Here is a 72,089-nt window from a genome sequence, read left to right on the forward strand (position 1 = left end):
AAATCCTCAAAATCAAATTAAAACCTTTCATTGGACCCCTCCAAAATGAAAACTTTAATATCTTCAAAACTAGATGTGATCTTGTGACGTAACTTTACCGGAACACATATCTAGGCAACCAAAAGCTTCAAGAATAATTTCACACCATTTCATGCTCAAACAAAAACTTAGTATAAATAGTAACCTCATGTAAATGCAAGGTTGAGACACCATTTTTCCCAACAAAGTGATGAGATAAAATGTAAAGACCTTCTTATTATTCAAATATCAAAATACATAATTACAATAAATCTTCACAAATTTACAAATAATTAAGAAAACAACATGTGTCATTTAATCCAATACTCTCAATATACAAAAGTAGCTTACATTATGTTATATCTTGATGTGCATTGTTTAATGCAATTTGACACAATATATGAATTATATGAGCCAAGAAATTTAAAAAACATATGAAATTTACTTTAGTTACAAGAGACCATAAGGTTGATTTACAATTAATAAACAATACAAAGTTGAATATCATCTTGACAAGGACTCCTAGCATCTATCTCCCACGCTTAACCCATGGGCGAGAACACTGTCGAAACCCTTTACTGCCCAACCGCGAAGCTTTTACGCTTCCCCAGAGTTCTTCCTGACATGAAGAAATGCCGACCCCGCATGAAGAAGTCTAGCAACTCAAAACTGGCAGGGGATGGAATCTGGTGAAACATAAATACATCTAACTACATATCACCTATGACTATGTAGTTCCAGTGATAAACAAATTATTACTTTCACTATGATATTTACCATTGTATATCTTACAATATTTCCACTGATGCAAAAACTAATAAAAGATCACCTTGAATGTATGACAATGTGAGTAAAATAATTTCTCCTTTTAAGTAACTATTTAAATGAAATATCTAAATAATAGATAAAAATGACCATCCAAGTGATTGATTGTGTGAAGGAAAAACTTGATAATATGAAAAAAATCTAAAATGGCTGGAAGGGCTCCTTTCTCCTCATGAAATGATGGAGTATGAAAAACTAATATGCTGCTCCATTCTCCTCTAATAGCTTGGTTTTTAGAGAATTTTGTAGCTGAGTAGAGTCAACTTACTTCATGCCCTCTTTAAGCTACCATGGAATTGCAAATATACAAAGAAGTTGCATTATGATAATATTTCTTCGAAGCATTTTGCCAAACAGTTCATGTGCCTTGTCTGTTCTTACACATTTTGCACACATGTCTAGCAGGGTAGTTACAACTACATCATCAAAATTCACCTATTACCTATCCTATGGTGGATGTCCATACCCCATTCCAAGTTCCCCATTTTTTCATAGATATGGATGAGCTGGAAAAGATTTTGGTGCTCTTTCTACACTTATGGATTACAATTTCAATTGATTTTTATAAATTCTTTTCAAAAGTCTTCATTTTGTGCATATCCTACAACAGTATCATTAAATAGACCAAGGCATCCTGTTAAACTTTTCACAAGCTTTGTCTATGCTTCCACATTTTTCTGTCCATACCCTATTTGCAAGCACCCATTTTGGCATAGGCTACATGCAAATCAAAATTGCCTAGTGGGCAACTTGTTTGTTGTAGTTGAAAATCTTACGGGTGGGGAAAAACAATTTGAAAATTTACTTTGTGTGGGATTAAAGCAAATGGAAAGACATTTGGTAATGGTGAACATGATGCCTTAAAAATGGCCCACATCTGATAATTGGCTGCAGCACACATTAAGAAACAAGAACAGGGAGAGAAAAATTGGGGGGCCCACACTAAGCGTCAATGCTTAGTGCGTGTTGGTTAAGCCACATCTTGGTGAAAACCCAATGTAATATAGCCTATCGGCTAATTATTTTCAAGAAAATCTATCATATATGAAAGTTTAAATAAGCATCTACAGAAGGATATATCTAAATATAATTTATATAGATTAATTATGCTCAGAGGCATCCCTACAGTGGTAGCTGGGGTGCAGATTTCCCATCTGTGTAAACACTAAAGATTCTGTAGCAGTTATAATTGCTTTATATGCATGCTCCAAAGTTGAAACTATTAGAATGAAGACTGTAACACATAGTAGTAGTGGCATACGATAATGGAAGATTAATTTGTTTGTTGTGAATGTAAGTATTTATAATGGAAAAGTGGGGGAATTTTTAAAAAGAAATAATAAATGGAATCTTCTTGACTGCTCCTCCAAGCAAATCCCATATACAAGAAGCTCTTCATTCACGGTTTGTGTTCATAGTGGAATAGATTTAGGAAGCCTAGCCTGAACCATTTCTTCTCATGGAGATGATCGCTTGTGCAATATCATTTCAGGTTCCAGCGGCCCGAGCTATGATATCTTATGAACAAAGCCCTTCTTTTGTATGATTGACTTGTGATAGGAAGAGATGATTACTCATGGCTCTTCTACAATGATTTATTTGAAAAGAAATAGAAGATAGGTTGAAACCAAGGTGCTAATGCTTAGAGGGTAGACCACTAGTCATTTTGTGTTGCTTTAGATCTAATGAAAGATTTTGTTTTGCATGCATTTTCCTGGAGGCTGGGAAGATGTAGAAGACGATAACTCTATTTCGACAAGGCACCACCATGCAACTTCGTCAGGCACAAATGGGAGCAATGTAGGCAGAGATTAATCCATGCTCAGATCATGTACTAGGAAAGGCCACCATGGTAAATTTATTAGAAGAACAAATAAAGTATAACCAAGGTAGCTTGATAAAATTGTGGAAATTCTCAAATGCTTTTTCGTGTTCTAAAATAGTAGCTAAGAGAAGTTCCTAGATTCAAAGTTAGATTTGATGTATTTTTTATGTTTTTTTCTTTGGAAAAAGGGAGCACACAAGAGCGTCATTGTCATTAAATAGATATGATTTTATTGAAATACATGGTCATAAGACTCTAATTGCACAAATATATTTACTAAAAATTTATTTAAACATTTAAATTTTTTTATATATTAGTATATGTTTTTCGAAGCGCAACCATGATGTTCTACCGACAATTTGATTTGTGTTGTTTCAACATGGTATTTCATGGTTTAATTAAAAGCATTGACATGGTGCATTTTCAGAACTATTTTTAACCACAAATGAACTTACTAGTTTTATTACGTAATATCCTTATGTTTCATTTTCTGATTACATGCAACACATTAATCTGGGACATGCAACACTAGAATTTAAATAATTGCACTCATACAAAGAAATGGGTATGCTCGAAAAAATCTGTGCACTTATTCTAATCCCTATTTTAAAAATTTGTTAATTTTTGAGGTGTGTGATCTCTAATTTTCATGTTCGGTCCTTTAAAAATGACAAATCTCAAGTAGTTTTGAGTGATTTTATTTGTGGAAAGAAAAGTGTCAATAAAACATATGAAAGGGGAAGGCTCAAGATCTGTTTCTAATATCATTATGCAGTGATTTTTTGTAATATCTCCTCAAGATTTTTGAAATTTTAGAGACTAAAAATGTGTTAAAAAATTTGTCTGCAGAACTACTACAGTTCATACAATGGAGCTCATTATCCAAAAATATTGGTAGGCCTTGGAATGATATGAAATTTTGCATTAATTTGTATTCTCGGTATGCTCAGACATTACAATGAAGTGCTGGTAACCTACAAATGAAAGCTAATGAGTATGCTCAGAGATATCCAACCATAAGGATTGTGAGGATTTGATTTTAGCAGCTATTTTATTTAAGAAATGATTGGTCACTTAATTCTTTAATTCTTATTCCAACCTAACATTAATCTTATTTATAACCTAATATTTACCATAACTCTAATCTAACCCTATTTAACCTTGACAATAACCTAACCAGGGTTTACTTTAGTGGCGAATATTTCATGTCGGTGACCTAGAAAAAGGCAAATATATTGTATCGATCGAGGGTGGCCATGTCGCTCGGACTTTATAATTATCCATCAAATGCACGGCCCAATCGCCCATTGTTTTATGTAATTAATTGTATCTCTATCAAGATTTCACTAATAGAATCTACGTTTTCCACATGCTAAATTCAATATTTTCGCGTACACTTTCCAAGGTTGTCTTAATAGATGGCCACAATTCACCAACAACCATATAAAGATTAATTGTCCAGGAGGACATAATTCATCTGGAATTTTGTGGAAGCGTGTCTCAGTTCACCCTAGTTTTCGCCAACTCTATTATAATTGCCAATTAATTGGACGACCCATAATAGCCTCAAAAATTACATAGGATGTGTTATAGTTAAGTCACTAGTACATTCGGGTCAAAATTTCAACGGCAAATCGTCGTCATTCCGACGCAATTTCATCGCACTACCGACAAAAATAGCCGTCGAAAACTTTTTGTCGGAAGTTTCGACTATCCTTGTGGTCGTCGCAATTCCGACATCCGCTCCAACCTTTCCGACGGCCGCCATGGATGCTCATACCCAGAAAGAATACCTTCGCGATCTCGGGCTACCGTCGGAATTCCGACATCAAAGGGTAAAAATTCTGACAAAGGAGTGTCATTGGATGCACAGCATCCTCGTCGGAACTCTTCCGGAGGCCTTTCGTAATTTTAACCCTTTTGTGTTGGAATTACGACGGCCTCCAGGAGAGTTCTCATGAGGATGTTGTGCATCCAATGACACTCCTCTGTCAGAATTTTTACCCTTTGATGTCAGAATTCCGACGGTAGTTCGATTTTTTGGAAAAAAAATTTTATACAAAAAGATTGACATTGGTATCTCTCTTCTATCTCTCTTCTCTATCCCTCTCTACTATATCTCTTCTCTATCCCTCTCTACTATCTCTCTTCTCTATCCCTCTCTACTATCTCTCTTCATCCCTCTCTTCTTCTCTCCCTCTCTACTTCTCTTTCTCTACCCTCTCCAGGTCATTATCTCTTCCTCTAACCCTCTCTCATCAAAAGAGAAATAAAAACTTGCATGGCCTTATAATTCATGAGTTGAAGTTTGAGTTTAACATTTTGGAGGTAATTTTCTTAGACTATTCAATGCCTATTCTAACTAAGGTCAATCAAAATTCAAGATAAACCTGTGGTAAAGATGAGGATCTCGAGTTCATTGGTAGAGGACTCCACTTTTGATGGGAGAAAACCCTAGTATTCAGTTTGGTAAGCTCTAGTCGAAGGTGCAGTATGACAGCCACGTAGAAGGAGAACCATGACATGTTGCAAAATTAGAAGGGAAATTCTAACAAAGAGTAGCTACGTGTCTAGAACATTCAAAGCATTTCATGTCTGGGCTAGCTATCTTCTTTACTCTAGTCTAGGATTTCACATTTTTGAGAAAGCATGATTTGTATGGATGGTTTGTTTGTTTCAAATGAAGTATAGTCCAGCCTCCACCAAAATAACAATGACAGTAAGGACTAGTAGAGTAGTCTGTTAGAAGGTTTAGACATTGATAATAGTGTCTAGGTTTTCCCCAATTCTTGAATAACATTAATAGATAATCATAAGTATAGCAAGGAATAGATTACTTAGAGCTTGTAATGAAGAAGGGTTTTGAATTAAAAAGACAATGATAAGAGTTTTTTTATGGTTCAAAACACAAAGACAATCACAACAGAAAATTACAAGTTATAGGGTTACATTGAGTAGGTTTGATTGATTTGAAGAATATATTGTGTTTCTCTATCAATAAATAAGAGGTCTCAAGAAGCTAAAGACAATGAAAACTAATTGATGGGCAACCTTTTGACTGTCAAGAAGTGATTGCCTCAGATGAAAGTAGTGATAAATGTCACTATCAACATAAGAACAACCAATAAATGATAAATTTGCAGTGAGATCATAGTGCCTAAATCAGTCTAAAAGCTTATAAGGATCAGAACCAAGCCATATAAGCTTCAAGAACAATTTGAGAGAATCAAAGACATCTACTAGACATTAGAAATTGTCAAATCAATGACACAGCAGCCTCATTACAGTCTTATGTTGTATTAAATAGCAAAAGCCAAGTCTAAGATAGTGTTAGAAGGTGTGTGAGAGTCTTCAACATGGATAACTGATAGGTATAACACTGAGAGCAGCAATATATGAGATTTAATGAATGATAGTGGCCATGATATGGAGATGACAATGTCAAGTATCACTATCAAAGCATGAATAGAGGTCCTAATCTGAGTCTTTTCAAGAGAGAACAATAAATATGAAGCACCAAGGTCTACAGTAAGATCAAAGACAACCATCTAGCTGCCCAAAAAGAATCAAAAGGTTGTGAAAGGTCAAAATCATAGTATTTCCATAGCCCATGAAGTTCTAGAAGATGTGCAAGGGCAGTTCATAGTGCAAGGTCATAGGTATTTAGTGTCATAATTATTTTCTTCACTCCTGGATCTTGATGAAAGATAAAAGGATGCCATGACACAAAGTGAAAAGTCTATAGCACTGAAAAATAGGTTAGCATTATGTCATATGCATACAAGACATCATGAAGCAAATTTGACAGTAATAAAGTTGCAGCAGTCATCAACTCAAGCATAATGAAGGCATGGACACTGAGCATGCAAAAATATAATTGATAACAGTGGTGAAATGATTAATGTTGTATCACAATTTGATATCAAACTGTCTATGAAGATGGTTGTTGAAAGGTTTAGTGTTGGTTTTAAAGGTGAAAACATTGCATGAGGTCTGCCACCATAAAGGAAATACAAAGCTACAAATAAGACAGTGACCATTCAAAGATAAAGCTACAAAGAACTATCAAAGAAACCACAGTCCAATGAAGAATCAAGAGACAACAGGCCTAAGTGTAGTCTCAGATATTTGAAAATGTCATTATGGATAGTTAAGAAAAATAAATGCATTCATGATATTTGCACTCAACAAAAGAGAAGGTTTTGTATTCATCAAAGATTAGTTGAAACACTTGTGAGAGAGAGATCAATATCCATCAAGCCATAAATAAGATAATCACCATTACAAAGCACGATGAGTCAAAAAGGCAATCAAGAATTATCGGTTCAAAGGATCAATAGGTGAATCTTCTCTTGTTGGTAATCTCTAGTGATGGTGTATAGGATCCCTGTTCCAATCTCAATGTGCCAAAGCTTTATGAGAAGTCATGGATTAGAAGTTACAAATGCCTTAAACAATTCTCTATTGAGAGAAGCCATATAGTCAAATCAAGACTCAAATCCACAATGGTAAGATAAAAACAATGATGATAGTCAAGGAGTCATTCATTGTAGGGTTTTCATAAAATTTTAGAATATGGTATGAGCAGTCCAAAGAACTATAACACTTCACTGAAAGGAGCAACATATCAGTCCTTATTGGCATCAAATTATACAAATGACAACTAGGGATGAAGCTATAGGAGACAATCACTGTCTTAGTTTAAGACCCTAGAACAATATAGCCCCAATCGAGAAAGCAAAAATCAAAACATAGGAGAAGTCCTAGAATCCCACTAAAATCTTATTTGTAGTCGCAGAGTTGCAAGATCAAAAGCATATAATGGTAAAGATGACCTAGGGTTCTCTTTTTATTATTGAGACAATATTATGTGAATATGATAGTTTAGCAGTCCTCGAATGCATGTGAGTAGTCCCAATGAAGAAACAATACCATCTGGGTATTAGAATAAATTTTGAAACCTGCAATCATGTTAGATAAAACCTGCAATCATGTTAGACAAGTATTGAAAGTATAATTCATAGAGCAACCATTTCAACTAGGTTTAGATAGCATATATTCATAACTATTTCAATTTTATGTGAACTACACAATATCTATAATGCATAATTGGAGTTAAACCATAATAGAGCTTGGATGAGAAACATGATAGGGCACCCGAAGCTGTCCACATGCTAAGCCCAAGAGTGGATATACCCTATCTCCTACCCTATCTCATTGAATTCATTCCTACACCAAGTGACTATGAACAAAAGCATAGGTATTTAACAACAATTGCATGGTCCATGGACTAGTGATCCTCCTCTTGATACTCCATCTACAAATGAGAACATCTCTTGTACACGTTGCTACTTCAGAATTAGAAGTTGCTTCTTCTATAACTTTCCATGATTCTTTGCAATAGGATTATATGTCTTCTAGATTCATCCCACTAGAACACATTCGTATCAAGCATCTTTACTTTTTTGAAAAGTAGACCACATTTCAGATCTAGATGACACCATAATGACTTTGATTTCCTCTTGCAAGATATTCCTCCATCATGTATTGCTTCATCAAAGTTCAAATTTGCTTCTTCAAGGGCTCTCAATGATTCTCTATATAGGATTCTTCGTGTCTATGAGATCCACTTCATTGGGAGGCCTACTTAAAAATTTCACATCTGTTTGTGGACTCTCACCTTTCAAACATTTCACATCTTATAATTGAGCTTCGCTTTGTTTCGAGAATAGTTTAATATTCTCTACTTAACAGGGCCAACCATGTGAAGGTGGAAGCTCATTTGGCCCCTCCCCCCCCCCCCCTCTAACATCACTCTAAATTCCCTGTTAACATCTAACATTCATTCATTCTTTCATCCATTATTAAAATATAACATTCATTCATTATCACATAACGTTCATTAACACATAAAATTCATTAACTTTTATTAAAACGCAACATTCATCAATAATCATCAACACATATCATTCATGAGCATTCATTAGCACATAATTACATTCATTACACATAAAAATCAGTCATTATCAAATAAGGTAGATTACAATCATTTCTTTCTTTGTTTTTTCTTTGAAGCTATGAAAAGACTAAGTGGAACATCGGTTTCTTCATCATTTCCCCCATCTGCAGATGTTATGCCCTCTTCTCGAGCTCTTGATGTATGCCTAGTCCTATACAAAGGACAAGGTTGCTAAACCAAAGGGGGGTCCTCTGCAATAACAAAGAATTGGGTTAAATTCAAAACATTTTTTAATTATTGTTACAAGTATTTCATTAATTTAAAGAACACAACTGTTACACTCTTTACCTGATGGGGCCACATCATCTTCCACATCATTTTGTCTAGCCTCAACCTTGGCATGTTGAGCACCCTCTAGATCCTCTGGAGTTGAAATACGAAATGTTACATTAATCAATACACCAATTGCAATTAAATTTGTTTAAAGGAATAACAGTGGTCCTCTTTACCTGATTGGGGAACATCACATTTCTGATGTTGTCTACCCGGATCATGCTCCACTTGGTCACCACTAACTACATGCTCTAAAATATTAACAATAAAGGTTACATTAATTACTACACTAATTTTCAATTTAGGATGTTTAATTGTATTAATAATTATAACATAAAAAAATTTGAATAGCAAATGAATACCTCCACTACTAGGATGCACATCCGGACCTTAATGTACAGGTTCTGTTCCACGATTATCATGCTGCATTCCAATGTCATGCGCATTGTTATCATTGCTTGCTTATTTAAAAAAAATATAGTCACTTTATGTTGAAACTTAACATCAAATAGATTATTGGTTAAGTATTCAATTTGAAATAATTTTCATTTAGCTTAATTACCGTTGTGACAGATGCATCAGAATCTCGTGTTTGCCCACTCAATTCTCATAGCCATTCAGCCACGACTATATAGCCTTGCTGGTAGCCAATTCTCTTGTCATCTTCCGTGGGCGCTCTATTGAATTCAGAGCCTTGCATTTAGTATTGTGAATTTTTCTTGTATTGTTTGATCAAAAAAAAATTGTTTACAATTTATAAATATTTTGATGTGATACTTAATTTACTGATTCTTACAATTTGTGCGGCAAGTTTCATATAACCACCAGAGCCGAGTTTGTGTTGCCCATGCTTTTCTTGTCTTGCCTTGGTTGCCTTTAACATGTCACTCAATCTATGAAAAGTTTGAAATATGTTAGATTATATAAATATAATGAATAATTAGTACATATTCACATTCTTAATAGTATCACATACCTTCTTCTGGCGTCTGGTGGTGTATTTCCTTTTTTCCTTTCAATTATCTCCTTTGCATCCAAAATTAGGTCCTTCCACTCCCTCTCTGGAATCATGGGGGGACACTCATACTTTATGTTCTTCTCTAAATGTGTCTTGTATTGGTCCCTCACATACTTTAGATATGTGCCAGCTTTTTCCAGGAGCTTAGTCTTGTTGAATGTGTCATTTCCAAACAACCCTACCATACGGTTTGTGAGTTCATCTTTTAACTTTTTTTCTTGGTTATTCCACCTTTAAAGCTAAAACAAACCTGTTAGATTTAGAAAGAAACTGAAGCTACCTTTGATATAGTTCAAGAAATGGATAAAAGGAAAACTATTCTAGCAATGATATGAAATCAAAATAGTGGATAAGGGTTAGTTCACATATGATGTTCCACCTTTTACGTATGGTGGGCCCAAATATCTGCAATGAAATGTCATTAAGATTTTTATAAAAAATATCATTTCCTGCAAAAAAAACATGGGATCATTAGTCCAAAATGAGTGATCAGTAAGTAAATTACAATTAGACTATATATAATAATATTTTTAAAGTACTTGGAACCTTTTGTATCGTCAAGGGAATCAATTCTTCATCGCTCACCACCAATCTGGCCTGCAATGTTCCCGTACTAGCAATACGGGAAGATCCAGGAAATGATGGTATGTTATCAGCAGTACTTGCCTCTGGCGCATCCTCATGTGCATCTCCTGCCACAGTAAATGAATCCACTATGAAATTCCTCCAAGAAAGAGCACTTCAAGGGTAATAAACACATAATGAAAGAGAGAGAAAAAGAGGGATCTACCACCAGTGGGCGGGTCAACACGAGCCGATGCAACAGACGATGTCTGCATGCTATGTGTTGCCGACATTGCAGTCGGCAATACAGTTGGGCTTGACCTTGAACCCATGTCAGCACCTGAAGAGTAATACATTAAATATGTAAAACATTAAAAAAGCAAGTTCACAAGTCCAAAGGAGTGGTTTTAATATATAGAACATGGTCATCACCTGAACTACTCACAATACCCTGATCATTGCCACCAGGATGATGAGGCCCTATAAATTTCTGTAAAAACAACACATACATATTTTAGTTAATGACATAAAAGAGATAAAAATATAAACCATTATTGAACTTTTGTTATGATTAAAGCTTTCATTACTGCTTACTTGCATGTTTTCCATTGTCGTCAACAATAGTTGCACCCTCTTTGTTATCTCATCAGTCTGAGGACTTATGGTTGCCAAATCAACAATCTCTTGCCTAATTTTTCTATTATTCTTTTGTACAAATTGCATAGAGTTTGCGCTAAGTGCGATGTCATCAGCGCATAAAACTGTTGAGCCCCCCACATCCCTATGGAGGTGCTGAGGTACTGCAGGCTCCTTTCCCTTATCCCAAACATCCGTCTATGACAAGAATATAATTAACACTAACAAAATTACTTCAAAACACTCAAGAAAAGATCATAATGTAACAATTTGCTTCTATCTAATTTGTACAATTACAATGAGGTTTACCTGCTCCGTAGAAGTGTCGGGACCTACACCCCTATCTGTGCTATGTGGTGGATCCATGTGGCCCTGTGACAAAGAAAAAATATAAAAATGTTAGCGAAATGAAACCAATAGACTTAGCAAAAAAACTTAATAATACAATGGTTTGTTAGATTCATTAATTGGAAGTTGGCTTAAATGGTATATATAGTACATACCACCCCCATGATAGTAACTTTGTTTATATCTATACGATTCAAATTGTAATCGATTAGCAACTCTTCCCCTGCACTTACTGATTTTATCGCACATACAAACACACAATTTCCCTCATGTGCCTCAAATATGCAATTGGGTTGCTTATTAGTTGACCCACGTCGTGTACTATTTATAAAACCTACAATATTCCCCGTTGCTTTTGGCCTTCCATCAATGTATATAGCCACTCATTTACTTTGATCATTATCTTTTTGTTGTATATAATTGGCTGACAGTGCATACCTACGCATACTTTTTTTATATCGAACAATCTGCATCCAATCATTATAATTGTAACAAGGTCCAACAAACTCCATCAATTCAGCAACTTTGTTGTAACAGACCTTTATGTTGTCCATGGAAAATAGGCCCAAACCATGTAACGACGAAGGTGCTATGTGATATATCCTCTCATTAACATAAAAATCAATGTTTATTGGAGGAAGTTCCTTGGGTACACATTGTTTCAGTAGATGTTTGTACCTCAAGGGCACCTCAATGTCGCCTTTGGTCTCATCATTATAAGAACATGACCCCCGTTGAGCAAGAAAAAATTCCATGCGTTTATTGAATTTTCTTCTAATCTTTTGACCTCTAGTTGATCTCCCTATTTGAGATCTACTACATGTCTCACTTTCCTCTTCTATTCCTGCATTTCCCTCACTCGAGGAAGACACATTTGACAAATACCTATTTGGCGATACTTGTGCACCATCAAATGAGAGAGTTAGTTGGTAATGAGAGAGATATTTTGCAAATGAGGGTAATATTGATGAAGAAGTCGGCCATAAAGTTGATGTTGAGATTAAAATTTGAGTAAGTCCAACTGGGGCCTCAAGTGTTGATAACTGTATTAGATTTGCTGCTAATGTTGAGGTTTGAAAAACTGAGGAAGTTTGTTTTTCTTGTAATTTTTTAAAAATATATTATTTCTATAAGGTGTATTGACTTATACCTATCGATCCATGAGACTGTGCAGGATCCTCATCAAAGGGGTTCAGGTTCCTGCACCAACAATTGAGCATCATAAGCATTACATTTGTAATTTGATAAACAATAAATACTGCAGTATCATAAGAATCCTAAGCATCACATATGTATCATCATATATGTAATTGAGCATCATAAGGATCACATATGTATCATCATAAACATGTAATCCATCACATACGTATCATAAATCACCATCCATCACATAGCTAATAAGTAGTCCACATTCCATAAATAAACACAAAGTTCAAAAAATGTCACATGTATCATCATAAGCATGTAATCCATCACATATGTATTTTGAATCACCATCTATCACATAGCTAGAGGTGCATCATGAATTAATTAAGTAATGGCATTAGAATTCAAAACATATGAATTATTTATGTAACCATATAAGTCAAATCAATTTCTATCAAGATATCAATATTAAGTAGATAATATAATAATCGCATCTCATACATTTCATTCATGTCATTGATCTTCTTCTTCATCCAACTCATCATCATCATCATCATCATCATCATCATCATCATCATCATCATCATCATCATCATCATCACCATCATCATCATCATCATCAACAGCAGTAGCAGCAGCAACATCATCATCATCATCCTCATTGTCGTTGTTGTCATCATCGTCGTCATTGTGTTCGTCATCTTCATCGTCATCACCATCACTGACACCATCACCATCACCATCACCATCATCATCAGCAGTAGCACCATCATCATCAGCTTCTTCTTCGTGTACATTTCCGTCAGGAACATCATCGAGTAACTGTCGATCGTGATCATCTATATCATCTTCTACTTCTTCAATATCTTCTTCTTCCATCACATTATACATTATCGGCCTTCCTCTTGGATCATGTATAACAACAAATGACCAACCTGGTTTATGTGTAACCTTCGAGTAAAATACCTGCTCACATTGACTTGGAAGAACATAGGGCTCATCCCCAACTCGTTCAAACGACCTTGTATTAACCATTGTAAATCCATTATCATGTTCGATAACAGTTCTATCAGGATCATTTATATTCAGTCGTAGCCTATACCATTTGACGACGAACAAAACTAATTTGAAGGAATTAAAGTCACACTCAAGTATATCATCCAAAATGCCATAGTATTGATTTTGAGACACTTGAGGATGTATGTCGTTTCTAGATGAAATATTCGTCACCTCAAAGACTGCAGTTATCCCAGAATCACAAGTTTTCTTCATGTCATCCAACTGTTTGATGCGAAATTTATGACCATTGCAGCACATAGCCTTGTGGTGTTTGACCTACAATATGTCTAACATATTAAAATTATTGCATCATGAGTTGATAAACATACGGGTGATTAATAAAATTATACGTACCTGTTGATCTCTTAAACCATATGCTAAATCAATTTCCCTTTGTGTAACACTGGAATCTCCATTACAATGAGCTTCTTTAACCAATGAAGCGACACCATCCCATGTTAATGTGCGACCAGAATGTTGACATCGTTCAATCCACACCGTCATCCAATCAAGATTGTTTGCAATATACAAATGTAGCGCATCCCACTCCCGACCAACTATACAAATAATTAATAGACCACTTACAACTGATTTATTTAGAAGATGAAGAATTAATTTACTACAATAACATCTTATAATTACCTCTCACTTTCTTCAATCTACCTTTCCTCATCAAGTGCTCCCCTTCGAATTTATTAATGGGGCTAGGATCCCAAATGCGATCTACGTGGATTTTTGCTGCAAACTTAAGAAGATATTCAGTAATGTACACCATAGTTTGGTATACCATATATCCCTCCACCATAGAACCCTTAGGATGTGCTCTTTGTCGAACCAAAGCCTTCAAAAATTTCAAGTGCCTCTCAACCATTCACATTGACCTAGTGTGTACAGGTCCACACAATTCGATCTCCTCAACTTGGTGTATGAGGTAGTGTTCTTGTGCATTGAAAAAAGTTGAAGGTAGACACTTTTGCATTTCACACATTAGATGAGGGATTTTTCTCTTCCAATATTTATATCTTCCTTGTGGATTTCTTTAGATGACAACCACCTAATTAAAGAGATTGAAGATGCAAAAATATATAAACGAGACTTTACAAAATAATATACAATATATTGCATAACAAGTAAAACAAATGGCAAATATAATATCTATACAACAAATTGAACAAACATCACTACTTACCTCATTTATTTTCCAAGATCATATATGACTTGCTTGATATTATTGTCGAAGTGGTTTGGGAGAGATAGAGGTAGAACGTACTGCAACAATTATAAAATGATCTTTTCATTGTTTTCTAACATAATACAATGAAAAGTACATGTGCGGTATACAAATATATAGTAAATACACAAGAACGCAAATTACCTCAATGAAGGTATGCCAATCATGCATTTTCATCCCTGGCCCAAATTCACTCTTCTTTGATATGAGATTATTTATGTTCGTAGCAAATCCTGTGGGAAATCAAATTTTTCGTATGACTTCTTTTATAGAATTGCTTTGCTGCTCCGTTAATAACCAAGGAAGGGCACTTATATTAATCTTATCTCCATTGCTATTTGATTGAATGATATTTTTCATTGCATGATTGGATTCCACAATGTCACTACAAATTTTGACAATTTTTTCTTTGTCACGCCTTCCATCCAATATTTTCCATAATGTCTCTGTTATATTCTTTCCAATATGCATTGTATCAAACAAATGCACAATTTGTAGCTTCTCGTAGTAAGGCAACCTACTGAATTGTCTGGGATAACTTTTTAGTCCCTTTGGAAGGTGGCCATCCATGCCTTGACGACCTTCAGTATCATCAATTACATCATCAGTAAACAAAACACAATAGAAAAATTCAAATTCCAAACATAAACCATTAGAGGGAATGACATTACCTTGACGATTAATTCTATTATATTCCAACTTCCATAAGTGAGGAGTCATTCTTCGTGGCTTTGATGTAGTCTCTTCTTTCCCATTGAAAAGATGTTTTTCAGTATTCCGGTACTTATGATTTTTGTGAAGGAAGTGCCTATACTCATCAAACACCTGCTTTCCTAAACTTTTTGAATGATGGGATTTCATCTTTGGACCACAAACTGGACATGCAAATTTTCCCTTTGTTTGAAGACCTACAAGATAATGTATAATTCTATTAAATCTGTTAATTTTTATATTTATAATTATCATGCACAACTTGAACACTATAACGTACCACAAAAATGTGTTAGCCTTGGGGCATAATGTATTGTCCATACAAGCATTGCATGGAATTGAAATTGTCTTTGTCCTATTGGTCTAGAGATGTCATACATGGTCACACCATTCCATAACTCCAGCAACTCGTCGATAAGAGGCTCAATATATACATTCATATCTTTAACTTGGTACTTGCCTAGTGGAATGAACAAAAACATTACATAATTATTATGACCATTTTACTACAATATTTATAATTAAATGTAGATGACTATTAAATAATAAAATACCTGGAACAATCATTGCCTGCATTATGTGCTCCCTCTTTATTGACATCCATGGAGGAATATTATTGTTGATAACAAAAATAGGCCACACCGAGTAAACAGATCTCAACTCTCCAAATGGATTGACACCGTCCGCTGCCAATGAAAGCCTGAGATTACGAGGTTCTTCTTTAAAGTGTGGCCACTTTTCCTCTATGTCCATAAATGTTGAACCATCCGTAGGCATTCGAATAATGTCATCTTGACTTCTATTGCGTGCATGGTAATCCATAAATTGTGCCAAGCTAGTGCACCTGAATAATTGTTGCATACATGGAATAATGGGAATATAACGAAGAACCTTGCAAGGCACCTTTTTTGTTATTTGATCTGTTCGATATCTAATGATATGACATTCAGGGCATTCTGTTCCAAATTCATGTTGTTTATGATATATAATATGATCATGGGGACAAGCATCTATTGTTTGATACTCCATTCCAATATCTTTCATAATGGTAGATAATTCTCGGTATGAGCGAGGTAGAATATTTAATGGTGGTAAGAAAAACTCACCTATCAATCTACAACAAAAAAAAAAGTTTGAGGTGTTAATATAAAGAATATTAATGGTACATGATTCACCATTTATTAACTATAATGACATGAATGGCACACCTTAACATACGTGAGATTGTTATGTTGGATAAACCATTCATAACCTTCAAGTTCACCAACAACAATACAACAGAGAGAAGAGTTGTTTGGGAGCCTTTGTAAAGGGGCTCATATGCCTTCTCAAGAAGAGGTAAATCATGAACATCAAGGTCATCTTGATCATCATGATCAGCTATGCCAATACTAAATTTGTCATGGATCAATGTATTTGTACCATCATCTTCAATTGTGTTTTCTGGTGCATGATCGTCATCTTCCATGGGATCATTATCTTCAACTTTGATATTCACACCTCCATCTTCCTCCACTTCAAAAACCATATTCTCAGGGTTTTGTTGATCCATACCATGTGCTCCAGGGTGCTCCACCTATATAAAATTGATATACATAAATAAACCATGATCATGATCTCATTATCAAGTGATTTCTTATGTATATAAATTGTTAAAATGATATAATGAACAACTTACCAGTGGATGATAATCATGTCCCCCTTCAATGTGACCATGCTGCCTACAATTTTTCTTAGCTGTTTTGATTAGAAGTCTTCTAGTCTTTAAGCCCTTACAAATTTTGCAGGGACAATAACATTTCCCATCACCTTTTCTTTTCAAGTTAGACCATAATCTAGCAATTGTCTCCTTATTTTGTTCTTTGTTGATATTATCTGACATGGTCTTTCTTCACAGGCAAAATAATCAAGCTATGGAAACTTCAGTGGAAAAGCTTCACAAAAATTGCAAATCAAACCAAAACCATTGAACTTAATAGAGAATGTATTTAATGTAGCTGATTGTGTGAATTTTTGAGCATTGTGTCTGCAAATTCTTACTAAAAGTTTGCTTGTTGTAGACTTTCTGAGAGACATTTTTGAGTATTCTAAGCAAAGCATTTATTTTAACATACACTTATTCATCCACATTGCAGGGATAACAATACAAGGCTCACATATTGGTCTAAGAGGATGCCATGGTCTCACAAAGTAACCAAGAACCATATGAAATGATGGTCTTGAATCCACACACAACTAGGGAGAATCCATATGATTATGTATGACTTCCCCCTTGTTTGTTTAATGGGATTAGCCAGCTCCAAGACATAGCCATCAATAATCACTAAGAATGTACAAGTGGATCGTAGCTACCCATACAACAAACACTTACCCCTATCCTTAAATTTTCCCAATGTTTGATTCCTTATATACACTCATCCAAGGTTATCTATGTCGATCTTGGTGAGGAATCACATCACAACAAAGAAGGCAACATTTAAAAATAGCAAGAGTTTCACTAAACTAGCAAAGATCATAAATATTGAAAGAAAGAAAAAATAGTAACAATAATAAGTCAAATAAATGTGTTCAAATCCAATAACAATAATAATAGTCCCTCATGTGTGCATTTGTGGCATGAACACAAAAAATCCCACACGGCATGGCCATGTACCTAATGGAGAAGACATGCCTAGGCTACATGCCCAAAAAACATGACTATAATAATAGTCCCTCATGCATGCATTTGTGGCCTGCACACTACAAATCCTAACATATCATGGCAATACACCTCATAGAGAAGACACACCTAGGGCCACATTGCACATAGCAACGTGCCTCACAAAGAAGACATGCATAGGGCACATGCCACATAGCAATGTGTCTTATGGAAAAATGTGCATGCATGTCACACACCAAAGCTATATGTATACATCATGAGGCACATTCATATGTTATCAAACACAACCTATTGTATCTAACATGAGTTCCTCTCTACATGTGTGCAAATCTTCCAACACTAATCACCACTAAGAAGGAATAATATAAAATGCATCTTCAAATATTTGTGTGTGTGGGGAATTGTGTCTTTGAACCCAAATCGCTACCATCAACAACATGTAACCATCACCTACACTATATCAAAACATAAGTATGGTGTGACATCATATCTATTTGCATAATGTCAAAACACATGCAAACATGAAAATCATCATAGCATGACAAAAATCAATCTCCCCATGTTGGAACAAAGATATAAATAAGATAATAAGGTAAGAGGAAACCCGTACCAAGAACCACATACCAACTATTGGCAATGCCATCAAGATAAATGTAGGATAGGATACCACTATGAGCCATCCAATGGTCCATTCTATGAGGAGAACTAGGGGATACTATCTTTGAAAGGTGTGGTCAATAGAGATAATCCCTACTAATGCCACAATATGTCACCATAGCTTCTTGAGTTTTCCATTCTTCTACTTAACACCACATTTATTGAGTTCCTCAACAGCGAGGTTGGTTCTCAATAGGATGCACAAACTTGTAAACACACAAGCATGGTTTCATCATACTTGTATTGTATCATACTTGTACAACAATACAAATTCATTTTTCTAGTTAATTACTTAGTGTAAAAATAACTCCATTACATAACATAGGGTAATAATCACCATAAGTTTTCAAATAAACTACCCAAACATCAATTGGAGTTACCCTTTCTAAGGTACAAACATAATTTATTTATAACTTCAAAATTAAAATAATCACAATACATCCAAATAAGTTCAATAGTGCATGGAAATAGACAACATGATCCATAATTAAACACATAAATTACCCTAATTGGATATGCTAATAAAATGGTGTCTCAAATAATAGAGATTATGTTGGACCTATAATAGAGATCTGGACTTTGTTTCATCATACACAAGCATGGTTTCATCATACTTGTATCCAAATACACCATCCATAGATAGGTACTCAGTACCACAATCTCATGGGTACCCTTTTAGCTGAATTTACCCTATATTTAGGTGAATCTACCCTTGTATCATTCCTTGATCTAGTATTTTTGTCATCATCCTAAGTCCTCTTTTTGTTAAGTCTTATCCCTTCATCTTTAGGAAAATCCACCTATCCTTATGTGAATCTACTTTCTCTTAGGTGAATCTATTTCACATAAATCATTTATCTTATCCATCTTTCTTACGCAAATGGTGAATTTTTCCTATCCTTAGATGACTACACTCCCATTTAGGTGAATCTATCTAGTTTTAGTCTCCTTCCATTATTTTGTCCAAATTTGTATCCTCTAGTTTACATGAATCTACTTATTCTTAGGAAAATCAACCCTATCATTCTAAGGAAAATTCACCTTGTCATCATCCTTAATCATCTACCTTTCAAGTGTATAGTCCATCCATCCTTGGGAGAATCTAACATATTATTGGGAAAATCCACTCCCTCTTAGGTGAATCCACCTTTTCCACCTTCTCATTAATCTATTATTTGTTCTAAGAAGGACACAAAAGTGGATAGAAAACAATAGAGGAGATAGTACTCAAACAAGTACTAAGGAATTGCATTAGTGACATGTCGCAAATGTGAGTTATACATTAGGAAATCTGGCGAGTATTTAGGATTGCTCCTATAGTCTTAAGTTTCTCCAAGGAAAATATTGGTGAGAAGATGAAATTTTTAGTTAATCATTTGGAGATCCCTACAAATTCCATAGTTGTTGCATCCTAAGTTGTTGCAAAACAGTTTAGAACGGTCTATGAGGCCCAGGTTTTTGGTTTGGTAGAAAATCAAGTCCACCACTGGCCACGGTCTTTCTATTCTCATGGTATTGATGATGACAAAGGGAAGGTTTATCAAGATTATAGAAGGGCATCCTGACTCTGAAACCTTGTGGACAATTTATGAAAATGTCATTTCTAATGCGCCTAATGGTACAAAGAGATCAATTAGTTTGAGACTATGAAAGTCAGGACTCCAAAACCACAACAAACTTGTTATCTAGTCTTTGGTAGAAGCCAACCAAGCCTTCCCCATCTAGGTATTGGCTATGAGCATTTTACTTTCATGGAGGCACCCTTCTCAACGGCAGGAGCGACAATGTTATCTCCTCTGCCATTTTTCTTTGTATAATAACTCTTCAAGTGAGGTATGCATGGCAATTATTAAATGCTAAAATGAGCTTCTAAAAAAATTTCCATTAAAAAAAAAATTGCAAAATGGGGTAGCATACACACGGCATGTGAACTGTATGACGGAATACCTCAAAGAGATGTCATTTCATGGTTTTAAGATCGCAAGATATGCACAAAATGGATTAATTCACAAAAAAAACTAGTTGCTTTGATTGCAAAACAAACCTTACCTTGCTTGTGTAGAGATCGCTCCGGCGGGGGGGGCAGGGAGGCAAGACGGTCTTGCTTCGGTTTGCTTTGAAAATGAAAATGCATTGTGTTTTTCTTTTTTAATAAAATGCCTGAGGCCATCGGAATTCCGACGAACACGGGCATTTTTTTTAAAAAAAAAATCAAATTTTCACACAATGCTCCTTGTCCATCGGAAACCTCCGTCGGAATTTGACCCCAAATGTATTAGTGAGTGTGATTTGCCAAATATTTGTATAACATATAAAATTCCCAATGAAATTTCCAAATAAGAATTAGTATAAATACAATCAAAGATCGCATTTATTAATACGCAATTTGGTTGGTTATGAGCTCTCGATTTAGATCACTAGCGAAGTTTCAAACCAGGAACAACCATTGTTTCTTACTACATTGGTGACTGCTAGTGACCTAAAGGTAAGTGATCATATTTTTGAAGTGTTATAATATTATTCTAAATTCATCTCTATATGTTTGCATTGTTGAGCTCATTATGTATTTCTCTCAGGAACTTACCCAAAAATTTGAATTTGAAACGACTTTGTTGCACCACCGAATTTGGATTCATCCCTTCCAAATTACCCATAATCAACTTCGTGATACAACTGTCAAAAATAACAAAGGCCACAGTGGTACTAATATTCCTTATTTGACTAAATCTCCTATCCAACTCCTATGCATACTCAATCATCTTTTCCTGACTTCCACCAATCATATTCTCCAGACAATCCTCCCATTTCCACATGATATCTCCTGTTTGAACCAGAGCATATCCCTCGGGGAAAACAACTATGGATGGTTGATGCTAACCAATCGACTTCCTTGGAAGTGGAGATGAATCTCCACCCTCCACGACACCTATCTCCCTTAATTTCAATAGCTTCCTAAAAGGGAAAAACTATGGTTAAATATTGGTTTCGTTTTCTCTCTTTCTTTTATTAAAAAAATTCATTTATTAAAACCTTTCATTCTTGACAGTTCTCACACGTGTCTCTAAGTCTATACCGGGGACTTTTTGAAGAAACTTGTGTCCTTCACAACTTGGGCCCAGAATGGAGCTTATGTCGTCGATTAAAATTAATTAAGTATAGACTTAGAGTTAATTAAGTATACAATTTATAATAGTTAATTAATTATTAGATAATGCTCAGACCTGACTCTATTTCGGTTAATTTTTTTAAGAAACCTTTGTCCTTCAGAACTTCAGGCCAAAATAGAGCTTATGTCCTTGATCTACGATCATTCAAGGGTCATTAAGTTGATTGATTAATTTAATATTTAAAACTAGGTAATGAATAAATTTATACTTTGTTTATTTCATTTTATTTGCATGTATTTTTAGTTATTTATTGGTTAATTGTTGAATTAGTTTGTAGATCTAGGGTTAGTGGTTGGATCTTTAGGGTTTACAAATGGGTCAATATTTAGCATACATAGATGTATGTACCTATTATGTGTTAGTTATATATATATATGATGTTATAGATGATTATGGATGTATTTATGATGCCTATATGTAATAATTTTAATCCATATTCTTGTGAATATGATGCTATGGATTACAAACTAACCTTTATGTTGAAAATGCCACAAGATTGAGAGGGGGGATGAATTAGTCTAAACCAAATCCTAAACTTCTTTAATCACAAGTACTTATCAATTATCATTAACAAAAATTAAACATCAATGCAAGATGAAACAAAAAAACACCAAACACACGAAAACCATAATTTTTATCTGGAAAACCTAGTGTGGGAAAAACCATAGTGAGAATCGCACTCACGATATAAATATAATAAAAATTAAAATTAATGACTTTCATATTTTATCTCATCGTGTATTTCCTTTGATATCAACGGTCCAGATCTTTGCGCCACTGCGCATTTAGATCAAGATGCTCTTTCACCTTAACTCTGCAGCCTCGCTGCACACATGGCACATGGGACTTGTTGACGTCGGGCTCTTCTTAAGTGGACCAAAAAGATTATGCATGATGGAGGTCAAAGGACACATAAAAAAGGTTTGGCCCAATCTATCCTCCTCGTTAATTAAGTATACAATTTATAATAGTTAATTATACAATGCTCAGACCTATCTCTATTCTAGAAACTTTTTGAAGAAACCTTTGTCCTTCAGAACTTCGGGCCAAAATAGAGCTTATGTCATTGATCTGCGATCATCCAACGGTCATTAAGTCGATTTATTAATTAATTACAAACTTATATTTAACTAGCACTTGCAGCTCATTGTATGGATAGCCGAAAGAAAATTAAAGATAAAATTTAATGTAGTATAATATTACAAGTGAATAAATTATTCTAGTATTTAAATCCAAGGAATGAATAAATTTAAAATAAAAAAGTACCTCATTTGCACTTATAGAGGTGGAATTAATGTTGAATCATGTAGATTGATTGTAGAACAAAGCTCAAACAACACATTGATGGCAGAGCATGGGGATTAGAATTTGAAGAGGATGTAAACAAGGTGAAGAGGGCCTTGCAAACTTTAATTGTTGTAGAATACCTAGGAGGGATGGATTCAATTTGGGAGTCGGTTGTTCCAAGAGTGGGTTTCATCATTTATGAAGGGTCGGTGGAGCCTGCAGACCCACTACCCTTTGTTCACTAGCAAGAGGATGAGCTGGAGGCGAGATGCAGAGAGCTCACAAGAAGAGGATGGGAGGTGGGTATTAGGGTTTCTTTCAGAGTTGGCTTTGATGGTGGCGGGTATAGACAGATGGATCAAATGGAGGTTATTTGATGACTCCAATCTTTTTGTAATCTTTAAATTAATAAAATATCATATTACATACTAGTAGGTCCAGAAAAGTGACAATCTAATCAACCCTAACAGTAAATAGTTTCTCAAGGCCAACACCCATTATAATATATTTCGGTTCCCCCAAAATAATGAAAGATTCACCAAAATAAATCATTTGAAGAATTTTTTTGATAAGTGAATAGCTATGTAGGGTCATCACCCATTATATTAAGATTTTTAAAAAAGGTACAACAATATTTGGCTTGTAGCTGAAAATACATTCCCGGTAGCATTTCCAATGATCACCCATAACAACCCATAACCCACAATACAAAATTCAAGCATCAAAACAAAATGAACCATCTACATTACCTAACCCTAAAATTAATCATAACGTAAATTAAACCATATCTTGAAAAACAACCTAAACCCTAATGTAGTCTTAACCCTAAACTCAACCTAACATTGACCCTAACCCTACTTGGACCTTGATGGTAATGTAACCCATAAATTAATCCTAACCCTAATTATTAAATGGTATCCTTAATACTAATCAAATATTAACTCAAGCTTTATTATAGAACCCTATGCCTAACAACATTAATTATCCTTAAAAAACCTAACCCTAGATTCAAATCCTAACATTATTTATAACCCCAACTGAAGCCTAATTGAATTGTAATACAACTTTAATATTGAACACTAAACCTAACCCTCATATTATTTCTAATCGAACCCTAATCCTAATTGAACCCCAATGCTAACCTAACCCATAACTTAATCTCAATTCTAATTAAATATTAAACGTAACCTTAAAGAAAAGCTTTATTATACAACCCTAACCCTCACACCATGCTTTATTCCTAAACTCTAATCATATTTGAATCCTAACACTAACTATAACTCTTATTAAACACTAGCCCAAATCATAACATTAATTCTAATTGATCCTTAACCTTAGTTAGACCCTATCTTGAACAAAAAATTGAACTCTAATGTAGTCTTAACCCTTAAGTAAACGTAACATTGATCCTAACCCTAATTAAACATTTACGCTAAGGTAATCCATAGCTTAATCCTAATTAAATATTAACCCTAACATGAAACTCAACCTTTATTGAAGAACCCTGTCCCTAACAACATGCTTTATCCTAAATCCTAACTCTATTCAAGTCCTAACATTATTTATAAGACCAACTAAATCCTAATTGAATTTTAATAGATCTTAATTGAACAATAACTAGGTAACCCTCACATTACCTCTAACCAAGCCCTAATCTTAATTGAATCCCAATGTCAATCTCGCCCATAACTTAAATGAAACCCTAATGAAATATTATCCCTAACCATGACGTAAATATTAACCCCAACCCTAACCATAACACTAAACTCTAACCCTAACCTTAAAATCCTAACCCATACCCTAAATTGTAACTATAACTATAACCATAATTCTTACCCTAAACTGGATTGTAACCCAAACCTTAAACCTAACACTAATTGCTATGTAAACCCTAACCATAACACTAAACTCCAACCCTAAGCTTAATCCTAACCCATACCTAAATTGTAATTGTAACCATAATTCTTACCCTAAACTTGATTGTAACCCAAACCCTAAACCTAACCCTATACCCTAGCCCAAACCATAACCGTAACTCTAAACATGAACTAAACCCTAACCTTTAATTCTATCCCTAACCCTTACCCTATCCCCAACCCTTTCCATAATCCTAACTATAACCCTAAACCCTAAACCTAATCATAACCCCAACCATGAAACCCTAAACCTAATCATAACCCCAACCATGATGCAAACTGTAACCATAACCATAATCTTGACCATAACCCTAAACCCTAACACTAACAATAATCATGTCCTAACCCTAAACTTGGCGCTAAGGTCATAATCCTATACCTTAAAGAGGGAATGCATTTATGTATTTATATGAAGGAAGAATATATCATGAAAGAGGGAAAGCATTTATTACACCAAAGGCATTCCTTATATGAGATGAACAACGTGATCTTTAAAATCTATGGCTGAAAGTTAGACAAATTGAATGCAAGACCATTGGAAATGTTTCCGTCGTTGATTGTTCTTTTCCCTATTTCTTCATCTGCATATGGTGTCACTGCATGAAAGGACTGCCTTCCTTTCATGCAAACTAATGCAATTCTTTCGCACGCATCCCTTACATTTTGCATCATCGATTATGCTTTTAAAACTAACAGATACGATTAACTTCTATTGGCTGATTGATTCATGATGGCTTCTATATGTTGTCACACCACTCAACTCATAGTACCATAATAGGAAAAAAAAAACTTTCGTTTGTATTCGTACCGCCGGGTCTTAATTGTCGGTATTTTTCTCCCCGTGGAGGTACGATGAGGCATTGATGGAAATGAAGAAGCTCCCCTCCGATGACCCTTGGAGTTTCCATCGCTGGTATTTCTACGAGGACACCTTTTCGCTGCCATTCTGGACAGGGATCCATGTCACCAGCCTCACACACTTATCAATCTTAAGGATGCAAAAAGGTGCGAATCAGGGATTGTGGAGGCCAACTATGGTGTCTTGTGTGAAATTGATATATTTTAATGATTATTATTTCTTTTTTTTTTAAATCATTTTAGAGATTTTAATAGTTACTATACTATCATATATCAATTTAATTTAATTTAAAAGTAGTAATAATAAATATAATATATAAAAATAATTTATATATTTAAATAATTTTACATTTTTTTAAAAAATTTTTTAATGATTTTTAAAATATATAATATTTTAATATATATTATTCAAAAAAATTAATAATATTATTATTTATTTTTTAATATCTCTTTCAGCAAATTTTTTACTTTATTATTATTTTTGGTGAGTTTGTTACTTAAATTCAATCATTGTTATGCATAAGAGATATAAAAGAATTCATATAATGTTTATAATTGCATTATCTTTTATATATCAATATTCAAGGACATATAATCAAAATGGTATCTTCAAGGTCAAAAGATTGTATATGAAACTAAAGCAAAGCAAGTATGGATATATGGAAAATAAAGTCATATGGTAATTTAAGACTCTCAAATGTGAGAAACGAGTACAAATGGGACAAGTGAGAAACAATAGATCAATTTCAACAAAGCCAAACCAATGAAAAATGGCACCCCCTATTCAATGAAAAATGACACATACATATTCAATGAAATAACACCCCCTATGTAATCTCTACAAAATAACTCACATGAAATATTTTAGACTAAATAAAAGCAAGTATAGATATAAGGAAAGTAATGGCATAGTGTAATTTAAGACTCTGAAAGGTGAGAATTGATTACAAACAAGAGAAGTGAGAAAAAAGATACAATATATCAATTCCAACGAAGTCAAACCAATGAAAAATGACACCCCTATTCATACAAAAATGATACAACTAGCTCACATGTATTTTGTCTCAAGAAGTATAAGGGGATAAGGACACTAAAGGATAATACATACATGACAAGAAAAGAAAATGAGATAACACATGTAGACTACAAATAATTCAATATTTTGTTAGAACCATTACCATTGGTTGAAATATTTACCAAAGGTATAGCCACTGGACTTGGTGTAAACCTATGTCAACATCTTTATTGATGAGTCAATTAAAAGTTGTCCCACACGTATACCTCCCCCTCTCCCTCTGTATATATCTATAACTATTATTTTCATTATTTCTCTATATTTATCTATTCCTCTACCTCTATATCTCTCTCTATTTATCTCCCTCTTCCTCACTTGCTCTATCTATATGTGACAATAAAAGAAAAGAAAATGACGTTATACATGTCAACTACAAATAATTCACTATTTTGTTAAAACTATTACCATTTGTCCAAACATTTATCAAAGGTATAGCCACCATACTAGGTCTCAACCTATGTCAACATCTTCATTGATGAATTAGTTATAAATTAGCCCACACATATCCCTTCCCCTCTCCCTCTATATCTCTATATCTTTTCAATCTCTCTCCATCTACCTCTATATCTCTCTCTTCCTCTCTCATGTTGTCTTCATCTCTACTTCTATTTTCCTCTCCCTCTACTTCTTCCTAGACATCCATTTTTGTACCTCTCTACCTCCCTCTATATATTTCTCTTCATTTTTTATCTGTCCCTTTACTCTCTCTCTTTATCTCCCCCTCTCCTTTTCCATCTCCATTAAAGAGGGAGAGCAGTTGATTTGTTCATTAAATTGTTTTTGATGGATCATAAAATTGTTTTTGATGGATCATAAAATTGTTTTTAACCATCAAGAGGGCGGGCCATTAGATAGGGTTCAGATCCACAGAATCAGCTTTCCTTAAGTCTGATAGTTGGAGTAAACTTTCATCCTCCTGTTGCGTCTACTTTCCTCATTACCCACTATTCATTATGTAGTCAGCAATTCTGTGTATTGTTTGTTGATTTATATGAAAGCACAAATGATGTGGGATCAAACTGGCACAATCGTTTTATATTACTGCCTAAAGTTAGCTTATTATTTCTACGAGATAACAGCCCATCTCCTAAACAATAGGGAGCAGTTTTTGCTTTTGAAAGCGCCTAATTTTATATCAGATCTTCAAAGAATCAACTGATGATGATGCTAAGTAGTAGTAATGTTCCCATCGACTAAACTTCCTCTTCTCCCAGCTTTTCAGTATTTTATCTCAGTTTAGTAACAAGTAAAAACAGTTCAAATAGATTTCAAATGCCTTGACAAAAGAGTTCAAATAGATTTCAGATTAACCTGTTCACAACGTCTTAGATTCAAATGCGTAGGTGAATTTATGTTTGGTCAGGATTGGAAGCCATCATTAAAGAAATGAGGTTGAAACAATTGCAAAAATTGCACCTGTATAACGTCAAGCCCGGCAAGATTTGTCAGTGTACTCTATAGAAAGTGTCATACATGATACAAAGATCTTTTAATATTCCAAATAAGTACATTAGTCTTGATGGATTTGGATATATATGTATATGTAAAACAGACACGCCTTCAGATAAAGCAGACAAATTGGATGGATTCACCCTTGTAAATATGAGTATATGCTAATACACAGACAAACTGGATGGATGGAGGCATTCTGTAAGTAAAGAGAAGAAAAACGAAGACATTAGAATTGAATCGAAATGGTAAACACGCTCTGTTGTATTCGACTTGTTGTCAATCTCGCTGTTTTGAGAAATGATATTTGCAGTTTCTTACTCTTACTCCCACATTCGTTGGTTTGAGAATCGCAAGATGAATGGAGATAATATATATCATCCAGCATGTTTAAAGTAGATCTCACGGAGCCGCGTGGTGAAGACAGAGCGAACTATTCTTTCGCCTTTTACTAAAGAATACCGTGTCTTGGCCACTCAAAGCGGCATACGCCAATTTTTAGAGGTTTCCTCTTTACTAAGAAGAGGCCCATTACACCAAATGAAAAATGATTAAGGTGATTTTATAGAATCAATTTCAAACACTGATAGAATTTGATGATAAGCAAAGGGTTGATGGACTACTAAAAGATGTACGACTAATTTGTTTTTGTTTTTCCATTCGAGATGTTAGGGCTGGTTCTTAAATATGTCATTGCAATGCGCAATTTGACAATGTATCCAAATATTTTTGGGTTGGAGTACACTGAACTCTCCTTACAAAGCTCAAACTTGCTTACAAAGCTCAAACTTGCTTACAAAGCTCAAACTTGCTTCTTGATAGTGCTTTGTCAATGCATTCACCATTTCAATTGCACAATATTCAATATTCTCCTGAATATATAATTTTACCATTATACCTTGAATGTTTTGTGATGATACATACATACAAATTTGACTGTCTTGCAATAATCTTCTCACTTTTATTTATGGAGTCAACTTTTTAAGCATCAAAAAGATTAAAAAGGGCTCAGATCCACAGTATCAGCGTTCGTGAAGTCTTATTTATGGAGTCAACTTTAATCCTCCTGTTGTGTCTACCTTCCTCACTGCCCGCTCTTGGCGATTATGTAAGCGATTCTGTATTTTGTTTGTCAATTTGTACGAAAGCACAAATGATGTGGGATCAAAGTAGTACAATCGTTCCATATTATTGCCTAAAATTAATTAGAATAGAAATGAGATTGAAACAATTGCAACAATAGCACCCGTGTAAAGTCAAGCCCAGCAAGATCTTCCAGCATACACTACAATGTGCATAGATATCTCCCTTCTCCCCAAAATCTGAAATTTTGTTGAATATCCTAAGTGGAACTGAATTTATGCTTCTCCTTTATTTATCCCACTAACTCAAACACACCTTCAGAACTTCAGTCTAACGCTATCCCCGCAGGAACAAAAAGATTGGTATCTTCCAAACACAGACAAACTGGATGGATTCACCCTTTTAAATAGACGCATTCTGCAAGTAAAGAGAAGGAAAACGAAGACATTTGTGAGGAGTTAGAATTGAATCTTTTGACTTGTTGTCAATCTCGCAGCTTTGAGAAATGCCATTTGCACTTTCTGACTTTTACTCCCACATTCGTTGTTTTGCGTATCACAAGATGAATGGAGATGATATATAAAATCCAGCGTGTTTACTGAAAATTTCACGGAGCTGCGTGGTCAAGGCAAAGCGAACTATTCTTTCGCCTTTTACTAAAGAATACCGTGTCTTGGCCACTCAGAGCGGCATACGCCAATTTTTAGAGGCTCTTTCTCTACATAGAGGAGGCCCATAACACCAAAATCAAAATAATTCAAGTTTTTAAATGATGTATTTCAACATTGTTTGAACTTGATGAAGAGTAGTTTGAACTTGTTTGAAATTGATGTATGACATGTAATGTAGGTATTTCATAGTATGATGTAACAACTTGAATGATGACATGACCATCTGATTGAATAATTGAATTTAAAAGTAGCAAGCAACCATTTTTCAAGTGGCTCTGTATGATAATTAATTTGTGATTTTCCCTTTAGAAATATCATGAACTTACTACTAACCTGATTAGATAGGTTGTGCTTTATGATGGTCACAGTAGGCCTAATAGTGACCTTCCAGATACATCTTGAAGTTCATAGTATAGAAAAACTGACCAATCAAAATAATTCATAATTTCAATTTGTAGATTATTGAATTTAACATCTAAGTTCATTTTCACGTTGGATCCATAGAGAAATTTAAAGTATAGAGCATAATTATCAAATTTACATTTACTGGTTCTTGGTCCATTCTTTTAAATTATGTTGGCTATCTTTTCTCTCGACCAATAGCAAACACTAAATTCTTCTACATGATACATGACATTGATTGGAAGTTTCCATTGGTACTTTGACAACCAAGTGGACTCCCATTTATTTGCATTGTGTGACATCCTGGTGACCTGGATGAAAATTATTATTAGCATTTATATTAATAATAATTAAGAAAATATAATTTTTTATAGACTAATTAGGATATCATATATGCTTCTAAAGTTTAAGCAATTATATGTTATCAAAGTAAATAAAAGTAAAATAAATCTAAGTCATATGTGTAAGAATAGTTTTCTTCAAATTTCATTTGATTAGATAAATTTATAGAAATTTGCTTGATATAAATTGAATGTATTAAGTTAAAGAGGAGATAGAACAAAATAACATATATGTAGAGTTTCGCTTTATTATAACAAAAAAAAAGTGATGCAAGGATGTTAGTAATTATTATAATGGTAGAAAATAACACCTATATTAATAATGAACATATGTTTACATACTAGTGTAACAGTCGACAATTTTGAAAATGTCTTCTCCTGCTCTCGGCTACAACTCGTCCATTGTTGCCGCTCCCCTACTTGCAACATGGCCTCTACCACTACACTTTCTGTGGCGCTTGGCATGTTTCCTACTGTCCCTGGCATTGTTGATCCTAGTTGCACAGTGTGGGTGTTCTACCTAGCACAATTCTTTATGTCGTCTCCCCTCCCCCTGCTGTTGGGTTTGGGTGCCTTGCTCCATGGGTGAATGGTGTTGATGTCGTTCCCCTAGGATATTTTTCTGCACTCACGCCCTCTAGTGATTTCTCTTAGCCAGGTGTTGCTTCCGCCCTCCCTTCTACTAGGGATGTCATGGTCTCTGGATTCTCTATTGAGGGTGTTGTTGTGTGTACCAGAGCTGCTCTGTCTAGTACTGTTGGTGTTGCCAATGTTGTGGATTCTAAGGTTCCCAAACCTTCTGCTAGTGGGCGTAGTTTTGCTCATGTGGCTAGATCTACTGCTCATCCTACCAATGCCAAGGGGATCCGCCCTTTTCCTTGTGCCAAGACCTCACCTGTGGTGGTCTGTGGTCTTGAAGTTGCTGAGATATTGATTACTATCAGTGCACAACATTGTTATGCAGATTTACGGGTTTTTGGCCATCTCTCCTAGATCTTCATCGTTGGGTGAGTGTTTCCTAGAAACCTTTGGTTGCATGTAGCATTGAGTTTTTCCCTTGTGCTAAAGGCTTTTTCATTGCTTCTTTTGCTTCTTCCCACAATCATGATTTGGTGTTGGGAAATCTGTGGGCTTGGAGAAATCACTCTCTCTGCCAAACCCTGGACAACCTCTTTTAACCCCCTCACTGAACCACTTAATTTACATTCGGTTTGGGTTCACCTACTTAATCTTCCTCTTCATTTTTGGGAGAACTCTTGTTATAAGGCCATTGGTAACTTTATTGGCCAATTCTTGAAGGTTGATGATGCCACATCCTCCATGGGCCACTCTACCTTTGCTCACATTTTAATCAACATTGACATTGACATTGAGTAAAGTGATGATCACCATCTCTACCCTAACTGAAACCATTGATGAAGACATTTAACAAGTATCCGTACCATTAAATACTAAAAAGTATTCCATATGATACACTACAGAACTAACAAACTAGAAACAAGCACAGGAAAGAAAACACTAAGGCAACTACCTTCTGAGTCAAACTTGTCCATGAATGATCTGAATTCATCAATGACACATTCAAATCCTTATAATTATTCTGCATGCAAGCCATAAATTTCATTAAATTCATCAACTTAACATTTCTCGGTAGTCCAAGTAGATATAATATGAGATCAAGATGGGATTAAAAAAAACTGTTACAAGGGAATTGAATACAACTTCAATTTTGTCATGTTTATAGCAAATGACATACAGTTAACTATAAGATTCAAGAAGTCAATTGCAAACATAAGTTTAAACATGATTATTTGGATATCAAGTTTTGTCATGATGACAAGTTTTGTCATGTAGATATGCTAAAGCATGTGCCAAACCATAACACCATTCATTAAAAATGTAAGTATTCAATATGATAACTTGTACTCAATTTAAAATATTGTCTTGTCAAGCACATGAAGTTGCTTATATGTGGAATCATGCTCTGAAGTCCTATAGTCTGAAAACATGAGCATGTAAGCCAATGGGCAAACTGTGCATCTGAAATGATTTCCTTTACTCAATTAATGTTGAAATTTAAGGGAAGAAAATATGAGAGAATGTAGGCAAAGTTGGCCCACTTATGATTATAAAAGATATAAGCATAAATTTCTGAAAATAGAGAAGATGAACCCTCATGTACGTGATTTTGTACTAATAGCAATTGTGAGTAAAAGATACCATTGTTTGGTATTGTGTATTATATGCTTGTCTATAATTTTTCCATGAGCAAGGAAAACTACACATAACTTTTCTAACTAATAAATTTTTTCAATGAGCTAAATGCTTCAATTTAATAAGAAAGAATGCATAGTAGATTGCATGTACGCCAGTCAATGTAAGATTTATCGTGCTTAATTTATATTGGTTGAGCTGTATATAATGTTAGGTGTCCTATTTCTTTTGAATTTGTATGTGTATCAAGGAAGTATATTCATCCCAAAAACACTCTTTGAATTTTGCACTAGGGCTTACATTGTGAAGATGAAACAAAAGCTACCCATTAATGAAAAGAAATGCAAAGTGTCATGTTCCTATCGAGATTTGAGAGTGTGGTAAGTAAAGGAGAAAATGTAAGAATGTGGGAGGTAGAGGAGATAAGGGAAAGTTGTAGAAGAATTAAAAGACAAATCGGATAAATATGAACAAGTTGAGGAGGAAGCTAAAGGTGGATGTAGATGTATATTGCCACGAGTAGAGATTTTAGTACATAGGTAAAGTCAATCTTGCCAAGACAGTAAGGGAAAACGTAAATTATTTTTTAAATTGTGAAACACTAAATTTTGAAAGAATGAAATTAAAATTTACTTTATAAGAAGTAAAATATAATGTAGGGTAGGATTAACAAAGGAGTACACTGAAGCATTTTACAAGTTGAATATCAGATCCTGACATGTTGATGAAGTTGAACAAGTTGCTAGATATTTGAATGGATTGCAGATGTCTATACAAGATGAACTCTATTTGATCAAATTGGAGAGTGTTAAAGAAGCCTACCACTATGCCCTGAAAGCATAAGAGAAGTTAAACAAGAGACATGAGTAGAGGCAGAGAGGTAGAGGTGGAAGGTTTACCGAAGGTAGAATTCAAGGCGGAAAAGGTACCTGTTTAGATCAGAGCAAGGATATAGAAGTAAGCAAGGAAGGTAATTCATACTGGAAAGATGATAGAAATTTCTACCGGGGGAGAAAGCTGGATGGCTATCAGAATGAGAATTGTGGAAAAGATGACAAAGGACAAGATAAGAGAGTGTTTAGAGGAACTTGCTTTAAGTGTGGAGGAGAAGGACATCGTGCATTTGAATGTAAGAAGATAGAGCATACCGAAAGAACAACAATGGTGGAAGAAAGCCCCACCAGATCAGCTAACAAACTAGAAGATGGAGAACTGTTAATGATGAGGAGAGTTTTGTGTCATACTAGAGAAGATGAAGAAACCTTGCAGAGGAGGAATTTGTTCAAGACCAGATGTAAGGTATCCAGTAAGTGTTGTAAGGTTGTTATTGATAACGGTAGTTCAGATAATCTTGTTTTAGAAGAGATGGTGAATAAGTTGAATTTGGAAAGATTGAAACACTATAAGCCTTATCAGATAGCATGGATTCAGGATGAGCATAAGTTGTTGGTAAGTGCACAATGCTTGGTGAAATTGAAAATTGGGAATTATCTTGATGATGTCTTGTGTGATATTATGCCTATGGATATTTGTCACCTTTTCTTGGGTAGACCTTGGCAGTTTAATAGATAGACAATACATGATGGGAGGAAGAACATATACACTATTGTGACAAATGGGATGAAGAAAACCTTGTTACCTTTGGAGGAGCCTTTCAAGAGTGAATTTTGTATGAATGCTAGGATCTTCTTGGTGGATGGAAGGAAATTCCTAGATGGAATGAGACATGAGAATGTGTGTTTTGCCTCAGTTCTTAAGAAGACCGAGAGATCGGAACCGGAAGAAGAACAACCAAAGGAGATAAAATATTTACTGACAAAGTATGAAGAGATCGTTTCAGATAATGTGCCTGATGGATTACCATCGGTTATAAGTATCAGTCATTGCATGGACCTAATTCCCAGAGCTAGTTTGCCTAACAAAGTTGCACACCTGTTGACATTGGCAGAGAATAAGGAGTTAAACCGGCAAGTGCAAGATCTATTCAAGAAAGGTCTGATCAGAGAAAGTTTGAGTCCTTGTGCAGTACCAACAATATTAGCACCTAAGAAGAATGGAGAGTGGAAAATGTGTATTGATTCGAGAGCAATAAATAAGATCACAGTGAAATATTGGTTTCCTTTGCCTAGGATGGATGACATAATGGATTGTTTGAGTGGAGCAAGATATTTTACAAAGATAGATTTGAAGAGTGGATATCATCAGATCAGGATTAGAGAAGGAGATGAGTGGAAGACAACATTCAAGAAAAATGAAGGATTGTATGAATGGTTGGTGATGCCTTTTGGGTTAACTAATGCACCTAGTACTTTCTTGAGGTTGATGAATGAGGTATTGAATAAATTCTTGGGTAAGTTTATCATTGTTTACTTGGATGACATTCTGATTTTCAGTAAGACAAAAGAGGAACATTCGTTGTATTTGAGACAAGTTTTGTAGTGGTTGAAAGAATAAAAGTTGCTGATAAATCTTAAGAAACATACTTTTATGAAGACAAAGTTAGTCTATTTGGGATTTGTGATAGCTGCTGATGGATTGTAGATGGACCCTGATAAATTGAAAGCAATTGTTGAGTGGCCTACACCGGAAAGCATTGGAAAGGTAAGATCATTTCATGGATTGGCTAGTTTCTACTAGAAGTTCATTAGAAATTTCAATTCAGTTTGTAACCCTATGACCGAGACCATGAGAGGAGATAAGAAGGAATTCAGATGGACCACCAGAGCAAATAAAATTTTTGAGTTATTGAAGCAAAAAGTGACTGAGCAGCCTGTGTTGGTTTTACCGGATTTCAATAAGGTATTTCAAGTTGATTGTGATCCAAGTAGAACAACAATAGGAGAAATCATAAGTCAAGAAGGGAGAGCAGTAGCCTATTTCAGTGAGAATTTGAATGATGCTAGGAGGAGATATTTAGTGTATGATCAGGAATCCTATGCCATAATTCAAGCCCTGAAGAAGCAGAGACATTACTTGTTGCCTAAGGAGTTTGTATTGTATACAGATCATCAAGCTTTGCAGTATTTGAACAGTCAGAGTAAGTTGAATCAGAGACATATGAGACGGGTAGAATTTTTGCAGAGTTACACCTTTGTGTTGAAGCATAGGAGTAGGAATTTTTGCAGAGTTACACCTTTGTTGTTGATGCATTGAGTAGGAGAAGGAATCTTCTGACTGAGATGAGAGTGGCAGTGTTAGGATTTGAAGAATTGAAGACCTTGTATGATGATGACCCAGATTTTGGAGAACCTTGGAAAGCATGTAGAGAATTGGTTATGGCAGATAGGAGTAAGTGGTTGGACTATTTCATGCAGGATGGGATGTTATTCAGAGGAGTTCAGTTGTGCATACCTAAGAGTTCTATGAGGGAGAACCTGATTAAGGAGAAACATAGTGGAGGATTAGTCGGACACTTTGGTGTTGACTAAACAACAGCCTTGGTGAGTGAGCAATACTTTTGGCCCTAGATTCATAAGGATGTTAAGAAATGTGCAAATTTGTAGAGTTTATCAAGTTACAAGGGTAGTACTCAAAATGTGGGATTGTATAAATCAATGAAGCAATAGTCTGCAAAAAATCGCGATTATACCTGATTAATCTTGAATCTTAGAGCTAGCCGATTTATTCCTTGTAAAAATCCTAATTCATGAAAAAATAGTTGACCAAGTGTTGACCCAATTTTCAAAGATTTTTTGCATTTGAATCAAGTTAAAATAATGTTAAAAACCCCAAAAATGGCAAAAAAGTGAAAAAAAAATCACCGTAAAAACTTTCAAAACCCTAGAAAAACTCATGAAATTACTGAATTGCTTAGAAATAGGGTTGGTCTAAGACAAAATCAAAGTCAATGTGGAATCAACGTTGAAAAAGTTTTTTATTTTGTCCATTTTCGGGGGGTTCATCATTCCCCACACTTATTCAAACCCACGAGCTCAACAACCCAACAAAGGTAGAAAGCCCATGAACTCAATGGCCCAGTAGGGGTTTGAACCTTAGTGGCTACCTCACCAATGGAGTTTTTCTACCACAACACTATACGTTCAAAGACCTATTTCATATATGTAGATATAGATATATGATTTTTAATTTTTAATTGATATAGTTATTTTTTGCTGAAACAAAGACATACAATTCATTATGTGAGAAAAATATCTAAAGTGCTCCACGACATAAATCTGAATGACAACAAACAAGCTTACATAGTTTTAATAAAAGAGCCTCCAATGCACGATCATTAAAATTTGTCTCTACCTAAAATAGTAGTTGCAAGCTACGTATTGCCAAAACCAGTGGCTTGCTAATCTTTTACTTCAGCTAAACAAATGCCTTTTGTTGAATTCTACCACATATAAAAGACCTACCAATTGCCATCAGGGAATATAAAGCATTGCAACTATGGAATATGATTTCATAAGCTTTCTCAAATATTGAAATACCCCTAGAAAACTCCTTACCTTAATCACAATGAAAGTCTTGGATCACTTCAAAATGGCTTCCACTTTTACTAAACTCCTAACGATTGTTGGATCTCTGTCTGATAAATATTGATCTCAGCTACTTCATAGACTTAGCTAATCTTTGATTTCAGACTTAGACAACTATTTGGTGTATTTGGTGACTGCCCTTTTAAAAAAGTTAAATGAATATTTGCCTATGTAATCAACAATATGAATATAAACAACAAAAATCTATTTTCTACAATTCATGGGTTAAACTTCTTGTCTCAATCACAATGAAAGTCTTGGATCACTTCAAAATGGCTTACACTTTTACTAAATTCCTAGCAATAGTTGGATCTTTGCCTGATAAATTTTGATCTCAGCTACTTCATAGACTTAGCTAATACCCCTAGAAAACTCCTTGCCTCAATCACAATGAAAGTCTTGGATCACTTCAAAATGGCTTTTTCCACTTTTACTAAATTCCTAACAATAGTTGGATCTCAATCTGATAAATTTTGATCTTAGCTACTTCATAAACTTAATCAATCTTTGATCTTGGACTTAGACAACTATTTGGTGTATTTGGTGACTACCCTTTTAAAAAGTTACATGAATATTTGCATATGTAATCAGCAACATGAATATAAAGTATAAACAATAAAATCTATTTTCTACAATTCATGGGTTAAACTCTATTTTATTTACTCTCTATATCTCTATGCTATGGAAATACCCTTAAGTTATTTGGTGACTGCCCTCTTAAAAAATTAATTGATTATTTGCCTATGTAATCAGTAATATTAATATAAACAACCAAAAATATTTTCTACAATTCACAGGTTAAACTCTATTTTATTTGCTCTTTATATCTTTATGCTATGGAAATGCCTTGAAATTATTTTAAAAAATATTTTTTTTCTCTTTTTCTACAATTTTTAATGTTTTTTTTTTAAATCCGAATTTTTCCCGATTTTTTCAAAAAAAATTATACTTTTGGTTTGCCAATTTTTTCCCTACATGATTTTTGCTACTACGGTATAAAATTTTGAGAGTATTGGTTAGACCTTTGGAGGATATAAGCATGGATTTCATACTAGGATTTCCTAAGACACATAGAGGGAATGATTCAATATTTGTGGTGGTGGATAGATTCTGTAAGATGGCTCATTTCATATGTTGTAAGAAGACATCAGATGCAGTGCATGTAGCAGACCTATTTTTCAAGGAAATGGTGAGATTGCATGGATTACCTAAGAGCATAATTTTAGACAGAGACACTAAGTTTGTTTTTTACTTTTGGAGAACACTTTGGAAGAAGATGAAGACATATTTGCAATTTTGTTCTACTTTTCATCCACAGACTAATGGACAGATAGAGGTAGTGAACCAGAGCTTGGGAAATTTACTGAGATGTCTAGTTGGAGATAAAATTGGAAGTTAAGATTTGATTTTAGCACAAGAAGAGTTTGCCTACAATAATTCAGTAAATAGGAGTACCAAAAAAACACCTTTTGAGATAGTTCTGATTAATTAAGAAAAATGAGTTTTCAGGACCCGAAACCTTTAACAAAGGAGATTAAGATAAGACAATAAAAAGTCCAGAGCTTATAAACTTCTTACAAAATGACTGGCAAAAAATCCAACAAACCAAAAAGATAACTAAAGATAAAAACAACAAAGAAACAAAGAAAGCACTAGACAACTATAGTCTTCAGCAAGTCCTCTGCCTTTTTCACCAACTATTCATAGGTGGTGTAATGCCCCACCAGGAACCCTAAAGGAAACAACACAACTAGGCAACTAAAGGGTGAAATAATTTTTTTTTTTTTAAAGACTAAGTGCATTAGCTATAACCATTGCACGTTTAATAACACAGCGGAAGTCTAACATATGATTTCCTAAGGGTTACCAATGGAGATTAATTCGCAGATTATATTAACACCATAGTAAATCCAACTGTCCATTTAATTAGATAAATTAAATGCTTAAGTTTAAAATTATACATACATCTAAATTCCAAAATGAAGAAGTGAAAGTATTCCAATGTATCCAAATTCCATAAAACAATTTAACATAAGATCAAAGCAACTGAAATAACATACATTCCACTAACATACTATTACAATATCCACAAATACATGGCTTCAAATAATGCCACAGATTACAAAGTTACAATATCAAGGTTACATAAAACTCTGATACTGTAATGACCACAAGGTCTCAGCTGAACAATGATCTCAAACAAGAGCTGGTACATGAACCACAAACCAAGAAACACCAACGAAGCCTTTCCTCACCTAAAGAAACAATCCAGAACATCCGATGGGAAGTGGCACTACCACCTGACCATGTGATCCCGAAATCGAACCACCCCACCGTGCTAGGAGATAGTAGAAAACCCTCAAGCAAGCAAAGTAAGACAAGTACGAAAAGACTACAAGACTCCGCAAACATCCATGTAACTCAACTCACAAAACACAAGTGACTCCAAGGAGAGAGTGTCATCACATGTTTCCATTGGATATTCCTGGTATGCCTCCAAAGCAAGACATAGACTTTCATGTCGATTTAGTTCTTGGTGCAGATCCTATTTCGAGAGCTCCATATCGGATGACTATTCAAGAGTTGAGTGAATTGAAGTTGCAAATAGAAGAATTATTGGCCAAGGGATTCATTCGTCCTAGTGTTTCCCCTTGGGGTGTGCCTGTTATCTTTGTTAAGAAGAAAGATGGATCTCTTTGGTTATGCATTGATTACCGACATCTGAATAAGGTGACCATCCAGAATAGATATCCATTGCCTCATATAGATGACCTTTTTGATCAGGTTAAGGGAGCCAAGGTGTTCTCTAAGATTGACTTGAAGTCTGGATACCATCAGTTGCGCATTCAGGATGCATACATTCATAAGACAATATTTTGTACTCGTTATGGTCACTATGAGTTCATAGTGGTGCCATTCGGGTTGTCGAACGCGCCTTCAGTTTTCATGAGCTTAATGAATCGGGTTTTTCACACCTAGATGATTTCGTCATTGTATTCTTGGATGACATTCTGATTTATTCTAGATCTATGGAGGAGCATGAGGGTCACTTACGTCAGGTTTTGCAGTGCTTGAGGGAGAATCAACTTTATGCCAATTTGGCAAAGTTTGAATTCTTCCAGACTGAGGTAAACTATCTTGGTCATGTGGCTTCAGGAGAAGGTATATCCGTGGATCCTGCAAAGATCCAAGCCATTGTTGATTGGCCAATGCCGACCAACATTTCAGAAGTTAGGATTTTTATGGGTTTGGCCGGATATTACCGTCGCTTTGTTGAAGGCTTTTCCCAGATAGGACACCCGATTACTTCTCTTTAGAGAAAAGGGAAGAAGGTTTTTTGGTCAAAACAGTGTGAAGCAGCTTTTAGAACCTTGATGGAACTCCTTGTCAGTGCTCCGATTTTGGCAGTTCCCGATCCATCTAGAGATTTTATGGTATGCACAGATGCCTCTTTGGAAGGTATAGGTGCAGTACTTATGCAGGATGGACGTGTGGTTGCTTATGAGTCTCGCAAACTCAAGAATCACGAGTTGAACTAGATCCAGTTCATGATTTAGAGTTGGCAGCTATAGTTCATGCTTTGGTTAGATGGCGGCATTTCCTGTTAGGGCGTCGGTTTGAGCTACATAGTGATCACCGATTTTGCAGTATATATTCACACAACCAAATTTGAATGCTCGACAGCGGAGATGGATGGAATTATTTTGTGAATATGATTTTGAGGTTCGTTATATTCAGGGGAAAGAGAACGTAGTGGCAGATGCTTTGAGTCGTAGGCGGCATGAAGTTTGAGCAATGTCCCTTGGAGTAGACTTGAGAGAGAGGATTCTTGGAGTTCTTCCTCAGGATACTTGGTATCAAGATGTTAGAGCAATGATAGATTTCGGAAGGCCTTTAGAGGGTAGATTCTCTGGACATAACCTTGAAGTAGATGGACTTCTTCGTCACCATGGACATATCTATGTACCTCCTTTGGAAGGTCTTTGTGTTTTGATCATGACCGAGGCCCATCGTGCACCTTATTCGGCACATCTAGGTGTCAAGAAGATGCACGTAGATATTAGATAGATTTATCATTGGGCGGGTATGAAACATGACATTGCTGATTTTGTGTCGAAGTGTTTAGAATGTCAATGAGTGAAGGTAGAGCATCAGCACCCAGCAGGGCTTTTACAGCCTAATCTAGTACCGAATTGGAAATGGGATATCATTTCCATGGATTTCATTGTTGGTTTGCCTGTCTCTTCATGTCGTCATGATGCCATCATGGTCATAGTTGATACATTGACTAAGGTTGCTCATTTTGTTCCTATTCAAGCTTCCTACACAGCAGCGGTGGTGGCACGAGTCTTCTTGGAAGATGTAGTGCGATTACATGGGATTCCAAGGCGGATCATATCTGATAGAGATCCTGTCTTTACCTCAGCATTGTGGACCTCACTTCAACATGCTTTGGGGACTCAGTTGAATTTTAGTTCAGCTTATCATCCAGAGACAGATGGTCAGATAGAGAGAGTGAATCAGGTTTTGGAGGACATGCTTCACATGTATGTTATGGACCAGCAGTCATGCTGGGAGGATTATATCTATCTAGTGGATTTTTCCTATAACAATGGATATCATAGCTCCATAGGTATGTCCCCCTTTTAGGCATTGTATGGTCATCCTTGCCACACTTCTTTAAGTTGGGATCGATTAGAGGATAGGGTGCTTATAGGACTGGATATTCTTCGAGAGATGGAGCAGCAGGTAGATAGGATTCGTGAGCATTTAGTAGCGGCTCAGGATAGACAGAAAAAGTATGCAGATACTCATAGAATAGATCATCAGTTTTCTATTGGCGACCGTGTGTTCTTGAGAGTGCGTCCGCAGAAAAGTCCGATCCGTTACGGAAAGGGTTCTAAGTTGGCGCCTCAGTTTGTTGGACCTTTTGAGATCCTTGAGAGGATAGGACCTATTTATTACCATCTAGCCTTGCCACCGAGTCTATCCCACATCCATGATGTCTTTCATGTTTCAGTTCTTCGACCTTATCATCCAGATGTGACACATGTTCTTGATTGGAACTCTTTACAGGTTGAGGATGGGCAACTTTCCATGGAGCCCGTGCGCATTATTCAGCATCAGGATTTGATCCTTAGGGGTTGTACCATCGACCAGGTAAGGGTCCTATGGGACCCAAATGATGAGACCTCAGCAACTTGGGAGGATGCAACGAAGATGAGAGAGCTGTATTCTTATTTATTTTAGGCTTCCAGGAGTAAGCCTAGTTTTTGGGGGGAGAATGTAGTACCCCTAGTTGTTTGAACTCATTAGACTCATATTATATTATTGTTTGTTTTCAGTGGATACATTACCATGATATGTTATTCAGATTTGTATGACATTATGCTTTATCTGGAGATGAGATGTATAATTTATTTGCAGTATTTCAGTATTTTTGATTTATGGCATTTTATGGATTATTGCTATGTACTGACATTTTACTTTATCTACACAATGTGTAATTATATGTTGTGTGTTTGCGAGTGTATTGGATGCAAGGGGATGATTTTCCTTCACTCATTTTGGTGAGACAAGGAACGTCACGATTCTTCTTCATCGATGTGTATGCCGTGTTTTCTATATTGTATATATATGCATGTGTGGTTCAGTGATGTAGGATATTACAAGTACAAGTACCGGGTAGGTACGGGGTATCATCTCCACCTGGCTTCACAGGTCTCAGCGTGCCTTATATTTTTTGATGGAAGTGGAGGAGATAGTAGTTGACCCTATTTTACTCAGTTACACTCATGTGAGTGTCGTCAGTTGGTCGTCTTGTTAGTTTGTTCAGCCTTCGTATTTTGTCGTTTGATCTTTGTATGGGTAATGCTTGAGTTTTGTTTAATTTGAGTGTTTTAGTGGATTTAATTAATTAATTAATTAAGTTTATGGAATTATCTCATAGTTGTATTGTTTATGCATTGAGATTATAAATTTACTTAATTAAAAGAAATTATTAAATTAAGTTGCAAGCTACATGATATTAGAAATATATTTTTATTTAAATGGAAAAATAAATTAGATTAATTGTATTTATTATTTCCTATAATTATAATTAAATAAATGAATAAAAGGATTAATTAGAATTAAAATATTATTTTAATTCTTTATTTAGAAAATTAATTAATTTGCATGAGAAAAGAAAAGAAAGAATAATGATTTTTAATTATTGCATGTTAGCTTATCTTTTGTTATAAATTTAGAAAAGAAAATAAAATTACTATTATTCTAAATTTAGTTTTTTTGAGAAAAAGCTATTGAACCTAGAATTTTAGTTTAAATAGGGGAATAGGTCTTTATTTTAGGTGAAGAAATTTATTGGAAGCTTATTGAAAGGATTAGGGCTCTTCTACAGATTTCTTCCAGGAAAGCTATACCAGGTTGGATGATTTCTTAGTTGTGGGTTTTTAGTAAATATTTCTAATTTTCTCTACTTGATGTGTGTGTAAAATTATTGTCAAATCCAAAACCCTCTTCTGGTTAATTCAGGTTTTGATTTAAAATTCATGCCTGATGATTATTTCTAGTTTTTGGGAAAATTAGGAAAAATTATTATAGAAAATTTAGCAAGGTTTCATGATGCATGGAGAATTGCAAGATTTGTAAGAAAGGGTATTTACCTAAGAAATTATCTTCTCTCATTTGATTTTGTTTTAAGTTTTGGCTATGGCAGTTTTGTTTATTAATGGAATCTCTACGAAATGGTTTATTACCTTAAGAAAATTTAATTATACCTTATATTTATTTGGGTTAATTAAATCTTGGAAAAATAATTTAAGAAAATATATATATATATATATATTGTGAAGGATTAAAATGAAATTATTGGAAAAGGATTGTTTTTATTGAAATTACTATAAAAAAGTTTTATTTAAAAAAAAAATATAATTAAAAAAATAATAATAAATAATATTAAATTTAAATTCAAAAAAAAAATTACATTTTAATGGTAGTTAGGTAGGGAGCTACCTACAATAGCATTTGCTACCGGCGGTAGTATGCTGTACTATCGACGGTAACAGTGCTACCGAACGGTAGCACCTGCTACCTATGGTAATAGTGCTACCAGACGGTAGTACTTGTTACCTTGCGGTGGCATTGGCTACCATGCACGGTGGCAAGGGGGATTAATGCACCTTTTTCTAAAATCGTGCGGTATAGTCCGAAAATAGTGTTTTCGATATCCATGCAGGGTTTGTTTTTACAAATTGTTATTTTATTTAAATTGACTTTATATATATATATATATATATATATATATATATATATATATATATACAATTATATAAGTTAATTGGTATTATTTTTATAATACTGTGGAAATTAAAGTTTCAAGTGATAAACATATATTATGTAATATAATTAAAAGTAAATTATATATAGGTAAACATTTAAATATATTATACGAATATAATTTAATCTATAGTTACAATTATATTTTATGAATATAATTAAATTATAGTTTGGGTGTTTTCAGATAAGCTTGTAAAGTCTAGATTTAGATTTATGCTTGAGAACATTAAGAGATTAATTCATATGTGAATTTATTTAACTTTATTGGACAAATGACAAGATGGATTTATTTGTATTAAATAGTTGTATTTTCTTATTATCTGGAAAATCTTTATTTGCAAATAATTTATGCTTTGGCTATTTTAAGAAAAGATTGCCTATATTAGGATCTTGTGTAATGGTGTTCTCAATCAAGTTTAATTTCATTGCAATTCTAGTTGAATTGTCGTTGTGTCCTATGTTACTATTTCTCTTTGGTCAGGTGTTGTTGTATAACCTTATTGATGTGAACCATTGTGTGTGTTTGTCCAAATGGTCAATCTTGGGTTAGTGATTGTGTATCCTTCACCTGTGGTTTGTTAGGATTAGTTATGGTTGTCTGTTTCGCCATAGAGTTCTTATAGAGAGACCTTTCCTGTTAGTGTCCTATGAAAGAGAGTGGCTTTCGAGCGGGGCCGTGCCCGAAGTGGATGACAGGATAACCCATCGAAAGTCAGTTAAAAAGTGATAACCTAATAATATATTGGGGGCCCGAGTGAGATAAATATTAATTAAGATAATGTACCTCATGCATAGGTGTAGTGCTAGTACAGGGCTCATAATGCTACGAGAAGGCCTGGAATGGCAAACTTACCACCTTGTCTTCATGAAAGGATTGGTAGGGTCCACATGAGACTTAGTTGGAATCGGAGGCTCGGGAGAGGTTACATGGAGAAACCCAGGATGGGGGTCGGGACCTATGGAGGCTGTACCATGGTATCCACCGTAAGACATGCGATGACACTCTTTCCTTAGAGTCACTTGTGTTTTGTGAGTTGAGTTACATGGATGTTTGTGGAGTCTTGTAGTCCTTTAGTACTTGTCTTACTTTGCTTGCTTGAGTGTTTTCTACTATCTCCTAGCACGGTGGGGTGGTTCCGTTTTGGAATCACATGGTCGGGTGGTAGTGCCACTTCGCATCGGATGTTCTAGATTGTATCTTCAAGTGAGGAAAGGCTTCGTTGGTGTTTCTTGGTTCGTGGTTCATGTACCAGCTCTTGTTCGAGATCATTGTTCAGTTGAGACCTTGTGGTCAATGTATCAGACTTTTATGTAGCCTTGATATTGTAACTTTGTAATCTGTGGCATTATTTGAAGCCATGTATTGTGGATATTGTAATAGTATGTTAGTGGAATGTATGTTATTTCAGTTGCTTTGATCTTATGTTAAATTGTTTTATGGAATTTAGATACATTGGAATACTTTCATTTCTTCATTATGGAATTTAGATGTATGTGTAGTTTTAAACTTAAGCATTTAGTTTATCTAATTAAATGGACAATTGGATTACGGTGGTGTTAATATAGTCTATGAATTAATCTTCGTTGGTAACCCTTAGGAAATCATATGTTAGACTTCCATTGTGTTATTAAACGTGCAATGGTTATAGCTAATGCACTTAGTCTTTAAAAAAAAATTTATTTCACCCTTTAGTTGCCTAGTTGTGTTGTTTCCTTTAGGGTTCCTAGCGGGGCATTATAGGTGGCCCCAACAGCTTTGAGATCTTCCAGGTCCTTATTAGGTTTATTTTCTTTATTTTTGCCTCTAGTTCGGGTTCTAGGTCCTTGAGCGTCCCCTGTTCCTTCAGTGGCTGGGTCAATATCCCGAGTCTCCTTCTCTTCATCCAGTTTTCTCATGAGAGTATTAGTGTTGCTAGTAAAAATCTTCAGGATGCTTAAACTCTATTCAGCAATACTCTTCAGGCACTCCTCAATTTTGTTGACTTTATTAGCGGTACCTGAGATAGTTTGATCATTAGCATCAGCAAGATTTTTCCTTTCCAGCAGATCTTTCTCTATTTTCTCAAATCTGGGGTTGAAGCAGTCTCTTATATTTTCAGCTTTTGCAATGGTATTTTTCAGGTCCTCAATGTAATCAGCCATAGTCTTCCCTTCCCCAGTGTTGATGGTTTCCAAAATCTGAATGCTGTTGCTGAGTTTTTTGTTGTTGTCCATAGCTTTCTTGTAACCAGTTATAAGCCACTCCATAGTATCCATGAAACCTTGCATACTCTCTAGAGGAGGGTTAGGGGGAGGATCAACCTTACCAGGGATATCCTCTTCCTTTTTTGCGGTGTCCCGAATAGTAGTTGTGTGTTCAACCCTAAGAGCCTCGCCCGTGGTCACCTTCTCTGGGTTCTATTCTGCTTCCGAGGTCCTTTCTTGCTTTTAAACCTCTAGCTCCTTCACATTCTCCTCCTTCCTCTTGTGCTTATTTCTAGTCTGGGTGTGAACTTTAGTTTTCTTTTTCACCGAACCTTGAGGGTTCTCCTTCTCTGAGTCTTCAAAGACCTCCTCCTCCAAGGAAGGGCTAATCTAGAGGATTCTGCCTTTAGGTTTTTTACCCTTAGAGGATGAAGGTCTTGTTTTAATGTATTTCCTCTTCTTACCAATTTCATAATCTGAGACATCCAAGCTCTCCTCATAATCACTTGATGGGTCACTATCAGACTCCTCATCCACTGACACCTTTTGAGATAGTTACTGAAGTACATCCTAGAGGTATATCAAAATTAAGGGATATTAGCAGTGATGACCGGAGAAGTTCAGAAGCAGAGGATTTTGCAAATCACATGGCAGCCTTGCATATTCAGGTTAAACAACATTTGGAGAACATGAACAACAAATATAAGGAAAAGGCAAATGAGAAAAGGAGACATAAGGAATTTGAAGTTGGTGATGAAGTGATGGTGTATCTCAGAAAAGAGAGATTCCCGGTTGGAACCTATAATAAGTTGCAGATGAAGTTTGGACCCTGTAAAATCTTGAGGAAATTCAGTTCTGGAAATGCAGATGAAGTGGAGTTACTGGATAGTCTGAGTATTTCACCGGTGTTCAATATTGTAGACCTTCATGAGTATCATGAACCAGAATTCAGTGAAGACAACATAGCAGACTTGGAGAAACAGTTGCCCCGGAAGGAACCAGATCAGATTGAAAACATTTTGGACAGTAGGATTGGGCACAGTACCTGGAGCAGTCAGTATCAAGAGTACCTGGTGAAGTGGAAAGGCAGACCAGTGGAAGATTCATCTTGGATTTCTCAAGCAGAGGTAGACCGCCTTGGTTTTCCTTTGACCCCAGCAAAGTGAGGGACTCACTTTTTCAACAACCCTGGATTTTCTGATGCAGGAGCATCCTTGGTTCATGGAAATCTTGCATCAACCAAAAATATTTCCTTTTTGTTTTGGCTTTCTAGTTTTGCAGTTTCAACATTTCTTTCTATATGTACCGGTTTTGGCTCACCGGAACCTATGGTGTTGGATTCTACTTGAAGACTTGATCATCCTTCTTATTTCCAGACCGCAACACTTTTGGATCATTTTCCGACAAGATATCACTACTGGTTTTCCATGTTAGTTTCTTGTTACCGGTTGAGAGTTCTTTGTTACCGGTTGCTTGGACCTATTTTGTGTGATCTACCGAAACCCCTTCTGAAGCTTGTGGAGATTTGAGCGTTGATTACAATGTTAGGTCTTGTTCTTTGGGTTTTGATCCCTTTATGGGCCGACCATATTCCCTTGGATCATATATATCATTGTAATTGGGTATTAGAAGGCAACGAGAAGTTTAGAGATAGAACCTAGTAGATAGATCTTTAGATTCAAGGTCTGGGTTGTGACCCATTTTGTATGTTCTAGTAGGCCCGTGTGTCGGTTTATGTAACCCAAACGATTATCGATTGATTGTATTCAGATTTCATGTTATAATTCTATCTGTTTCATATTGCCTCCATCATCTCCTTGTGTTTACTCTTGCTGACCAGTTAAGACAGATCTCTTCGAGGTTTCTCCTACCAATGACTGCATCAAAATGAGTTCTGATCTCCCTTTTATACCTCATATTTGGGAGAGTCACAAATTCTCATTTCATGCCTTTTGACCATTTGTTACCTTAATTAAATTTTAATTATATTTAGTTATATTCTTCTATATTTTAGTTTTATTTTAATTTTTTTTCTTTTGTTTTTCAATTTTGTTATTATCATTTAATATTAAATTCTATTCCAGAGTGGGGACATTACATGATATGATAGAGAGATATATTAGCATTAAATTCAAGCCATTTAGCCAAGAATATGGATTATTTTTTTCTAGATAACTAATTTACAATAACCATTCAAATATTTTTTTGGAGCAAATAACCAACCAATCTTCACAATAACAATTTAGTTTTGCAGAAAATTAAGATAAGAAGTAACACCAAATTAATCCATGATAAAGTAGAGATAAAATATGTAGACATAGTGGGATAAAATTTAACTTTAGAATATAGACCATTCCTTTGTCATATCAACAAAATCTTTGGATGGAAGCCTCCCAAAATAGAATAGATTTAGCATTTTTATTTTGTTAATTTTAATTGAAAGATCCTTGTGATGTGCACATTGAAAAAATTATTAAACATTCAACGTAGATAAGTAAGTAGACACGAAATTAAACCATGTGACAACATATTGACAACATTGATAGAAATCCTAGCATATAAATATAGATAAAATTAAATCATGATAAAGTAGACACAAGTTATGAAGTGTGAACAGTAGGCAAAGATATAACCTCAAAATATAGACCATTCACTTGTCATAACATTAAAATACTCTCTCTTTGTTCTTTTTTATCTTGTTAATTTAAAATGAAAGATCCTTCTGATGTGCACATTGAAAATTTTATTGAACAATTTTTTCATCTATTCATATGCACTGGTTGAACTTTATATAAATACTATTCATATGGCATGAATTTTATATAAACACTATCTCCTTGGATTGAAGCCCAACCAAAATGAGATAGATTTAACATTTTTTTATTTTTTATATTGTTAATTTAAATTGAAAGATCCTTATTGTTTTCACATTGAAAAATTTATTTAACAATCTATTCATCTATTTGTATTCTCTAGTTGAATTTTATATAAATACTACTTATATGGAGTCAAGTTATAGAAGGTATTTGCAATAGTGTTAGAGCAAAAATTTCTACCTTTGACTCAAATGCATTGCTTCTTGATTCGCTAAAAATTTGCAACTAGTTGTGCCTTCAATGCATGTCCTGACGAGCTCTTGTGTATAGTTGTGAACAAGAATTGGATGATAGAGTTTGCCATTTTGGGATTGCCACATTTTTGCTTGTTATCTATCAATTGGCTTATTCCAATGTACTCAAGCTATGATCTCTCTTTTTGACTTATTCAAAACATTTCCACCTATAGGGATGTCTTCTGCTAGGTATTGCAAATGATTTTTTTTCAATATGATAAATATATAAATTATAATCAGATTTATATGAATAGATATTTTAAATCAAAAAATTGAAGTATAGATCTCAATAAAGAATGAATAGACTTCAGAATAGTTTTATCTATTGGATCACGGCTAAGTAATTACAAATTCAAATTGACAATCCTGAAATAGTTTCATATTATAATACATATAAGATATCTGTTTGTGTATATATATATATATATATATCGATCATGCACTGTGAATTTGAACTTCGAACTGAACTGCTATCCTTATCTTCTATCGATATTATTTTCCAATCTGCTATATCTTCTAGACATCTATCGAATAGCAAGCGTGTAATAATAAATACACCATCCACGGGGTCTTCAAGGGGTCGTGGCTATTTGCATGAAATGGTGGCAACTCGTAGTCTTCATACCCATAGGCATTATGAATCGATTCATTAATGAATCGATATTGTAACAATAATCAATCTATTAATCATAATCGATCTTCAACCAATAATTAATAAGCTTAACTAATGCCATCAATGTTATTTGCAATTCGATTGAAAATTAAAATGATAACCTGTGATAATATAAGAGATAGACAATTACAAGTGCGATTCGAAATAATAAATATATATATATATAACAGAAACAGTAGTTTACTAATTACTAACAGATCTAAATTGACATTTGAATTTGATTTATATACATTAGATAATTTATAGAGTTAACAAAATAGCCCAAAATATAGGTCGCTATATGATGCGGGAGCATCCTCGGTTCTTGGCAATCTTGCATCAACCAAAAATATTTCCTTTTCAGTTTGTTCTTGTTTGGCAGTTTCAACATTTTCTTGCATTTTCTCACCAGATCTTGCGGAGCTGGATTTTTCTTGTGAACATGATCATCTTCCTTTTCCCAAAACCACAAGACATTTGGATCATTTTCCAGCAAGTTATCAATTTCGGATTTCAAGACAGTTTTCTAGCTTAGAACATTGAAACCGCCTGGACCTATTTTGCTATTGGAGAATCTTGCAGACCCTTTCCGTAGCTTACGAAAACCCAGTTCATGGATTTCAATGTTCCTTGGCGTGTGGCCAACCTTCCCTTTGATCCGCACTTCATCCTTTGGATTTTTTGGAGGATTATCTTTGGCGGAGGCTGACTTGGTGGTTTTACATGTTTCATCATGTTCATCATTGTTTCATTCTTCTTGGTCCTACCGGATCCCTCTAGACCATATAAATCAATGTAATTTAGCATCCTAAATCATTAGAAGGAATATAGAAGACATATCTTAGGATTTAGAGATCTGGAGTTGATCGATTTTGTAATTAAACATGTATGTAGCAGGCCAGTGAACCGAATCTTGTAGCCTGGATGTTACCAACCATTTGTAATAAGTTTTTATGATTTAATTCATTCAGTTTTGTATTGCCTCCATCTTCTTGTCTTGCTTTCATTGTGTTTACTCTTACTGCCTAGTTCAGATTGATCTCTTTGAGGTCCCTCCTAACCGGTAACTACACCAAGTGGTATCAGAGTGAGATTTCATTCCAGAGAATGTGTTGTCTTGAGAATTTTGTTGTGGGGTGGTGGACTGTGGATCTGTAATGCCCGCCAAAATACCCTAGAGAAATATAGCTAACTACAATAATAATTTTTTTTCTTTTGTCTATCAATACAACACATAACATCACTTAAGAAATGCAATGAGCACACATCAACATTTAAGCATCATGAACATAAAATATTTCACTTAAACTATTAATCATTTGCATAAGCAAAATAGAGTTAATCATTACAACTATCTCCCTAGGGTATCTCAACGCCATTACTTATTCTACCTACATAAGCAATAACATTATACTCTTCTGATGAACAACACCTAATAACCTTAACTGTTAATCAAGCATAAGTGCAACTTATTAAATCCTATTACTCATCATATGCAACTTACTGAATCATTCATTCAATATTAGATTCTACCCTTCAATGCAAAATTATTTTCCCTTTTACTTAGGTTCATTTTACGCACCAAGTCCAAATGTTCCTATTACCCTTAACCAACCTTCAACTATTATGATCATCATTCTTAAACCAAGATTAACCTTTATCTATGCAAAAACATAAGTTCCATTTATATTTAATATTCACATATTTAAATATGATTCTATGTTCCTAGCATGTTCATTTCCTTATTATGACTCCTAAGTCCATAATGCAAAAATCATAAGATCTTCCTTGATCACATAATCTAATCCACTCCAATAACAATTCATTACAAATGTATTAACCATATGAATTGAATTCAGCACAACTTAAGATATGCTAACCTAAATCCATAACAGCTATTAGCATCTTCCAATCAAAGTTATAGTCTTAATCCATAAAAAATAATACAACCTAAATCTTCCATTAAGAACCTTCATTCAACACATTCATATGAAACATTCTCTTACAACCCAAGCTTTACAAGATTTCAATCTACCATTAGATCACAAGCTACGAGGTACAATGAAATAATTCCAAATCTTTTCAATCACGAATCCTAATCAAGTCCTAAGATATCTTCTACCATAATACATACACATGTTCAACCTACCAAGGGCATATCATTTCTCTTACTTTAAGCATTAACCAAAAGCATCATTCCTAAGCTATCACCATTATCAAAACATTGCATAATTTCCTTTTATCAAGACTCATCATGAATATCAATTGCATTATTATATTCCAATCCATGTCACATATCAACATCTCATGCACCCATTCAATACAACTCATTGTTTCATCATTACAATCATATGTTGTATCTTGTGCTAAAATTGTTATTAGAGCAATAGTCTTTTCCATGAGCAAGGTTCTCTTATTACATGATTTCATTTACAACCATTACAAGATTAATTCATTACATAAACCATGACATCATTTACATTCTAGCTGTGATAATCATCCATAATCTATATAGAAGGAGTAGCCACATCCATGTGAGGAGAATCCAAAGATAGGTTTATCCCAATGGTAAAAAGCACCAACCACTCGACCATGTGGAACCAAAGGAACCACCCCCCATGCTAGGAGATGACACAAGGTCCCAACACACACTCTAAGCCTAGGCTGACACTTAAAACCAAAGGGACTAAACAAAACAAGGACTCTCAAGCAAGAACCAATCACATGCAAGCACAAATAGAAACTCCCAGAGACACACAAAATAACAAGGCATCAATACATATCAAGCAGGGACACATGTAGGAGTGGAGTGTCATCACATGCTATCCTCCCCATAATACTACCAACACAACTCTTCAAGGCATAACATAACCTCGATAGACATGTGGAGCCATCTCTACCCATGAGAGAATCAAGGGAAATTTGACTTACCACCATAGTGGTCTTCCCAAGCTTATCCTAACACATCCTCCCTAGGATCAAGACATTGGGCTCAAATAATTATTTATTTTGTTTAAGTGAGTCCTAATTACCCAACCCGTCTAATTCATTATTAATGTTATCACTTGTTTAATAATAGGAAAACTTCCAATGTTCCTTGGTGATCTAGATAGGAGGCTTATGAACTCTCTGCCTATCTCTCATGATCTCAGTCATCACATGGAAGCCCACTCCCCCCAACATGTTCCAGAAACAACAATAGAAATAACAAGAGGCTTAAATCAAATGCAAATCTGAAAACCAAGATCATCATTATGCAGCTATAAACATACACATAAACATGAACATCCAAAAATCCATAATAGCAAGTAAAGAAATCTTGAGCCTCATACAAGAAATAAACATCAAACCATAATAAGGCAATCAAAACTATACCAACATGAATTAAAAGATAGCAGCATTGAGGCATATCAACTTGTTGGTATAAAAGCAATAGAACAATCCTCCCAATCCTGGCTCATCAATGTGAAGGGAGAAACTCATTAACTCTTAGGTAAGGCACATCAACTTGCCAAGATGCAAAAATCACATAAAACTCTCAAATCGGATCAATATTAACACCAGAAAACACCAAAAGACCAACACAATGCCTCTGGTACAAGGTCAAACCCCAAAAAGTACAATACAGTTGACCTACTAGACCAAACATGAAAATAATGCATATTGGTGCATACATTTATTTCTATAGCACATATGTCCAATCCTATAGTGCATACACAGTTATGTGGCACATTTGTAAAGTTCTATGGCGCATATGTTAAGTTTTGTGGCGCATATGTCACAGAGACAAAATTCAACAAAAATAATCAAATTTACGAATTTAAATTAAAATTTACACAAGTAGAGATAAATCCTTAAACCAACTACACTGAAGAGGCCCAAAAAATACCTTTAAAGAGGCATAAACAAATCAAAATAAAATAAAGTACAAAAGAAGATCTCACCAAAAACATTATTCAGTCGTAGGACCAAAACTTCACCTGGAACTAACAAAAAGGTCGATACAACTCCTAAAATATGAACAATGAATCCACAAGCAATGGAGAAACAATCTTCAATAACAGCAACCCACAACCATAGGAGACTTGCAGACCATTACATAGAAGGTACAATGCAAACAAAGCATTCATGGCAATGACCATTCCATGCACAAAATATTAAACCAAGAAACTATATAAAACACATCATAATATAAAGTATTTCCCCAAATATTTGCTTTGTAAACTACATAATCTGCATAATATGAAATTTATTCAACCCAAGCTTCTAAAAACAATATGCAGACACAAAGCATATAGAGAAAGGAAAATAAAAATGAAATACAAATGAAAAAAGCTCCAACCTACAACCCAAGTGATGGAGGAAGGTTGTAGAAGCGCCCCAATCCAAATCTAGCAAAACCCCAGAAGCCAAAACCAAGCTCAAAGAACAAAAATTGCAGAAGAAGCTAAAACAATGTAACCCAACAACACTTAGGCTCGAAAATAAAAAGCCATAAAACACAAAAACCCTAGCCACAATTCCAGCCAATCAAAATTTTCTATTTTACAAAATATCTTACCTACCTATCTTAGGTTATAATTTTTATTTTCCATTTCAAATCCAACCAATGGGAATAAGTGGTAGGTGGAATTAATATAGAACATATTTACAAATATATAAGTGGGATATGATATTATGTTATTCTAAGGTATTAATCCACCCCACACAAATAATAGACAAACTATGTTAATAAACCATATGCTATAAATTAAATAATCCAAGTGGAGATTAATAAATAAATAATTCAAAAGCTCATAATTAAATAAATAACCATGACAAATATTAAACACTAAATAAATAAATCACAAATATAAATTAAACAATATTGAATAAATCATAATTCATCATTTAATAAATAAACATTAAATATCAAATAATTAAATACCCAAAAAGGCCAATCATCCAATAAATTAAATTAAACATTAAATATTTAAATAATTAGTCTCAACATTAATAATCACATTATCTCACATAAATAAATAAATCAATAAACATACTTACATCACCAAGAAGACCAAGCTTAGTAACTGACATGGTGAATTATGCCAAGACGTTGACGACTCACAGTGAACAACTTAGACCTAGATTATGTGAGGGGAACTTATGTCATCTCTGAACCACATATACCATTGGGATTTAAAGACACGCTCAGACCTATGGAGCCAGGTGGAGTCGGTGTCTGGTACCTGCAAATCCTGCATCCCCAAGGCAATGATACAACATATATATATATATATATATATATATATATATATATTGGAAATGATAGTCAATCTTAACGGCACATTCCACTTGCAATGAGTGATGTGACATCGTCCCTATCATGAAGACAGTCATACAACAATCAAACACACCAAAAGATCAACTCATAATAGGTAACCATGAAATAGGGTAGCACATGATTTCCTAAGGGTTACCAACGAAGATTAATTCGTAGATTATATTAACACCATGGTGAATCCAATTGTCCATTTAATTAGGAAAATTAAATGCTTAAGATTAAACCTACACATACATCTAAATTCCATAATGAAAGAATCAAAGTATTCCAATGCATTTATTTATCCATATTTCATTTATACATAAGATCAAAGCAACTGAATTAACATATATTCCACTAACATAATATTACAATATCCATAAATACATGGCTTCCAAAAATACCACGGAATCCAAAGGTTACAATATCAAGGTTACATAAAAGTCTGAAACAATGACCACAAGGTCTCAACTGAACAATGATAATGAACAAGAGCTGGTACATGAACCACGAACCAAGAAACACCAGTGAAGTCTTTCCTCACCTGAAGATACAATCCAGAACATCTGATGGGAAGTGGCACTACCAACCAACCATGTGATCCCGAAATGGAACCACCCCACCATGCTAGGAGATAGTAGAAAACCCTCAAGCAAGAAAAATAAGACAAGTACGAAAGAACTACATGACTCCACAAACATCCATGTGACTCAACTCACAAACACTAGTGACTCTAAGGAGAGAGTGTCATTGCATGGCTTACGGTGGTTACCCTGGTAGACCTCCATAGGTCCCAGCCCCCATCCTGGGTTATCCTGGTAACCTCTCCCAAACCTCCGGCTCCATCTAAGTCTCATGCGAACCCTACCAATCCTTTCGTGAAGACAAGGTGGTAAGTTTGCCATTCCGGGCCTTCTCACCACATCCTGAGCCTATACAAGCACTCAAACATGTGTGAGGCACATTATCTTAATTAATATTTAATCTACCCACCCCCTAACCAATTATTAGGTTATCACTTCTTAACTGACTTTCGACGGGTTTCCCTGCCATCCACTTCGGGCGCGGCCCCCACTCGAAAGCCACTCTCTCTCATAGGACACTAATAGGAAAGGTCTCTCTACAAGAACTCTATGGCGAAACAGAAAACCACATCTAATCCTAACAAACCACAGGTGAAGTATACACAATCACTAACCCAGGATTGACCATTTGGAACAAAACACACAATGGCTCATATCAACAAGGTTATACAACAACACCTGACCAAGGGGGTATAACAACATATGACATAATGACAACTCAACCAGAATTGCAATGAAATTAAGCTTGACTGCAAATACCATTTACACAAGACCAATAGCAACTACCTCTGAAGACTGGGTTAATCTTATTAGAACAATAGCGGGCTGCTCTACTAGAAGCTTTACATTATCCTTGATTTCCTTGTCTCTATCATATATTTTAATAAGTGCATTTTTCGTTGCATGTAAGTCATCCTTGACACTTTCATGTGTATGCTTTCCAATCTCTATCCTTGTTACCACATTATCTGAACCTTGGACCTTTCCAACTATTTTGTCTGGTGGAGGCATAACTACTTTTGCATATTTGTTCCCTAGTTGATCTACCTTCATCGTTGAAAGTGTCTTAGCCCTCTTTGCAACCTTTGGCTTTGTAGGAATGAGTTTGCCTAAATCAGAGTCATCTAGGGAGATGGATTGTTTCTTCCTTTTAGGTTTTACCGACTGCAACTAAGGAGGAAGAGTAGAATCTATTTTAGCACTTGTAAATGCTGCTTGAACATATGTAGTTTCTTGTTAAGAAGTAGTGGTTAAAATGGGTGTGGTATTAGTCATAATTGCAAAGAGGGTTTCTAAATTGAGACATTAGGCAAGGATTTAGATACGAGCTTATCGAAATCAATCATAGTTGCAAAGACTTCAGATAGGCTAGGAAATGAAGAAAGAGCCAAAAATAGTTTCAAATATTATCATGAGGAGTATAAAAAATGGAATCACTAGTGGTAGAAGAATGGATGGATTGAACTAAAATTGTGGGTGCAACAACATAAACAATAGAGACAACTCACATAGATGAAATAATAGAAATGAAAGGCAAATATTGTATGGTAGAAATGATAGGAATGGAAGGAAAAGAATACACAATAGTGATAAAAGAAGTTACTATGACAAAAATAGGAGCCAAAATGCTTGGAGCCACCGGAGTTCATCGTAGGTGGAAGGGAAAATCTTCCCCCCTCCCCCAAATTTGCCTTGGCACAGATGATTCTCCACATCTTTGAGCAGAGTTTTGGTTTGTTGCAGGTTTGATAGGTTTTTTCACCTATCCCTATTTTTTTGTTTCCTCTACTACCTTTGGGCTATGTTTTTTAAAGGGTCAGGACCCTTGTCTATTGTTTTTTGTAAAATTGATAGTCTTGGCTATGTTTAGGGTCAATGCCCTAGTTAACGCTGCTTTATTAATCAAAAACACATTTATTAATGATAATTCATGTCATATTATTTATGATATTTATTTATTTAAAATATAATCATTACATCTATTTGGTGGAGTTGGCCTCGAAAAAAATAAAACATCTGCTATGTAATACTCAACATTTTTTTTTAAAATTATTGATTTATGATTTTTTGTTTTATAATTATTGATTTATGTTTTTTTTAAAATCTTTTAATGTTTCCATAAATAATGTGTGTTGAATGGGTAAATGTTGAGTAGATCACTCGAATGTCTTTGCCTCTCCAACTTCCTCCTTGATGTTTCAAGCTCTTTCTCTATTCTTTCTTGCTCCCTTCAGATTATATATTGCTATTTTTTCTTCTCATTCTTTGGCCTATGAACAATCTAGTCATCCCTTACACTTGTTGTTGTTTCATTAGTAGCTTGATGTCTCATACAGTAATTTACGAATCTCAATTGAGTCTAATTCCAATATCTAATTAAGTTGACAAAATTTTAAAATTGACTAATAATGACATTACCTTTCATCTTTAAAGAATAATTTTAACACTAATTAATTGACATTATTTTCTTTACTATCATATAATCCAAAATCATGATTTTTTCACCAAGTTTATAACTTTATTTTTCCCTTCCCAAACTTCACAATCTACATAATAATGTAGAACTTTGAGATGCAATTATTGTTGTAGTTGGTGGATGGTAAAGAAGGGATTTAGTCTCAATAATGTTTAATTTGATTTCATGATTAACGCCCCCGTCTATCAATCATGATGTTCGGCTGAATTCAGTGGCAAATATTTTCAATCATTGTAGTTGGTTGAAATGACAAGGAATGGATTTGATGTTCAATAAAGTTTGATGATAAATGACATATTGTAATGTAAATTCAATCGCATGTATGCATTTTTACCTTACCTTTATCCACCTAATCCATCCTATGAGCATTGACACCTCACTTTTATGAACACATGTTCTCATACATTTGATATATCCTTTTGATTATCTATACTAATCCATGCATTGATCCCTAGATTGTCTTTGTTTGTCATGTTCTATCCCATCTATTTCTTCAAGTCCACAATCATGGGGTTTTCCTTAAAAAAGTGCAAACTAAACTCACGGAAATTCAAATTTGGTTGATTGGTCCCCTTTGTCCTTCTCAGCTAAATCCTAGTATATACACATTTATGTGTTGGTATAAAAAAATCTTCATTTGCATTTGTTTTAGATCAAGAATGCATTCAAAATTTCTCATTCTAGATCCATTTATATGGTCATTAATAACAACACATTTAGATTTGATTCATAAGAAGAAGTAACAAATTATATTTCTAGGCATATTATCTATCAGAAGTCATTAAGTCGATATCCTTACCTAGCTCGACATGATAGAAAATAGCGAGATTTCATCAATTTGGAAATTTTTGAAAGGAGGGAACAAAAAAAAAGTTTTATATAGAACAATATAACAATCAAATATGAAATGGAAATTTGGCAACACATTTGCAAAAGATTTCATATAATTGAATGTCTATTTTATCACCATGCATTTATACGTCTATTCAACATGTATTGCTATGCACTCTTTTTATAAGTTTTGTTTTGTGTTCTTTTTTTACATATATTATTTCCATCTCTTAACTTATCATTATATTTTTAATGCATACTCCTTAGTTAACATTATTCATTAAATTCATTATTCTTCAATACATGTAGGGTTAAACTATTAAAATAAATTAATTTTTGTTCATTACTAATGTGCTCAATTTAAATTTCTCAAAATTCTTGCATGTCAAATTGTAGCATTCTTGTAACTTAAGCAATAGAAGTGCATACTTTAGACTCTATGTTGGAGTATTACATTAATTAATTAGTAGTTTATAGGTTAGATAGTTTTAAATTTAATAAATAAATGTTTGCTAGTTGTCGAAGTTATTTACCTGAATTAGCTTTGTTGACTTTAAAAGGCCATTATACTATAATGTAAAATAATTATGATGAACATCAATTTACATTTTTTTAGTTTTGTAATTTTTTGTGCAATGATGATCTGATATTATGCAATTATTGACATGGTATTAGATAATGCAATGGTTATGTTCTTGTGAGTGAGTGGTAGTTAGATTTTGATACAAAAATTTCTACAATGAGAATGGAAGTTTGTAGAGGCAACATTGAAGTGAATCCATTCGCTATGTAAAATGAAAGGCGATCCAAGAAGAAAAATTTACTTTAATTTCTCATGGTGTGTGGGAGACAAGCAAAAAATTAGACATTACAACAAATCAAGACATGGAAGGAAGATGTAGAAATTTTAAGGTAGATAGTGATTTGAATAAAGAGTAGAAGGTTATCTAGTTGCCTCTAAGAAGTGATGACATAAGATGGTGTAAATAATATGTTGGGCCTATAAAGAAGGCAATTTAGATTCTGCAAAACCAAAATTGTTGATGTGTGACAAGTTCATTTAGGTATGGAAGTAGTCAAGCCTAGCTATCCTTTAATCTCTTTGTGCTAAAAATTGGCAAAGTGTAGAAGTTTGTACCAAGCACAAAAAATGATTAGGATATGACAAGAATATGTTTTTTTAATTGAATAAAACTTTGGCTAAATATTAATTTTCATTGAGAAGTAATTTATCTAGGATATTAAATTGGAGTTATGGTACATTCTTAAATGAGGATGAATGCGTATGGTTTGAAATATGATAGTTTATGCATTATAAAAGCTACATCCACTAGATAGGTATAAGAAGTTGTAAAGTTTTTTAGTGAAAATATTGATTATTTGAATCTATGATGGTTAGTAAAATTAGGGTTTCAACAGTTAAGATAATAAACCATTAATATTTCCTAAGGGAACATTACATTAAAAACTGAGTGACTCCAATAGAACATTCCACAATTCAATTAGGAAAAGGGTTGAAATACTTATTATATTCACTTGTTTTGTTTATCTCCCCTTTTTGAGTTGATATTGGATATAGATTTTGAAGTTAGGGTAAAAAAGTGGACAATTGAAATGTAATAATAATAAAAGACTGCTTCAAATATTAGACAAAGCCATAGGCATGGATCTAAGAAAAATAAGATCATAACTTATTTATGAAAGTTTGGGTTGAATTGTCGGGATCAAGATGGTAGGTCGCACTGGTCCTGTAACTTTGAGACAGACAAATGGGATCTTTTTTGGATCAGGAAGGCACAGTGGATTCATTGTCGGAAGCTCAAGAAAAATTCTTAGAATCGGTATGGTAGGTCACTCTAGTTCTCCACTTTTCGCTTTGTTGAAATCTAAACTTGTTTGCCATCATCAAATATATCAAAATCTTTAATCACAACTCCTGAATCAATTTAGTACACAGAGAAAGAGAAGAAATCGGGTTGTGGATAGGGGTATTCCTTAGGTCAAACCTCAATTTAGGGATTAACCTTGAATGAAATAAAGTAAATACTGAAGTAAATACGAGGAGATATACCTTGGATCTGTAATGGTTGATAAGAAGATTGATGATGCAATTCTTTTTAGATATGATCACAAATGTTGGATGTAATAACATAACAAATACATGAAAATGAATGACCTAATCAAACATACATGCTTGCATGAGGATTGATGTGACTATGTTCCATGATGCTTGGAGGATGAAATGCTACCTTTAATGTTTGAGAATGTTTGATGATAAATGTTTGACAGATGCACGAATGATGAGTTATGTGTATTATGGAGTCTTAGATCTAAAATGAATTCATAGGATGTCCTTATATATGGTTCCCTTGGTAATTACCAATTAGGCTCACCTCCAACAGTCAAGTTGAGCCATGGGGACCAAAATCCATCGGGGAGAGAGAGAACCAACCCAAATTTGAATTGGGTCTTATTTAAGGGTGACCAGGGCAGTGGGGCACCCTATTCCTCCAAAAATAGGATGAGAAAATCAATAAATGGGGGAGGACAACTCTAGGTAGGGGCCCACTCAGTGGTGTCAATATGTGACATCAGAGTTCAACCAAAATGGGGCCAAAATGGGCCTAGGGGAATGAAAATAGGATATGCTAAGGTAGGAGCACAAACATGAGGTGTGAATTATATTGGTTACAATTTATGATGGTGCAAATTTTTTGAAGGTGTTTTAGATTTTTTGGATTTATACACAAGGAGTAAATTTGAAAAGGTTTCTTTGGAGGTAAATTTCACAACTAATTCTTTTCTTGTGCTAAGATAAGGGTATGTTTTGTATTTGGTGAAATAAGGGTGCAACACTCAAATTTTTACTTTTGTATGTGGCCACATAATACATGGTTTCTTGCACAATTTTTATGTTTTCCAATCCATCTATGTTATGCTTGATAGAGATTTCAAGTTCACTTTCTTGTGCTATCAGAGATTATAATGAGATATCAAATAGATCATTTGTGCTTGGGCTTATCAGAGGTTGGAAGAAATGGAGATAGGAAGATATATATCATTTCAAGCTAGCTTCTCTCTCATGGATGATTCATTGCATGAGAAGCACATTTTCTATTTGAGTCCCTTCGAGGATCAAGGAGGAGTTAGGATTTTCTTATGGGTGAACTTGATGTATATGTCCAGTGGTCGAGGTTTTGTAAATCAGAGGAATTGTTTCCAAAATATAGAGCCATTTGACACACTTGGAAGAGATGTGGACTCCTAGAGGAGAGTTATTCTCTCCTGTGCAACATTGAGGAGGGATTTGACACACTTGGAAGAGATGTGGACTTTCGAGGAAAATTTGTTGTCTCATTATGTAGGAGGTTGGGGAAACTTTATCTTCTCTCATGTCTTGTAGAGGTTTTTAGGTTCTATAATCAAAATATCCATTGATGGAGTGAGTTAGGTGTTTCCTAAGCAAGTGAGGAGGATTGGTGAAGGCACTTTATTAAAACCTCTAGAAGGGTTGTTGTGGTCAACTCTTGTAGTGTTCTACCATTTTCTAAGATTAATATAATAAGGGGAGAATATTTGATATTACATTAATTAGTTATTAGTTTATAATTTGAAATATTTATAAATTTAATAAATAAATGTTTGTTAGCAGTTAGTTATGGGAAGAAATCGTTGTGAGTTAGTTTTGCTAAAAATAAGGCTTTAAAAGCTATTGCACTATAATGTAAAATAATCCCAATGAACATCAATACATCAATTCTTAGTTTTGTTTTCTTGTGCGATGATGTTGTGATATTATACAATTATTTGTTCACCATTCAACACTCCACTATTTTTATATACCATTTCTCACAAATATCATAAATATGCAATGCTAGCATATCTTTTGACACATTTAGTGCATAAGCAAACTCCTAGTCAACACCCATAAATAATCTTCCATTGGAAACCACCTCAAGATTCACAATTGCACAATCAAGAACATTTGGCCACCTTGGACTACATAATTTGTTACGACATTGTCTGTTATACTTAAATTCATCTTTTTTGTGCCTAAACCTCAAACCTTTCACAAAATAATTTCTATCGCATTGGATACCATGTCAATAATTCTAATTAATGGCTATGAACACATATTTGATAGAATTGCTTTAACATTTTGAGTCTATCTCACAACTCATTAATGAAAAAAAGATAAATATAAATTGAATAAGTATAAATAGAAATTAAATTTCTATACAATAGTTAACAATCCAAGTTATCACATCATATCTTATAGTCACATACCTTGTTCGACATGTTTGCAACACCTTATTCTTTGTATTACACTTGAATTTTCATATACCCACATTTTTTAGAGTGGTTTTAGATCGCTAGGAGTTATAATGCAAATTCGAGGTTTTAGAAGATTTATAAATTTGTACACCTAGGGAGGCATGCAAAATTGTGGTTTCAACCACAGTGTGTGACTTAAAAAATCTCCTAATTTTAGGGTATGTCTCCCCCTTTCCTACTACTACAAACTAAACACTAAACTAACTTGGGTGGGACAACATCCTTTTCTCTTTTTTCAGAAAAGATAATATTCTTTTCTCTTTCAAAAAATAAACAACAACTAGAGTAACAAACACAAAAATTAAGAACTTTTAAGAACAATAAACATGCTTTATATGAAAGGAAGAAAAGTTTCCATAAAAGCGCAAAGTCTTCCATCACTTCCTCAGGATGGGAATGTAGAAGCAAAGTTCAAAGTCTTCACCTGTCCACTATCCTATCTACCTTCTAGAATGATTAGTATGATAACAATGTACAACTCACAACAGCTCAAAGTCTGTTGATATGATGCACCTCTAAAATACTATAACTAGGAGTAACTACAAGCACAAAGTCTTATAATCTCTCTCTACTATGAACACTTAGCTATGATAATTTAATCCTCGATATTTGCAGCACAAAGTCTACAAGAAATCAAATTAAAGCTCTTTTTCAACAACCTCACTAGAATCTCAAATATATGCAAAGAACTATATCACTATGACATAAGAACATGAGATCTATGAACAAAGATTCAACCCAAAATATGAAACTCAAATATTCACCTAATATTGGTCGAGAATTCAATTTACAAGTATAAAACTCAAAGTTTTTATTGCTATAAATTTCTGCAAAGTTTTATTGCTTGTCAAAAAGATAAAAATTACATAGAGCACCCTCCAATATATAGGAGAGGAGCCGTGAGAAAAACATGGGAGCATTCTAATTAAATTTGAATTATTCCAAATTACAGTCCTACTGTCTTTCAACTTGTAATTTGTTTACATGTAATTACAAGTTACAAAAATACAAGTAATGTGACTACCTACAATTACAATTTTTGGCATTACATGTAATTTACCAAAGGGAAATTACATATGCATATTGAAACTAATCTAAGTGTTTGAGACACGACACTATTTGCATCATCCTCTGTCTAAGAGGTCTTCATTTTGCTACAAGATGTAGGCACTTGATGTATTCAAGATTGATGAGGATATTTGTCCTGGAACATCAACTTGCATCATTGATAGTTCTTATGTCCTTTGCCAATGAACTCTAATCTCATCTTCTTGCTTGGGGTTATACTAATTCTTCAGGAGAAGTTCTCTCTGTGCTTATGACATTGTACTCTTTTCAATTTACATCACTACTGTCATCAACATATGACAACACTAACTTTCGTTTACTGACCTTACATGCATTGAAACCCCTTGTAATCGGGTCTCTAGGGCCCAATTAGAAGTGGAAAAGTATTTAAAATTCTTGCAATATCTACTTTGAATGAAGTTTTGGAGGCCTGATTACAAGTAAAAGGAACTTGCAATAAAAAAGACTGGGTTACATGCTTGCAATCGGGTTTCAAAGACCCGATTGCAAGTAATAATATAATGGTAACAGAAAGACTTACAATCAGGTTTCTAAGACCCTACTACAAGTAACTTGTAATTGGGTTTCTAAGACCCTACTAAAAGTAACGTTAACTTGCAGTTTGAACAAAAAGTTCCTACTTGCAACGAAGAACTCAAAACCTGAAATTGCACAAAAAGAAAGGAAAATGAAAGCAAAAACCAACCAAAACATGGACAATGATGACAGACACATCCACTGATGATTTGACATTAACAAATACGAGTTTTAAACCTCATTAAATATGCCTTAGAGAAGAAAACTATGAATTTTGAGTAAAAAATTGTAGGGGTTGTCAATTTTTTGAAAATTCAAAAATTGAGACAACAGATACAAGGATGGTTTTAGTGTATGTACACAACGTTATTGTCTATTCAATCTTAATACCTTGAAGTTGATAGCTACAACCTCTTGTAAATTCCCTTGAGTGCACTTGACTGTTAAACTTGGTATAAAGAAATCAAGAATGTCTTAATCATCATGATTCACCTTACTAATGAATAACCAATTTGTATTCAGAAAATAGGTTAGTATTAGTGATGCCCAATTGTGATATACTTCCTCGTCATAATGGGCTTGGTGTAGTTTTCTTGTGTATGCCTTTCAATATAACTCTAATATCTTAAAGTCTGAAATGAATATTTGTATTTGTCCCTACATGGATCCAAGCTGATGTTTGATCTCAAGATGCAAATTCATATATTAACTTTAGGAATTCTCCCTATAAGGGAATATGATGTAACTTAGTCTGATGTGGCTGGAGCTATCCTTGTTAAAAGTGTGTATGCCTCACGTGTCCTGGTTTAGTATCACTGAGCACTTTGAATATAATCACATATTCGAGACGCACTTCTCTCTCTTTTTATATCTTCATATCATTTGAAGAGACATGACTTTTAGGATTAGATATCTCTTTTAAAAGAGACGTGTCTATTCAAAGGCTAATCGCTACCTTAATTCACAATTGTTTAACAATCTTTTATTGTATCGATGCTTTAATACTATTCTCCTTAGTGAATTGCATTATTTTCTTATTAACTAACTTCATTACAAACTGAAATGCAAGTGTAGTCCCTGCCTTGTATTATCAGTCACCTTTATTTCCGTTGATGTTTGTCATTGTTTTTAGAAATTGTTTGTTTCATGCTTGTTCTGGGGTATCTTCCCTTGAATAGCGATAAGAAGATAGATAACCCAATGACTTGTTTCAGCTTGTTTTGTTTCAGAAATTGGACAGGGATATTACAATCTCCCCTCCTTGAATTTGCTTGCCCATAAGCAACCTTGGATCTTCATGTTGATACCAAGGTCCCAAATAAGCTTGTAGAGTGCACAAACACATATTCATTGCTTCACATTTTTGTCACTGAACTTACAATGTTTGACAAACTCTATCACACTATGAAGAAATTCTATGTTATTGAACATTAGTTAAAACTATCTCTCGAAAAACATCAATAGGAAGATCAATGAACTCTTCGGGAACATGTCCTTTGATGAACTCAAACCTTTACACTATAAGGACAATTTTACTATATTCATCATAGATCATAGCAACTATTGAATTCCAAACGATTCCAGGATTCCAAATCAACCTTAGAACCATCATGCTGACGGTGTGTCACTCAGATAACAACAATCTGATTTTCATACTTAAACTGCATTTGTCTTTCTTGAAGTCAAGAGAAGTATTCATTGTCTAGTTCCAAACTGGAATGTATGGAGGGGCTGAAATAGATATCACTATTGGACTCATTCTTGAGTAATGACAAAAGAAATTTACGCAACCACTGAGACAAAATCTTAACAGATCCCCTCAAGATGTCAAGAGGAAAGTCCCAATTGCTCCAACCTATTGTAGCAATCATAGGGTTATGGGGAGAATCATATAGCGATATCCAAGAATGTTGGTAGTAATCACTTTTCATTGTGGTGGAGAGAAAAAATTGAATTGCATTTCTAGGCTCTCTCAAAGTTATCTTCCATAAAGCTAGCAATGGTTTAATAATTACATGGTCATAAACTGATGTTCTCATTGTGGAGAAACAAAGGAAACAATAATTATTTTGAATAGGGGATATGGACAAAGATATAGTTGAAGTGTTACCTCTTCTTTCAATCAAACTATATGTACAATAAAATTAAAATTAAAATGTAAACTATTCATTAATTTATAATAAATTAAATATATTAATAAAAAAATATATATATATTATATATAACTTTTTTTAATTTCATCAAAATTATATATCCAATACGACTATTAAAAGAGTTATATAAATATAAGAAAAACTAGATATAAATACAAATTGATAAATTTATCTTAGATTTTAATAGTTTTAATTTTAATATAAACCTTAATCACAAAACTATATAATATTAGTATTTAAACTATTAAAATTTAAAATCGAACTATATAAAATGAACTATTAAGATCGAACTTCCTGCGAGAGAGAAGGAAACATGTGACGCCACAAAAGATCCATTATGAATCTTGATGGAGGAAAATTAGGGCAGGAACCTGATAGGGAAAAATACCGACATCTGGAAGTATTCGCTGAAATGATGTAGACCAAAAACCCCCTATGATCCATTATGACGCCCTAGGATCCCCTATTTGGGACCCATTTGGGGTCCCTCCCTTGTGCTCATCTCAAATCAGAGCGAGAAAATCCCCCCTATGTCGGCCTAAGTCATAAAATCAGTCAATTCAACCCACTAGCAAGTATATAAGAGGGATTTACCCTCTCATTTGCCATCTTAACAATCCTAATGAATCTATCATCAATCATTATCAAGCATACGAGCATTCAAGAGATCAAGCATTTAAGAGAAATTGAGCATTTTTAGTTTTCCTTCAAGCTTTGGAGCAGCAATAGAGACAAGATTTCAAGCATTGAAGAGGAGATCAACATTCTACTTCATGAAACCCTAATTCTATGTGGAGGCTTGGTGAATTAATTAAATAAATAAAAATATTTATTTAGTTAATAGAAGAAGAGGCTAATGAATTAATTAAACTAGCATACCTGTATTTTAGAAAAATATAAGTAGGATATGTCGAGAGATCAAAATTTAAAAATATTTAATATTCATAAATAATAATAAAGAGTTTGTTAGTAACGAGTTTAAAAAGAAATGGTTGAATAGATAATCAATGAGGTTCAAAGAAATTCTAGAATGTAATGGGTAACACAAATGAACAAAATGCATACATCACTAACTGTCCAGAGATAATTATAGTCTTAGTTAACTATTAATGTAGTAAATAACTCTCAGACAACATCTATAAAATAGTGTCAAACTAGAATCTAGTCATAGTTACAATGTGGAAATAACTTAAAAAATTTATCAAATACAATTTTTAATCTTTTTTGAATTAGTTAACCATTTATACACTGCCAGCAATAACTCTTTTTTTAATATCATCAAGAAGAGATTGAACTTTAATTGTCACATTGGACTTTAATTGTCACATTGGACTTCATGACATGTAATGTAGGTATTCCATAGTATGATGTAACAACTTGAATGATGACATGACCTGATGCATTGTGAATCTGATTGAATAATTGAATTTAAAAGTAGCAAGAAACCATTCTTCAAGAGGCTTTGTATGATAATTAGTTTGTGATTTTCCCTTAAGAAATATCATGAACTTAATACTAACTTGATTAGATAGGTTGTGCTTTATGATGGTCACAGTAGGCCTAATAGTGACCTTCCAGATACATCTAGCAAGGTAGAGATCTTGAAGTTCATGGTATAGAGTAACTGACCAATCAAAAAAATTCATAATTTCAATTTGTAGATTATTGAATTTACCATCTAAGTTCATTTTCACCTTGGATCCATAGAGAAATTTAAAGTATAGAGCATAATTATCAAATTTACATTTACTACTTCTTGGTCCATTCTTTTAAATTATGTTGGCTATCTTTTCTCTCGACCAATAGCGAACACTAAATTCTTCTATATGATAGATGACATTGATTGGAAGTTTCCATTGCTAACCTGACAACCAAGTGGACTCCCATATATTTGCATTGTGTGACATCCTGGTGACTTGGATGAAAATTATTTGGTAAACGCACAAAGTTGGTTCAGAATCCTGCGAAAATCCATGTGTTGGGAAAAGAGCCCGCTAGAAACAGGTGCTCGATTTCAAATCGGGCACTCATTTAGCTTCGGGTGCCCAAACCATTAAGAAACGGGCACTCGTTTAGCAATGGGTGCCTGAAGCTAAATAGGCGCCCGTTTCTTTCAAATCGGGTGCCCGATTTGAAAGAAACGGGCGCCTGTTTTTGAAATGTATTTATTTTATTTTTTTAAACCATTTTCCATCATTTTCACTATTTCAGAAACGGGTAGACATTTCAGAGGAGCATGAGTACACATTTTTTTCACCCCAGCTGACCCCCCAGACCATTTTTACCTCCTTCTAGGTATTTAGTTTTAATTTTTATATTTTGTTTTATTTATTTTTCATAAAAAATTGTTAATTTATTGTTATTTTTTAATTTAATGTTTTAAAGTTTGAAAATCATCTTTTATTTCATTTATTTCATGTTTAAAATAGCTTTTAGTTTTTAAATATTGCAAAAAACATGAATAATAAAAACCGTAAGAAAAAAACAAAAAACATGAATAGTATTTAAACCGTAGGAAAAAAACAAAAAACAAAAATGTAAACGAACAATAAACATCAGACACAAAAAATAGACAATAAACACTGAACAGAAAAATGAACACTAAACCCTAAATAGAGAAAAATGAAAGATAAACCATAGAAAATAAATGAACAACAAACCCTAAAAAATTAACAAACAATAAACCCTAGATGAAAATCAACAATAAACCCCCATTCTCTCTCTCACACACACGTACCCGTTACTATCTCTATCATTACACACACAATCTCTCTCTTAATCTCTCATTATCCCCTCTCTTTCTCACACACACACATTACCCCCCCTCTCTCTCTCACACACACATTACCCCCCTCTCTTTCTTTCACATGTTACGCTCTCTCTATCATTAACTACTCTCTATCATTACCTACTCTCTATCTCTCAAATTATCTATTCTCTCTCTAATTCATTGTATCTCAAATTACCTACTCTCTCTCTCTCTCTCTCTCTCTCTCTCTCTCTCTCTCTCTCTCTCTCTCTCTCTCTCTCTCTATGTTTTAATCATGCGTAAAAGTCTGAATGTTTAAATTTATATTTCTAAATGTTGTATTTAATTATAGGATTCTTTTGTAAAAGTTAGATGTTTAATTTATATTTAAATTGAACTTTAAAATAATAATGAATATGAATGTGTTTTTTTGTGTGTGAAAAATAGGGTTCTTAAATTTGATAATTCTCTAGTTATCACTATTAATCCTCATTACTTCCTAACTTAGCCCAATCATGAAAGAGGATATAAATATCCTCAAAATAATATTTAACATATGTAATTCTAAACTCCTCAAACAAGGATAATATATTAAAAAGATATGAATCCAAAGTGGTCATGTTTAGAAGGTGATTAATGCAATGTAGACTAAATCAATTGGGTTTATGGAATTGGTGATAATAATCTAAAATAAATAAATAAATTTAAGATGGATATTAGGTCTTGATAGGATGAGTACTTGAAAGATGAGAAAAGCCTCTAAATTGTCAAAACATGCAAGACCTATGATTTAATAAATTTCCTCTTAAGTATCACCATCAAAGGGTATGTA

General features: G+C 34.2%; 2 non-coding genes across 2 annotated transcripts; both read left to right on the forward strand.

The window, feature by feature from the left end:
• The first annotated feature begins 29,149 nt into the window (after positions 1-29,149).
• Positions 29,150-29,267, forward strand: LOC131078648 (U5 spliceosomal RNA). Its single transcript, XR_009113819.2, has one exon. It is a non-coding gene; the product is annotated as a U5 spliceosomal RNA (small nuclear RNA).
• A 1,170-nt stretch (positions 29,268-30,437) lies between these two features.
• LOC131874685 (U5 spliceosomal RNA) lies at positions 30,438-30,553 on the forward strand. Its single transcript, XR_009372109.1, has one exon. It is a non-coding gene; the product is annotated as a U5 spliceosomal RNA (small nuclear RNA).
• Positions 30,554-72,089: the final 41,536 nt, after the last annotated feature.

Source organism: Cryptomeria japonica, chromosome 3 (genome assembly GCF_030272615.1).
Source record: "Cryptomeria japonica chromosome 3, Sugi_1.0, whole genome shotgun sequence".
NCBI classification, from domain to species: Eukaryota; Viridiplantae; Streptophyta; class Pinopsida; order Cupressales; family Cupressaceae; genus Cryptomeria; species Cryptomeria japonica.